Source organism: Populus trichocarpa, chromosome 12 (genome assembly GCF_000002775.5).
Source record: "Populus trichocarpa isolate Nisqually-1 chromosome 12, P.trichocarpa_v4.1, whole genome shotgun sequence".
NCBI classification, from domain to species: Eukaryota; Viridiplantae; Streptophyta; class Magnoliopsida; order Malpighiales; family Salicaceae; genus Populus; species Populus trichocarpa.
Window position 1 is genome coordinate 880,792 of NC_037296.2, and position 72,089 is coordinate 952,880.

A 72,089-nucleotide genomic window follows, 5' to 3' on the forward strand; every position below is an offset into this window, starting at 1 on the left:
TTGTTTTTTAAAATATATATTTTTTGAAATATATTGAAATAATATATTTTTATTTTTTTAAATTTTTTTTATATTAAAAAATCAAAACGATATGAAAAAATTAAAAAAATAATTTGAAATAAAAAATAAAAAACACTTATTTTTTAAAATAATTTTTAAACATAAAAACAAATGGATTATATATATATATATATATATATATATATATATATATATATATATATATGTGACAAGATTTTCTTCTGGAAGGCCGACAGACATATTCCTTCAAGTCTCATCAAATTACATATGGAAATAATTAGAACACACCAAACATTTTTCTTAGAAGAGAATATATCAATGTTGTCCCACATAGAAAAAGAAAAAAAAAAGGAGATTGATTTGACGTTACATCCAAAATAATGTATGTGCCGTAGTTCGATGAATCATCAGTGAATAAGGTATGTGAGCACCAACGCCACAAGCATTAGAATACAAGCTACTCCTTGGTCTATTGCAGCGCCTGCAAACACAATAAAAGAGAGCATAAAAGGGTGAGTTTTTTTTATTTTTTATTTAATTCCTGGATATTCAATAATCTTAATCAAAGGTATATACTCCTTTAAAGAAGAAACAGAAAACAAGGTAGAAATATAGTTATGATCTTGAAAAAATAAATTCTAACATAATTAAAACACCATGAAAATTGAAACAAATGATTTGATTAATCAAATTCAGAACTGAGATGCCAATGAACTTGTTAAGGGAAAAAAAATCCCATACTAAAAGAAAATAAATCTGGTTTTTAATGGTTTTTAAGGGCTCAAGTTCTAAAAACAAATTTCAATTTGAGAATTGACATTAAATCATGTTTTAAAATAAATCTAGCAATTTAATATATTGTTCATTAATTTAAATGTCAAAGAAATTAAGATATTGGCAAGGAGACTCACCATCGCTTGTGGGTGATGGAGCAGGAGCTGAAGATTGGCCATGAGCCAAAGGCATGGAGATGGCAAAAATAATGGCAACAATGGCAGCAAAAACTCCAAATGAAATGTTTGAAACAGCCATTTTCCTCTATCTCTTCCTTCTTTGTTACTACCAAAAAACCCTCTCTCTCTCAAAAAAAAAAAAAAAAGATTGAGAAAGAGGGAGAGAGAGAGAGAGAAGAGACAGAGAATATTGGAAAAATCAGAAACCAATATGCAAAAAATGGTGCTGAATGTAGAGGGACGTGGGAATGGTATTTATATTGAGAACATGAATACAGGGATTGTCCCCATTTTTATAGGATCCAACATGCCCTATGGCCTTCAATTCTCTATGCCATTTTCTTTATAGAAATTCCTTGCAATTCCAAGCTGTTGTGTTTCATTAAAGAAGCAAAAGAAAAGGTCAAACAGGCTGTATATATGCCCTTCTGTTGTTGATGTATTTGGAATCTTCAATCCTATTTTTGTGTACCAACTACCACTTGAGAGATTATATTTAATTTAGTGTCAATTTTTAGCATAAAAGGTATGATGATGAGTGACATTAATGTTACTAACTAATGAAGATTTATTTGAGAAGCTTTTTGAGGTCAATATTAATATAGTAATTACGTCTCCTTATATGGTGAACTTGCTGCGTTTTATTTAAATTATAGATTTAAAAATATTTGTTTAATTAACATATATTATCGTGTTTTTTTGCGTTAAACTTTGTCTTAAAATTTTGATTAAAAAAAATCTATAATTTATAATTTTTATTAAATTTTAAAACCTACAACAAGTCAAACACACTAAATCTCACCGCACGTTGGGAGGAGCTGATTTTGTTAAAATTGAACATTCCAGCCCTTAAGAGTGGTGCTCAAGAATAACTTAATGGCAGCCACGTGAGTGTAGAAGATCCCAAATTAGAATTCTCCTGATCTCCTTCCTCCCCAGAATCCAACGTAATTCTAAACGACGTTGAAATTCAGAATATCAGATGCAGCAATGATTTTGAGCAGAGAGATTTATAATAATAATAACAATAGTAATCTTCTTAACAAAGTTCTAATTTAGCAGGACAACATAGAAAAGGCTACTTATCTTATCATCAACATGGAATGGCACCAAAGCCATCCAAACCCATGTTTTACAGACCTAAAAAACAACATTTCAGCACTATTAAGACAGACACGATACTTATAAACCATACAAATCTGGATTTGTTGCTTGACATGTATGATCTCTAGCGAGGCCAAAGAAAAGCTCCCATGGCAAACTTCCTTTTCTGCTCAACATTTCCAACCATAGGAAGTCCATATTCTGTGAGTAAGAGATCGAGTTGCCCCTCAGGCATTGTCTCATACTCTGATCTTGAGTACCTAGGGTAGTGCAAGGGCATCTGAAACCCTCCACACCTCTCTTGCTGCTCCTTCACTCTCCCTCCTGCCCTAAAAGTAATTGATTCCATGCCCTTTCTTTCTTGTACACCATGCATGAGCTATGAAGGTGACCCTTTATAGGGGAGCTCATGAGACTTGAGAGCGAGATTATTCAGTGAAATTCATAGTACTATGTGCACTCAATAAAATTTGGAGTGACGTTGAATAGCATTTCCTTGGTCCAACGCATCTTGTACTAACAAAACCATACCTACTTCAATGCAAGGATACCTAACATATTGTCCCTTTCCAATTCTTTCAGCCACTTGTCTGTGACATGATGGGTTGGATCCGTGATCCATAATCCAGAGCAGGAGAAATCACCTTGTGTGTGATCACTCATAAAATTGCAGTCTCGCATGCTATAGCAAGACACATGAATGTATCAGAAAGGATGGTCCTTTGATTAGGGATTGCTGGAATTCCTTGTTCTTGCTCAAAACTTTGACGGACACCATACTTTCTTAAGCTTTTCCAGCTAAACACAAGACGTGAAGCCTAACCCAGATCAAACACCATACTCAAGCTTTTCTAGCTGTAGTTATTAAACCCAGGTCAGCTTGGCAAGTTAGCCCATAAAACCAGAGACAAGGAACCTAACCTGGATCTGAGTTCTAGTTAAATCGAACTAAACATTCACACAGTTAAACCCATTTAATCTAATGTCTTGTGTAAAAAAACAAAATATTGCTGTTTTAATAAAACATGGGTTGGCCCAATAACCCAATAACCCGAACCTTTTCCAAGTCAATTATTATTTCAGATCTAATAACTATGTTTTGGACCCTTGCTATACACGGTTTAACTTATACTTCTTAAGTCAAAGTGAAAAAGAACTTACACCTGATAAAATTGGCACTCTTGATCAATTTATTGTCCAGTAGCTAAGGTTTTAGCTAGGTGAGGCCTGATGGTCTAGAAATTTTAAAACCAACAATATATTAGTCCTCGCAAGCATAATGGAGGCCTTAAGTTTCACTGTATCATATAACTTATTAGCCAGCTTTAATTTTAGAAGAACAAGTACCGATAAACTTCACCAAAATTCTTGCCTTTTTTCTTCTTCCCGCGTCTACTCTAGAAAATGTCCTGCGGGAAATGATTTAAGATGTTTGAAAGAGAAGATACTTCTTGAACATCATCCCCACCAAACATTTGGAAACTCCCCCAATGTCAGAACTCAGAACTGAATAGCCACCCATATCATCAAGAGGTTTGGAAGTTCATGGAGAATCATAACATGGACGAGTAATACAACAAGATGACTCCAAAATACTCTCTCCTATACAAAGTCTGAAGACTCAAACCTAATTAATTAGGACTAAATATGAACGTACGTAAATTAATTATCGAAGATAGAAGCAGTGGACGTTCTGCTAACACATGCAAACCTACAACGGCATAGTGTCAGACTGTCAGTATTTATATATGCTTATAAAATGATACATAGACTTCACAAAAACCAGAAGGACCAACCTGATAACAGAGGATGGAAAATAAAATAATACTTTCTCTGGAATTTACTTATGCCAGGTCTATCTTCCATGTTAATTCTGTTTCTACGTGTTTGATTGACTCGCCTGGTCATGAGGGAGGAAAAGAGGATCCTATTTGTTCTTGTAGATCTGAAACAAATGCTTAGAGTAGTGACTAGCCAGTTTTCGGCACGGTTTAAACCCTTTAGAGAAATTAAAAATATTTACCAAAGTCTGCAAGCATATCGTCCTCAAACTCCCACTCGATATGATGGTCCTTGCTCCTTTTTATTGGAATAAAGATAGGTATGGTATAAAATAAAAAATAATAATGCAACATAAAAAACTCAAGAATAAGAAGAAGATTAAAAAAATATATATATTTTTATTAAGTGTTTATCTCTAAGTTTTCTTAACTATTCTCTTCTTTTTGTACTACTGAATAATGGTAAGTTAGAAGCTTTTTTTTTTATAGGCATAAAGTTCTAAATAATCAAGAAATTAAATTAATACAAGGAAATCATAATCTAAACAAGAATTGTATTCTGCCGACTGAACCGGTCGACCATTTATTTAATCCAACTAGTTACTCAGTTTCAACCGGTTGACATGTTCTCAACCGGTCGATCGGTTCAATTAATTTCTAGAAATCAGTTTACTTTCAACACCCCTCCTTAAACATGATTTATTCATAACTCCCAACGTATTTCTCATCTTGATAAAAACATAATTTTTCAGTGGCTTTATGAAGATATCCTTGACTTGGTCTTGTGTCTTCACATACTTGACTTTAACTTCTTTGTTTGTAATGAAATCTTGTAGGTAATGAAATCTTGTGTCAATATGCTTACTTATATCATGAAATACTGAATTCTTTGCTGATTATATCCCAGCAAGGATGAGAACACAAGTTTGATCCCAGGAAGCGCACTTGTTGGGAGGGGCAGCCACGAACCTCGAACAAAACTAGTCTCACCTTTTAAAAAGGGTGTGAGGATACCCGGGTTAGCATAAAAAAAATCATGAAATACTGAATTCTTTGCTAATGTAAAGACTGATTAGGTGTCCATATAAATTTTAATAGGTTTTTCTTGTGACATTCACAATTCCTTCAACAATCTTCTTAGCCATATGGAATGACAAACACGTGATGCAGTAACTATATATTCAGCTTCACATATTGACAAAGTGATTATAGATTGCTTCTTTGAACTCCATGCAAATGTTGTGTCTCCCATGTAGAAAACAAAAATCATAGTGCTCTTTCTATCATCCATATCCCCAGCTCAATCGCTATCACTGTAATCCACAAGTTTAAAGCTATTAGAATAACCATAGAATAAGCCAAAATTAATAGTACCTTTGGTATATCAAAGAATTTGCTTCAATGCTTTGAAGTGTGTCATGGTTGGTGTCTCTATAAATCTACTTTCAAGTTTTACTAAAAAAAATATTCGAACGAGTGCATGTCAATTATCTTAAACTCTCAACTAAGCTTTTGAATGTTGTAGAGTTTATCTTCTCTCTTTCATCATTCTTTGACATCTTTACTCCACACTCAACTAGAGTATTTACTCTTACATAATCCTCAATCTTGAACTTTTTAAGAACCTTCTTTGCAAATTTCTCTTGATTTACGAAGATTCCATCTTTTCATTGTTTGATTTCAATCTCTAAGTAGTATGACATGAAACTAATGTTCATCATCTCAAACTTCTTAATCATTGCTTGCTTGAAATCTCCAACTATCTTTGAATTATTTCCTGTAAAGATCAAGTCATCCACATACATACATACAATAAGAGTATGACCACTCTCTTTGATCTTTACATAGATAGCATATTTATAAGGGCATTTAACAAATCGATTCTTTAAGAAATATCCATCAATACAACTATACTAAGCCCATGGGGCTTGCTTCAATCCATATAAGGATTTGTTCAACTTTAATACATTGTCTTCAAGTCCCTTCACTTCATATCTCACATATTGCTCAATGTAGACCTTCTTTTTTAAGAAAACCATTAAGAAAAGATGATTTAACATCAATTTGATAGATTCTCCATCTATATTGGGCAGCAGTGGTAATGATTAATTGAATGGTCTCTAATATAGTAACTAGAGCAAATACTTCATCAAATACTTCTTCTTTGGCATTCTTTTTTTCTTTAAAGATCCATTTGACACTTATTGGATTTGTTCCTCTTAGTCTAGAAACCAATTTCCATGTATCATTTTTCTCAATTAATGCAATCTTCTCATCTATAGTAATTCTCCATTTTGCATCTTTTATTGCTTCTCCAAACATTATAGGCATGTAGCAAGGTGACAATATAGTGTTAGATCATCATCAATATGATTTGTTACCTCATATAAGTCATCAAGGCTCCTCATCTTTCTTGGTGGACTTGGTGGAGTACCATTACTTGAGCTTTTACTAGAAGAAAAAGAAGAAGGAGAAGTTAAGCTTATTGGTGTCTATAGAGGTGTAATTATAGGTTCTTGATGATCTCCATATCTTTCCTCCTCTTCATCAAGAATCGATAGGAAGTCATATTTCTCAATATCATCTACCTTCGAATCTCATACTCCTTCTTCATTGAACTTAACATCTCTATTAATCATTATTTTCCCTTCATTAGGGTTGTAAAACTTGTATCTTTTAGACTTTTATTCATAGCCCACAAAGATCATCTTTTTGCTCTTGTCATCTAGCTTGGTCTTTACTTGATCATCTATATGCACATAGTCAATGTTGCCAAAAACTTTCAAGTGAGAAACACTTAGCTTTCTTCCACTCCATACTTCTTATGGAGTCATGTGATTCAAGCCTTTCATAGGAAAACTATTTGATAAGTAGATAGCACAATCTATAGTTTCGACACAAAACTCTTTAGGTATCTTCTTGGTTTTGAGCATGTTTCTTGTCATATTGAGGATGTATCTATTCTTTCTCTCTATCATGCCATTTTGTTATGGGAATCTAGACACCATTATGAGTCTTTTTATACCATGATCTTTACAAAACTCATTAAAATCATTAAAAAAAACTCACATTCTATCTATCCTAAGTGATTTTATATAATAATCATTTTCCTTTTCAATTAATGCCTTAAATTTTTTTAAACAACTAAACACATTAAACTTTTCTTTTAAGAAGTATACCCATGTTTTTCTACTATAATCATCAATAAAAGTAAAAAAAAATAGATTTCTACCAAACAAACATGGTTTGATAGGACCACAAACATCGACATGTATTTCTTGTAGGGGTTGACTTACTCTTGATGTAGACTCCTTCAGAAAGCTTTTACGAAATTGCTTACCCACTAATATCATTCATACAACTGATTTGGATATTTAATGGATGATAGACTTTTAAACATCTTCAAGCTATCAAAGTTGACATGTTCAAGTTTCATATGCCAAAGCTAAGTCTCATCTTTCACATATGTAATTAGGTATTTAGACACATCCATCTCTATGTTTAGCAAGAATATTCAATTCTTTGTCATGGATACCTTTGCAATCATAACTTCTTTAATATAAAGTAATGCCAAAGTATGATCTTTCATCTTAATCTCATACCCCTTCTCCAACAATTGTCATGAGCTCAATATGTTTCTTTTCATTATTAGTATATAATAGACATCACTAATAAATTGACGACTTCCATCTTTTAATTTAATCAAAATCATAAATTTTCCTTTGATGACAACCTTTGAATGATTTATAAAGGTGACATTACCTCTAATTGCTTCATCAAGCTTCATGAACCTAACTTTGTCTCCACACATATGGTTGCTGGCTCTATTATCTATAACATCAAATGAGGTCGTAATTAACCCTAAATTAATCCCCAAACAAAACCCTTAATAAATTACAACCATGTTTGGTGATTTTTCAAGGTGTGGTTAGAATCGTTTTTTCAAGATCTTTCTAACGGTACCGAGTGTGTTGAAAATGAAGCTCCAGTGTGTTCCTGGTGACTCATTCTCTCTTGGCCATTGGATTTTGAATCTCATTTCTTAGCCATTAAATATTCATAAAATTTTGGGTTGACTTTTTATACATGATAATTAAATCGAGAGAGACATAATTTTTGAAACAATTATTATTCCCGATATTAGTTGTGTTCAACTACTATTCAAAGCAACAACTGTGTTTAAACTATATTATTTTTCTAATTCTTGTCTAAAATATATTATTTTCCCAAAAATTTTATCAAAATGTATTAGGATTTTAAAATGCCTATTTTTTTTTTCATGTAGGATAACATGCAATTTGTGGATATAGTTTTAGATAGTGTTTAAGATTGTGTCAACGGTTGCTTTTTAAGGTGTTTTTTTGTTTAAAAAATATATCAAAATAATATATTTTTTTATTTGTTAAAATTTATTTTTGACATCAGCAAATTAAAATAATTTAAAATTATAAAAATATTAATTTAAAATAAAAAAATTAAAAATTTTAAAAATATGAAAAAGCATGTGGTTGCATACTTGCATTGGAAAGCTGCGTATTTCTTTCCTTTCTCCAGCCTTCATTGCCTACCAAAAGTAAAGGTGGACCAGTGATTCCCACTAAACTTCCTCGGAGACGAGCAAGACTTGTTTACAACAAAAGGTCACATGAGACAAGCAAATACGGATTGTTGAACTGACAGAAGTTCGTGCAACAACTCCCCACAAGGGCAAAGTCATTTCATCTGAAGTTGTTCAGCCCCACCTGGCATGTGAAGTACGGCATGTAAAGTTCCTCTCCTTTTTTTCTATTTTTTTTAAATTGCGTTACGCTCCGTTTTGGCATAAAGAAAATCTGCATGCAAATTTCCCAAGTGATTTTTATTAACTTGAAGTTATTCTGCCTGGTGTTCATCTTCATGTTATAGCATCCATAATTCGAATACTTTCAGTATAATAAATAAAATTAGTTGATATCTATTTGTTGTTAGGTTATGCATTTTCACTTGTGTTCTTTGATCTATTGGCCAACACTAAGTTCTAATTTCTAAGTTAATGATTCACCTTTTCATCTATACATGTGTCGTCATTTAAGGGTAGCAGCAGGGGTGGAATTAGGAGGGCTAATGGGGTTAGGCCTCTGTAAAAACTTTTAAGTTTTCTAACCTAGTCCGAGTGAGAGCATCTCTTTTTATTTTTTTTCTTTCCTCGGGAAAACGTGTTGTTTTCCATTAGGGATAAAAATTTCTACTTCAAAAGATCATGGCTCAACCAATTTTTTTTTTTTTTGTTTTTATGGATTACCTATTCATCCTTATCGTTTTTTTAGACTTTCCTTAATTAGCCTTATTATTTGATTCAAGATTGTTGATCTCTAGTTTCTTCTCTCTATAGCAAAGATCCCACCTTTTAATTTTGGCAAATAATTCTCCAAAAACAGATTTATTTCCTCTCTTTTTTATGTTTTTTTTTGGTGGAATCGATGAATGTGTGCATAAGCCATTTTTTTTCTTTGATGGGTTTAATTTGGATAAGCTAATATCCGAATTGAAAGTTTGAGACTTTATGAATTGTGAGTAAGCTTTGTTGATTATTAGAGAAGATTACTGTTGTTGTAATAGCTTGAGGGTTTGAATTCCCATTTATGAATTTTGATTTGATGGAATTTTGATTAGAATTAGCCTTTGATACAAAAGTTTATATGTGCTTTCGTTGCTCGAAATGAGTGAGAAAGAAATATGAATCTTTTTGAAAATTTCTCATTTTGTAAAATTTAAAGATTGCATGTTATTTTGACATGAATGCTTGAATTAGTTGCATTGTATTGAGTTGATAGCATAAGAGGGACAAAGGAAGCATAAAGAGTTTTTTAAAGGTTTAATTTTGGTTTATATTAATAGGAGTGGTTTTTAGGTATTGATAGCTTAGATACCGTCTGATATCTACTAAATATAAAATAAATTAAATTATCAAGTCTAGTCTAAAACATACCAAACACAAAATAAGATAATTATTTGTCTAGTTCTGTCTAATCTAATTTAATCTCATCTAATCAATATTATCCAGTATATCAAACACTATCTATAGGAACCCATCAAAATTTAAAATCAAAATTTGAATTAAATATAATAAAAGATAATTTATAATATATACATGTGGGATCCATCACTGGTATGAAAAAAAATTATTCACAAGTTCAAAAAAAATTTCCCCTCAACATTTTTATTACTCAACCCCCACTTTCAATAGGTTTAAGTTTTCTCCTCCACTACTAAAGTTTCCTATATATAGGATTAAAGAGGTTGTGTCAGGGTTAACAATTAATCCTCTTAATCTCAAACCATACATAATTACTTTTACAACAAAATGAAATAAAAAAGAGAGAGTATATGTTCCAAATTGCCTAAAAAATAAATAAATAAAAATTATTTTATAGGATTGTACCTGTTCAAGCATTTTATTTAACTTTTTTCTTAATTGCATCTATATACCACTCTCGATCTCCCCGTCTTTTTTTCCTTCTCTATTTTTTAAGGAATACCCGTTGTGCTTCTATTATATAGATATATAAGTTATGGTGCTCAGGTATGACACTTTTATCTTATCCATTTAGTATATGATCCGGTTCAATTTTTTTATTCGATTTGACTAGCATCAAATTGATAACGAGTAAAACAAAATTCAATCCAATAAGGGATTTGACTAACGTTTTTTTTTTTTTTTGTCAAGCAAGTGTTAATAATACGAATTTGCCAATATAAATAGGTACCCAATTGATCCTATGGTTGACATAGCACCACCTAGAGTAGCAAAAACATAGCCTTTACTACTTACTAGTTGATTTTTCTGGTTCAAGAACTCAGTTTTATTCTTATGCTTCTTGTATTATTTTCTTGAAAGTAAAGAAAAAAAAAAGATTAAAATTTGAAAGAGCAAAAAATAGAACGAGCTAGAAATGATTAGTTTAACATTTTGTTTCCCTTTTCTTTTCCTTGTGTAGAACGTAGTAGTGGTAGATTTAACTCTTTTTCTCAAGTTGCAATTTCTTGTAGGCCCTTGATTTTAACGCTATCATGTAATAAACGGGGATACAGCATTGCTTTCATTTACTACATTAGCTTTCAAGATAGATACTATAAGATTTCCTCCTCCATAATAATGACATCTGAGTTTAATAGGGAAGGTGGTAAGACGGAGCTACACGAAAGTTAGCCTTCAATGGTTCTTAGCCAGGATGGGGACATGGCATTAAAAAATGGGACATAGAAATCTAAATATACAATGAAGTTGGTCCCCATTCCGGCCATCCGACATTCGTCCGGTCGCACAATCTCTGAGGACTGTGATACTTACCACCATGCAACACGGCGGACTTGGGGGGTATTATTCATCAAGAGATGATGATCAGAGAATTAAGGTGAGAGCTCTTCCTGCAGATGCTAACAAAGATAGTGTAGGAGTAATGTTTTGCTCATACATTTCGTGGTGCCCGTAAATGATGTTCCAGATTGGAAAGTAAATGAAGCTGTGCTAGGTCTCAGCTTATTGATTTCAGCAACTTTGTTTTAAAATTTTGTCCCACATTCCCATTCATGACTTAGTAGGGCTCTAAATGATTAAAAATAAATAAATTATGTTCTTTTATTATGTAATGTACAAAAATGCTCAGTAGCTTATCCATATCTGTTTACTGTATGTTTGATGGAAAGAAAAGGTTGATATAAAATGATTATCAGATAAGTTTATAGATCAGATCATAGTTTTTTCTTTATTTTTTATTTTTTTTATTTAAATAATAATATATATTATTTATATTGGAATTATTGATATTCACAATTTATAATTTATTAAATAAAAAAAATTACTGAATTTTGACACACATTGGTTGCGTTTGTTTACTTGTAGCTTTTGCGTTTGCAGTGCAAAAAACACAGTAAGGTGTTTGGTAACACACCAAACTGCGTTTTTTACTGTGGGACCCACTAAAAAATTGAGTTTGAAACGTAGTTTTTGAGAAGCAGTTTTTACATGCTTTTGTAACTGAGTTTCGTAATACTCTGTTTGTTTTTGTGTTTCAAAAGCGTTTTTGAAAAAAATTAAATTTTTTAACTTCAATTTTTTTTTTCAAATCATTTTGATGCGCTGATATCAAAAATAATTATTTTGATGCATTTCCAAGTAAAAAACACTTTGAAAAGCAACCGCAACCACACAACTGCCAAACATTTTATACATGTTTTTTGTTGTACATAAACCTCAACTACAATTTTTACCAAACATGTATCTAAATCCAACTAACCACACCTAATCACACTTTTTTAAAACTTATTTTTTTGAAACCACAACCACAAAAACTATCTTAAAAATAAACACACTCAAATGAGTTCAAGTGAAAACCACACCTTATAAATTTAAGAAGTAAAAAAAAAAAAAATTATTTGTATCTCTTAAATTTAAAATTTCAAGTGAGTTCTTACCCCTATTGGTTTAAATTTTTTATCAAGTGATTCTTTAACATACATAAATATGTTTTTGATCTTGACACTTCAATTATTCGAAGGTAGAATAATACATTTCATCTTCATGAAAAACCACATCAAGAGTACCATAAAACTTTCTAGAAGGGGGTGACAACACTGATACCTTTTCAATGCAAGGTATATCCAACAAATACACACTCAAAGGCATGAGGTTGTAACTTATTTCTTAAGGGTTTGTGAAGGTGCTCAAAGGCTACACACATAAAAACTTTAAGGAACAAATTTGGTATGGTAGAAGCACTAACAATATTATAATGGACATCAAAGGGAGTACGAAATTTTAGGGAACTATAAGGTACATGATTGATGAGATAGGCTACAACGGTGATGACTTCTCCCCAGTAACTAATAGGCATGTGAGCCCCAAACATGAAAGCACATAAAACTTCAAGAAGGTGATGGTTTTTTTCACACTGCTACCTTGTTTTATTAAGAGGAGTAAAAGGAAGTCATCTGATGAATAATATCATATAAATGTAAGTACTTTTTTGAGTTTTGATTAATAAATTCACCACTATTATCAGTATAAAGAACCTGAATACTAGATTGATATTGAGTGGCTGCAGTTTTATGAGATTGTTGAAACATGGAACTAACTTCACTCTTTAGATAAGTGATTTTGGTTAGTAGTATGATTCGGCGAACTATATGTTCGATCTTGTTTCAGATGTGTTTGTGATGTTAAGGCTTGACTTAGCGAGCCACCATAGCAGATGACTCTGAGTGTTTAGATTTACCATTAAGTGCAGCTCGATGAATATAATCACGATGAACATTCACATAAGTTTCTTCAAGAATGAGTGCAGGATCTTTCCTAAGAATCTCACCTTGAATTTGTTTGAATTCGGTATCTAGTCCATTCAGGAAGATATGCACTTATAATAACTCGACTGATTTTTTATAAGCGACAATATCTTCGAGATCCCTCATTACAATCCTATCAAGATGATCTAACTCTTAAAAGATTTCTACCAGATCTCCATAATAGGTGGAAAGAGGGCGGCCAACCTATTTGGTAGAGAATGCTCGTTGATTCAATACAAAGAGTTGCAATTCATCTAACCCATAATAGAAAGCTTTGGCTAGGGTAGTCTAGATTTCACATGCAATAAACAGTCTAAGATAACACTTTATAATATCCGGTGACATAGCAGTCAACAACCATCCTTTGACCTTTTGATTTTTAGCATACCATTTTGCATAAAAAAAAAAACATCAATAACCTTCCGGGGAGGTGTTATACTTGTAAGATTTTCAAGCTTCTCGCGTCTTGTAATGTGCATTTCCATGATTTGGGACTAGACATCATAAACATTAGGTGTGAAACTAGGGTTTTCTGATTGGACATGAATGACTCGTATAGAGGATGATTTGGGTTTCTAATTAGTCATGGTGCAAGGAGTATATGAGAATTTAAGCTTATGATGATATATAAAAAAATAATAAGAACTGCTCTGATATTAAGTCAAAACGAAGTTTTTAAGAAAAGGCTTCAAAATCCATTTCTCTCCAACTTTATTGGTATAAATAGTCGTTGTATATAATTTTAGATCCTATAGTTTAGGATCATAATTGACTAATATAAGGAAATTATAAGTACTAAAATACAATCAAATATTTGCAAGGATTCTAGTGATTCTAGTGATTCTAGTCTATTTGTACAATTAGTAGTAGAGACCAATTAGGAGTTTGAATGATAGAAAACCAACTTGGAATTAATTACTTTTAATTATCAACATTAATTTCTTTAATTCCATGTGAACTAGATTTCATGATTTACCCCAAAAATAAAATTGCATGGCTTTGCATTTCATATGGAACTTGAAGCGTACTAGCATGTAGGGTTGTTTAATTTGATAACTAAAAACCATGAAATCCATAGCATATTATATATATATATATATATATATATATATATATATATATATATATATATATATATATGTTGTGTTTCATTTAGTGCTATGTAATTTTAGCTTAGGCATCCCCATGACATGAAAAAAAAAATACTTCAAATTGTTTGATTTTTAAATTCATATTTAATTAAATTCATATATACAAGTAAAATTTAAACGATGTTTTCCTAAAGTTTATAGTATAGAATTAAATACCAGTGTCATTCTTAATTAGTCTATATCAAATTGTTTGATTTTTAAATTCATATTTAATTTCATTATATGTTATCCAACCAAATTTATTAGTTTGTAAATATTTTTACAAGAATAAAAATCATGGGTGACACTTCGTTGATGCTTTGATAAATTAAGGTTTTTTTCTTTACAGATGTGATCTAAGCAACACCAAGAGATCCGTTAGGGATTTAAGTTGGTCCAGTGATTAGACATAGGGCTAAGAGATTTAAAAAGGCTTTCAATGGACTTTTTCAAGGCTCATAGGCTAAGATGAAATTTAAAAAAATATTAAATAATAAAGAACAAGACTTGATTAATTTAATCTATGTTAAAAAAGAGCTTGCAGGTGGGCATTCAAACATTACAAAATGATTGAAATAAGAAAATTTGCATATACCAATTTTGACCTTTAATTACAATTTGGATCATAACTTAAGCATTAGAAGGTTCTCTCTACCAACAAGGAACTTGTTTTGTTAGAAAATCACAAACAAAAAATTAAAAAAAAATTTAGACAAATAAATGTAACCAGGATATTTGTTTTTTTTTCAATATTAAATTAGCAACTAAAATAAATAATAAAAATAAGAACTAAAAGTAAATATGAAAAGAGTAAAGGTTTAGAAAAATCATGGGATTGTGGCACGCAATAACACAATCCTTAGAGAGAAAACGCTTCGTCTGCACAAGGATAATTTTGCATATAATACATTTCTCTCCCAAAATATAATAATGGTTAGAGTTTTTTTAATGCAACAAAAACTCCTCAAACCTTTAAATCACATTTTTGCTCTATTAAGTTAATAAAGTACAAGAAATGAAGTGTCATGAAAATTGAGATAAATATAAAAAAGGAAGGTCTTAAATCATGTGCAGGGATATGTAAGAGATTAAAATAGGAAAGTATTTCTAAGAGTTTTGATGATAAAAAAAATTATATATTTTTTACCCTAAACACATACACACACTCAACAAAGGTATTAATTACCAAATAAATTTAAAACAATTACATATAATAAATTAATTTGATCATAAATATCATCTCGTTTAATTATAGTAATTTCAACCATTTAAATCTTATACACCATTATTAAAATTTAATGTAAGTCAATAAAATTTACCAATTACAAAAAATAGCTACCATTAATATAATTTTACATCAATATTCTAACATGTTTTGTAGGAAAACTCATGAACATTGATCCAGTCATTTCTTCGACCTAAGCTCAAGATCACATATGTAGAAAAAACATGTTTGTTTCCGTGGTTGCTTATGCTTTTGAAGCAATCCACAGGAAACAATTGTTTGGAAACGAATAAAACACTATTTACTATTCATGGCCCTACCATTATTTGCATTTAAAATGCAGTGTCACTGAAAGCAGCTCGAAGCTGCTTCTCCTCTGTGCTGCCGTGGAGAGTGAATTTAATTCACTCTTCATTGTGGAAACATTCTCCACTGTTCACGTGAACAGTGGAGAATGTCTCTACTGTTCCGGTCGGATCGGGTCCGGTCCAAATCTAAATGCATTGAACCAGATCCGACCTATTAAAAAAATTATTTTATTTTTTATTTTTAATTGTGTTTTATTCGAAAAACTAATGTTTAACATTATTTAATGACACTACATAAATTAGACAGAGATCGCTTGATGACATAGTATTAGCAGAATTTGATCGCAATTCCAATTTTGTTCCTGATGATATTTTACCTGATGTTGTTGAGTGTTTAAGAAACCAAGAAAACGGTAGTTCTTGTCGGATGTATTTCATACGTGATGGAATTGTAGATAGTTTAATGGAACAATAAAAAATATTTTATATAAATTATTATTTATTTCATGATATAATAGTAGTAGTTAAATCTACAATATTTAAATTAAAAACCATCAATACTAATATATATTTTTTAAAATTATTTTATAACCTCAATTTGAAAAGCATTTTTAACCAAACACATTAAATGACTTTTCGTTCAACCTCAATTTCAACCACAGTTTTAACCAAACATATATAAATACCAAATCAACCTCAACCAAAAGTACTTTTTATAAAATAATTTTTTTCAAACCACAACCACAAAAGCTACCACAATATCAAACACACAAGTCCAATCTTGTTTGGAGTTTTTTCATGACATCATCAAAATATATATATATATATATATATATATATATGAGATAAATGATTTAGATTTTTTTAAAAAAAATTCTCTTTCCCATATTTTTTTTTTAAGTAGCACACATAATTTTTTATTTTTTTTAAATATCACACTTAATAAGTTAAACTATTGAAAACAACATAACCTAATAGATTAGGTTGCTCCTAACATGTAACTAAAATAAACTCAATGACTCAATACTCAATTTGTACTATATTTGAAATTAAATCAACTAAACACAGTAGCTTACTGTTTTGCAGCCGCTATGAGTGGTGCAATCTATCAAAAACTTTCATACAATACCGACACTCGTTAATTACAGTTTAAGTCTCTAATTATTGGGCACTGACATCTGACTGTCTCCCCCTATTTTTAATATTTTAATTATGAAATGTTATATTATGAAAGGAAGCCTTGGGTTTAAGGTTATGGCTAGTTTAAGTTCCTAATTATTGGGCACCAACATCTGACTTTATAATTAATGATCAATACAACAACGCCAGAAGAATCAGATTGTGGAATAATCAATGGTGGTTATAAAGGTCTCGTTACCATAACAGTGATAGAGAAAGTAATTAAAGAAAGAAAAGGCAAGGTTACGCACTTATGAATTAATTAAAGCTAAGTATATGAAAGTAATTAAGATATAAAATTAATTAGAAAAATAATTAAAATAGTAAAAAATAACATTTTCTAGGTTTAATTCGTAGGTTTTCTAAACCTCTTCTGGTTACACAAGTAGACCCTTTTATAGAATTAGATTTATAAAATTATCTAATAAAATTTAATCACAGTCCAATAATCATATTTAAAATTATAATTATTTTATCAAATTGCATGCCGATTCATACCCTTAAAAGTGATTAAAAAATTATCTTTCACATTGTAAATATTAAAAAAAAAAATGAGTTGCCTTGGGAGAACATTGCAACCAATTAAAAAAAAAACCCAAACTTTTCTTTGGGTAAGTGTTACTTTGAAAAAAACACCCAATGATTTATTTATAGTGGTTACTGCATGGGCGCGCATACCTTGGGTTCATACATGATAACCGCGTCCTAAAAGAATCTCTCTGACACTGGAAAACCTAAACCTTGGGTTTGAGGCTGTCCAGAAAAAGCATCTGCAGAATTACTACGTAAAAACAAGAATCTCCACAGTTACATGATATTTATCATATATGGCTTCTGGTTCAGCCAACAAAAATCCCATTTGTACTCTCAATCTAGAAACTAGAGAGAGAGAGTTTTGGTTGTTGAGTATGGTAAATGTTGAAAATTGATGGGTGAGAGCAAAGTTTTGTATCCATTTGGAAGAAACATTAATTGACTGTGCTGATAAATACTCATCAATGGTGAAGAAACATTTTACTTTAAATGAAACCGCGCGCAATCCCATACTGAATCTGCATTTACTCCTTCCCAACAATCTCTGCCATATTTTATGTGACATCTCCAGAAACACCAGAGCCAGAGACATTTAAGAGATTTTCGGACAAATTTTTATGCATCGAAATTAAATCCTTCCCTGCTTAGATCTTAAACAAGACATCTAAGAAACTTTCTTTCTCGTGAGTTCGTCCAAAATTCGAAGCCTTAGACGAAAACGAATAATGTACATAAAAACCCACTTGCAGTTCGGCAAGAACTTAATCTCGAGATACGTAGAGAAATCAGAAATATTTATGAAAATATGTAGTATATTTTGGAATTTGATATAGATAAAGAAAATTAAATTACATCTTCACCGGAGACACGCAGATGCCGTGTCTGCGCATTGAAAGCTAAGCTTCAATCTTTTTTATATATCAAATATTATTGTAGCAGACAACTTGCTGACTTTGCTCAGCACTCGTCTTCATGACAACCTTCCTCTCTCATTTATTTCTTCCTCCTATCTCTGTTTACAAATTCACAAGCTTATGTTCACTTTGTCGTGTTTAGAAAATGTTGCTGTAAGTAATGATACTGTAGCTGTCCATTCATGGTTTTTTTTTTTTTTTTTTTTCTTATAGTGCATGTTCAATGAAACATTCTTGAATTTTGTAATTGCTAGCTAGGGCCTCCACATCATGGCAGTAGTCAAGCAAGTGCATGCTCAATGAAACATTCGTGAAGTTTTATGGTGCATGCTCAATGAAACATTCGTGATTTTTTTCCCTTAAACTTTGTAATTCGTGAACTTTACTAAAATATTTTCCCCCAATTTCTAAAAATTTGAGCTATTATTAAATTTGTGGGACCTGTCGATGAAATCCAATATTTAAAGATTAGATTTTATTAAAATAATTGGTTGAGAATAATTCTTTGATAAAGTCAGCACTATTGTTTTCTAAAACAATGAATCTTTTCGATTCATTATGAAGTTGGAATATCTCATTTAAGAATTTTTTTTCCCTTCTAATTTATAAAAATTAATAAAAAGGGCAAATCCTGGGTCATTTAATAAATATGTTGTTTCTTGAAATCTCTTTTCTATTCAAAATTACGGTGTAAAGTGTATCTCTTTATTTTATTATCTTAATTAAATTAAATTAAATTTACTTAAGCTCGAATTAACTTTGAATTTCTCTTAGATTGATTCTACTTTTATTCCTTTTCTTTTTTTACTAATTCAATTTTATTTTTTAAAAAAGAAATAGCAGTTAGATATATTTAATTATATTTCTAATTTTTTTTCATAGTGGTGCTCATTGACGGCTCAATTCCTTCCTACCCCCAAAGGAGACCTTCTGCGTCTTTCACCTAGGATGCGCAAGATAGGCCCAAATCCAAATACCCAGAACAGTTTTCGAGGGAAAATTGGACATGATGGAAAATTTTGACGAGGAAAGACGAGAGTTTTGGAGGGAAAAAAACTACTAAATTCATCCCTGAATTATTACATTATTTTTGGATTAAAAAAATGACTAATTAGGTTATATCTAACTCATCCATGATTAAATGATGAACTATTTAATTTTTGTTTTTGCAAAAAACGAAAAGGAAATCCAGGAAAGAGCCATGCACGATGTTTACTTGCTGCTGTCGAAAACTATGGACTTTGCAACTTCATAATACATAAGAAAGTACAGAAATAGATTGCTTTCTGTGCTACAATGAATGAATGATTTTGATAGCCATTGAATTTTCTTTAACTGTTAATGGAAAAAAGAAAAGAACAGTCTTCATTAAGGCATTCTTTTCTGGGCTGGGTTTTTTCGGTGAAACATTCTTCACATCCCTGGCTTTGCAGCACATATTTTGGCTTTAGTTTTCTAATAAAGCCATGGCGGCATTCATGATTCCTTTTCCTTTTCCTCTCAAAACAAGGGACTCCCCTCTTTTAAAAGTGCTTTTCACTGCCTTCTCCAGCCCTGCATTTATGGCCATTCGTCCTGATTGCTTGTCCTTTCGATCAAATGAAAGAAACGTGCAAGTGAATCACTGTATTTCATCTGGCATTCTCATTTATCCTTTCATGGAAGACGATAGATTTGAACCTCTCAAGGTGTATATAAACCTAGATATGTCCATGGAAATCCATTTTCATGTGTCTCCATAAATGAATATACATTGGTTTTGCAATGCCCATTATAGCTTTTAACAAAAGCAGCCATTAGTTTTTTTTTTTTTTTTGTGTAAAGCATCCTACTAAGCTTGCAATTGATTTAAAATAAGAAAGGTGCTATTGCAACTTTTAAAATTTTAAAGAACAGTGTAAAATAGTGAATAATACAAGAACTTTATGTAATTATAACTTATCCTAAATTTTTTCCATATGGGTATATTACAATAATATTTTTCATAACGGAGAAAATTAATCCAAAATCTAAAATCTTTTTATGAATATACTCTGAAATCTTGAATCGACCTTCCATACTCCACACACCTGTGAAAAATAATCATTCAACCACGTTATTCAATCTAGTTTGGCTTTTAAGACGTATTGATACATGTTGAGATATTATTTTGATTTAAAAAAAATTTAAATGATATTATTTAAAAAAATTAAAATTCAAACTAAATCTTAACTAGATCTACTAAATTGGCTGAATCAATTTTAAGTTTTTAAAATCCATGATTGTTTTTTAAAAAATTAATTTTTTATATATTTTTTTGATCATTTTAATATACTATTATAAAAATTTATTTAAAAAATTAAATAAAAATATTTTAAAAAATAATTATTACTGCACATTAAAAAAAAACAAACATTATTTCTTTCCGATAGACGTCCGCTGAGCCGATTGACACAAGGTCACAAGAGATGTATATTCACCCTAAATTTTACAACCACGCCGTGTTGTTACAATAAATTCACGTCCTGTGCAGGTGGTCCTATTGATGTCATAAAATATTGTTTTACTCCATGGCCGGGAGGCTGATCAACCAGTAATGTACAACTACAAGGCAGCCTCTGCCACCTGACATACAGCACATTCAATATGTTTGAAAATATAGTGAAAATTATTTTTTAAGACATTATTTATTTAAAAATATATTAAAATAATATTTTTATTTTTAAAAAATTATTTTAAACATAAATCTAAAAAAAAATTTAATTTAAAAAAAATTTAATTTTTTTTTTAAAAACCTTTTAAAATACAAAAATAAATTTACCTTTAAATCAAATAATGATCGCAAAGAATCAAGGGCCTAATTTTTCCTATGAATCAATCTAATTACACTCGATCACTATTAATTGTGTATTTTTTTTTATAATATAAAATGTTCAGGTAAGTTTACATGTACTATGATTAATTTTTAAATTCATTAAACATTCTACAAATCTAATAAATAGGTAAGAGATCATGAAAATAATAAACATGCATAAAAAAAAAATTCAAACTCGAGTGTTGAGAAAGAGAACAGGTCCCTATGAATGCTATGCCACAAACTCAATTTGCTTGAATGTGTATTTCTTCAATCGTTAGCCAGCAGTACTAAAAGTCCAATCATGTTCGATTATGGAAAATGTTCTTCGTACTCCACCATTTCTCTTTACGTGTGTGTATATATGCCAAACACTTTTCTTTTCCTCTTTATTGAGGAATTGATTGGGACTTGGAATATTTAATGCTGAATGTGTATTTAGTTAAATATTAATCTCTTAGTTTCGTTCAATATCGAGCAAATAAAAAATCATCAAATATAAGAATATAAAGATTATTCCATGTATTATGTGAACTAAATAATCAATCATATCATTTAAATATAATTATATCAATAAGTTACAATAATTAACATAATTCATTATAGCAAACGAAGTTATTAAATTCAATCCAGTTATGGGATTATAGGTATTATTTTTATCCGTACTAATCAAAATAATATTATTTTTTAAAAAATAAAATGGGTTTTAATTGAAAAATTGAATTATAGGTATTAATTAAAAAGATCAAATTATAAAAGTTTAATAACACATGTGACAACAAATTAAACTATTTTAGCAAACATCCACTGAATTTACGAATTCCTTCGAATAGAATCACTCTATCACAATAATGTCAAAAATATGTAGTGTTTTATGGAATTGATTAATAGTTTTTTGTCTCCTACATTCGTTGCATTTATTTTAGTCTTATATCATTCAATCTCATCTGTATATATATATATCAAAAACGATTCGGTAAATTAACATCATGTTTTCCACACGCTTTTGATGAGACTGAGAATATTTTTCAAATTCACAATAATATAATGAGCTTCATGAACAATCACCAAGCCTTGATTGTTCTTTGAACACAATCTCCATTGCTCTTCATTAACATCCTCATCTTATATATAACCCCCTCCCCCACTCTCTCTCCGTCCCTCCCCTCATCTCCTAATATTTTTCTTTCTCTAACGGGCACCTTTCCGTTGTTTGTGAGTTTTCACTGTCCCTTTGGCTTTGCATGTGTCATCTTGGGTGTCTGTGCTAAGTTTCTGCAACTATACCTCCCTGAATCCCGTAAGATCGATCACCAGCAACAGAAGGCAAAGGTTAACCTGACTTTCATACAATGAGCTTAAAAGATACCCTTGATGGCGATAGTTTAGTCCCTTTCAGATCACCACTTTAGTCTCTATGTTTACTCCTGTTACGATCCTTTTTTCGATCTTGACAATCTCGAGAAATACTATTGTACTCGCCGTTTTCATGGATGCTATGATCATCTGCCTCTTGCTATTCCCGTTCACTCTCTCCGCCCTTGTTTAGCCTTTTCATTTTTTTTGCTCACTTCCCAGAAAAGTACAAGAAAAGCAAGTCTTTTTTCAAGAAGGAAATGGTCAAACGTTCGTTCAAAATGACTGAGAGTTTGTCTGATTTTCTTGAAGAAGTACAACCTGAATTTGGCGACACTGCCTTTGATGCAGATGATTTGTTTGCTATTTTTGAGAGTTTAGACAGTGTAACAGATTTCCCTCCGGTAACACCATTAGACGAAGCTGTTGTTAGCTCAAAAGAAAGCGAAGAAACAAGGCAGTTGGTGTCACAAAAGTCTTCATCTTCTAACGCTTTGCATGATTTTGATGAGACCAATAATGAGCTTGAAACTTCTCCAAAAAGCAAGAGACAAAAGATTTCAGCGTCAGCAGCAGCCACAGCTTCTTCAGATCAGGAAGTAAATCCAGATGGGCAGCAACGTATGTCTCATATTACAGTGGAACGCAACCGGCGAAAGCAGATGAATGAGCACTTGTCTGTTTTAAGGTCCCTCATGCCTTGCTTCTATGTCAAAAGAGTAAGCTTTTTCACTTGAATTATTTTTTTGTTTTCTTTAGGTGTTCTCCTCCATCTGTTCTTAGTGTTTTTTGCACTCTTTTATTTCTTATTGTTCTACTATATATGCGTAGGGAGACCAAGCATCAATAATAGGAGGAGTTGTTGATTACATCAATGAGTTGCAGCAAGTTCTACAATCACTTGAAGCCAAGAAGAAAAGGAAAGTTTATAGTGAAGTTCTTAGCCCTAGGATTGTTTCAAGTCCAAGACCTTCACCACTTAGCCCTAGAAAACCACCACTAAGTCCTAGACTTAATTTGCCCATTAGCCCAAGAACTCCACAACCATGTAGTCCTTACAAGCCAAGAATATTGCAACAAGGTTACCTTTCTCCTACCATGGCTAATTCACTTGAATCATCTCCATCTCCATCTTCTTCCTCCTCCATTAATGACAACATTAACGAACTCGTCGCGAATTCCAAGTCAGCAATTGCTGATGTTGAGGTTAAATTCTCAGGCCCAAATGTTCTATTGAAGACTGTATCTCCTCAGATTCCTGGTCAGGCTGTGAAAATAATTTCTGCCCTTGAAGACCTTGCCCTCGAGATTCTACATGTGAGCATTAGCATAGTAGATCATGAAACTATGCTCAACTCCTTCACAATCAAGGTAAAAGATGTCACTTCCCCTAGATTTAGTTTTCTTGCACCAATTTAATTATCATTCGATTTATAAGAGCAAAATAATAATTAATGGAGAAGAAAAGAAAGAAGGAATTTATGCACCAAGTAAGCCTCTTAAATTAATGGTAGGAAGACAGACATATCTACTCCTGATCTCGTCATGTAGTTTTGTTTCCTCTCTACCTCTCTCTTGTTAGCGGAAGAAGAGGAAAAAAGTTTGAGCCCAAACGGACATGGAATGTCACCTCATGATTATTACATGTCCATGGATAGAATGCTAATTTTTTTTTTCTTTTTATTAATAGTTCAATTTTCTTGGCCAAAATAATTAAACAATATTACAAATTAGCTGCACCTCGAAATTAATTAATGGTAGATCAGCACTGAAAAGGACATGACAATTCACTAATTAATTGTGGGATTAATTTATATGTACAAATAGTAAATATGGTTGTAGTTGTAATAGTAATTGTATGTGCATTTGTGAAAAAACACTTAATTGTACCGCACACTTGTGCTGATTTTGAAGTTCATTGCATGTCTCTCGATATCCACAACATTAAGTTTGCAGAAAACTAGGGAATTTTTTTATATAAAAAAAGACACTATGTGGTAAAATTTTTGAGAGAATGATACACATTAGAAAACTATTTGGAAAAAAAAAAACAACCATTTATGAATATCACAATCACTATTTTTAATAGCAATTCTTTAGTCATGTTTCAATATTTCATGAAGATTTAATGATCAAAAAATAAAATTAAAAATACAAGATAAGGTAATGTAACAAGAGAGAGAAAAAAAAAAGAGTCATCAGGAATATATTAGGGATCTGTTTTTAACACTCTTAGTATCATTAAAAAGATTTTAGTGAGACGATTCTAATTAACTTCACCTTGAAAGACCACCAAACGAGATTGTGATTAACCTGTAAATTAACCCTTAACCAGTTATGACCTCGTTTTATGATCTTTTAATGTATAGTTAGAATTGTCTCGTTAATCTTTCTAATTATACCAATTGTATCAAAAATGGAGTCCCGATATATTCCTAGTGATTCATTTTTTCTTTCTTTTTTTTTCCTTCTCTCATTCTCTTTCATGTCACACCAGCTTCTCTCTGAAGCTATTAGATCTTAAATCTCATCTCTTGGTTATTGAATTTTATAAAATTTTAGGTTGATTTTTATACATATTAATTCATTTAAAGGAGACATTAATTTTGAAATAGTAGTTATTTTCAGTAACGGTTATGTTCAAACCGTGCTATTTTTTTAATTTTTTCTAACATGTGTTATTTAAAAAATATATATTAATGTGTGTTAGAATAAATAAAGGAACTGAAAAATAGGGTATCTTTGCAGCCATTTGTCTTCACTGAGTTTGAATTCACTAAGGATTTGTTTTTGGCTCCTTTTTGCTCATTTAAATTTAGATTTACAGTAGCAGTAGTTTATTGAAGCTAATGATTGAAAGTTACTGCTTTCTTGACAGATTGGAATCGAATGCCAACTAAGCGCTGAGGAACTTGCTCAACAAATTCAGCTAACATTCTGCTAACTATCCCCCAAGTCCCAACCTAACAACTCTTCTGCTTCTTTATGGAAGGCATTTACTAGCATTCCTACATAATTTAATTAATGTAGTTGTAGAGGAGTCATGTCTCGTTGTAGCTGGCTAGCTAGATAGCTAGGAAGGCCCTTGTATTCCTGAGCATTCTCTCAATTTCTCAAGCTTAATTTATTTCATTGTATGGATTCAATTTCCATTTCATGATCAATCAAATTGCGTGTCTCTCGAGTGTCTATTCACTAATGTGTCAATGCTTCTCTTGCCCATCATGCTTTTAACAATAAATGAAGAATTATAGTCAAATTAATTATCCGATTTTCTTGAAATGGAAATCCAATGTTAAGTTGGTGATCACCGGTGATAGAACACTTGAGCATGCTTTTTTTTTTCTTTTTTGATAAATTACATGCATGAACAAGAGGATTTGAATTATCAACATATTCTACATAGGATCTCTTGCATACTCTAATGGGAATTTGAAGCTTGATATTAAAGTTGAGGGGACTTTGCCATATAAAGATTTCAATTTCAAATCCCAATTTCATTCAATTCATTCAGATGTTAAAAGGGGTAGCATAAAGTGAAAGTATAAATATATATTTCATCCTTTATTTTTATTTTTTTAAAATGAGACTAAATTGGTGGCACATGTTATTATACGGGTCGGATAAATATTTTTTTACATAAAAAAGGAATGCTCATGTTGTCAATGTGTTTCTAAGAAGAAAAAAAAACCCCAACTCAAGTCATAGAACTAATTAGATTCAATAAACATACTTCATTTTATTATATGATAAAAACAAAACAATCAACCAGTAATATTAAGCCTAATTCCCAACCAATTTAATATTAAAAAATAAAATTAAAAATAATTAAAAAAATAAAAATAAAAATAAAAATAAAATTTCAAATAAAAATAAAATAACAGGTCACCTTATTGTTTTGAACACGTTAGATTCGTGATATTCTCTTGTGTAGACATCTAAAACAAATCATTAAGAATAATCCCAAATCATCACAAAGTTAAAGCACCGAATATAATAAAAATCAAGTGATCAAAATAATAATAAAAAAAACAATGAACAAGAAAATCGTCGTGTACGTAATATATACTATTACAATCCACAAAGATTTCTCTATTGGGTTACAGTAAATTCACTAGCTTATTTAATTTTAGTTTTAATTTCAATTTAATGACCATCTTTTGTAAATCATCTCAGTTAGGCCATAAAAAATGGGAAAAACTTATTGTTATCCTTTTTCTTAAGGACGTGTTTTTTTTTTCTATAAAAGAGAATTATAAGTGTGTGTGTATCCTTCAAAAACAAAAGTAGTGCAGGTACAATTTCTATGGAGTGGACCAAATAGTTCAAGATTTTCCTAGCAAAAGGGGAAAAAAAAGACTTGACTTTTAAAGTTAAGAAATGGAGTGTTAGAACTTAAAAGTGTGAGCACATCAATGGACCGCTAGCCGAAACGCCATTACCCTATCAATGTCATTGCATTTTTTTCATCGAAAAGAATTATTACATTTTGAAAAAAAAAATATTCAATTTGAATATGAGTTTTTTAAATTGATAAAATAATATCGTTAAAAAAATATTTAGATAACTAACGAGTCATAAATATTATCTATGACTCGTTTTAAATTATATATTAAATCTTTTTTTTCTTCTCTCTCTCCAAAACACTCCCTCATAACTCTAAACCACTTTTATCTCTCTAAAACACTCATCTCTTTCTTTTTCTTTAGCAAAAATCACGGCAGCCAAGTTTTTTCTATTGGATTTTCCAGCCACCACTAGTCATTTTCACCATTTATATTTTACTCCTAGAGGTATATTAAATATTTTTTTCTCAATTAGTTTGATGTAATTTATTTCTAATTAGTATTAATTTGATTTTTATTAAATTTTTTCAATGTGTTAACTCACCAAAACACTCATTTGAATAGCATCATGTATGTAGGGAGCTGGCCCCGGTCCTGGTCCCCTATAATCTTAGATGGAGATTGAAGGGAAGCTAGCAGGAAATTGCATGAATGCCTTAATGGAGGCATGGACCACAGAAAAGTCTTGCTTTCTTTTGAAATTGCAATTTGAAGCAGACAATTTATTGTTCTGTTCATATTTGTTTTGTTTGAAAGAAACCAGACAGAGATGTGTTGTCATCGGAGTGTAATTAGGTTGGTGGGTCTAGTCATCGTTGAGGCTTCCCGACCTCTAAGCTTGGAGCCTGGGCCTTGTCCGAATGCTCTTTCTGGCTAAAAGATCTTTTCATAGTATAAAACATCTTAGTCAATAATGGACCCAATGGCACTCCAAACTCCGAAGATGTAATACGTTAGACTTGTTCTTGTTCCATTGTTCTTAATTACCTAAGCTCCTTATGGCTCGTCCAAGGGGATAAAAGAAGGCCAGTCCTTTAGGCCTCTATGAAAATTGGGAATTTCTATTTGGACCCAAATTCGTCTTGTCCTGTAAGTTGGAGGTTTAACTCCCATAAAAAGAGAGAATGTCTAAAAGTATCATGACTAGAGTGTTTAGACTGCCGTAGCTTATGCTTTAAAATATGTTTTAAAAATATATTTTTTTAATATTTGTTTATGGTTTTAACATGATGATATAAAAAATTAAAAAAAATACAATAAAAAAATCATTTCAATATATTTTCAGGTGAAAAGCTATAAAAGTGTACCATAATATCATACATGTATTTCCCTGTAATTTATTAAACTTATTTATTAATCCTTGTAGGGTTAAAAACTATGTGTTTAATCCCTATTTCTTCATACTTTTAATAATTTACTCCCTCCATCGATCCAATTACTTTTTCAAAAAAAATTTAAAATTAGAATAAAGAAAAGAGAAGTAATGATATGGGGAATTATGATTAGAAAACAAGGTATTGTGAAGAAAAAAAAGGTATTATATCATGATGATTTAAATTACATGGGCTAATTTAATTATGAGTTTTTTTTTTGTAAAATATAGGGATTAAATATTAATTAACTCTAAATTTAAATTGTAAAATATTACATGTGCTCGGTATAAAATATATTGATTTATTTACCTATTGTGGATTTTTATAATTAAATACCAAAGAACAAATACCAAATTATTTACACTGCATAGAATTAAAATCTTGAAATAACTGTCTCACATAATGAAATCAATAAACAATTCTATATATATTTAGTGTGTTTTTGGTAGTGTTACAGGGTATTTTTTAAAAAATATTTTTTTTTTTTAAATAAATTTTTTGTTTGTGTTATGAACACATGAAAACCATCAAAAAAAAATATTATAAAAATTTATCAATTTAAGATTTTTTCAAACAAAATATATTTTTAAAATTCATCTAAATACCGTTTAAAACACAAAATCAAATGTAGCTTTAAGTAAATGATGCAACTGCAGACCTCGATAAAGGGTGACAAAAGCCCAAAAAAAATTATCCAATAAAACTATTTCTATCCATGTTGGCTCGATCAAAACAATACAATTATTAGTATTCCAAGGAAAGTAATACAACTAACTTGTGAAGATTACAAAAAATGTTACAGACAATTTTCCTGGACACCTAGCTCTAGCAAACTATTTAATCACATAAAGATTCTCTTTCACTCTCTTGTATTAATTAGTACAAACTGTGACCACTCACCAGGTGCAAGTGGCCTAAGTAATGAAGATTCTTATGCTATCTTCACTTTATTTAATCCCTACATTAATGGACCTAAGAGAGGAATCCTGAATTATCAAATGTAAAGTTGGGATCAAAGTTAACATTCCCAAATGGGAAATCCAGTCCAACAGTAGGAGAGGTAGTAGTTGAAGCAGCAGCAGAGATGATACCAGTAAGCTCAGACTCAGAACTTTGAAAATTCTTGTTCCCTCCAAAGCTATGTTGCATCTCATTTGGAGACACAGAATAATAGTTTGTGACAGAATCTGAAGGAGATATAAATGGTGGTGAGAAATTCCCCACGAAACTGTTTTCTACCATAGAAGGAGGAAACAAGGAATTATTTTCAGGTTTGACAGTGGATGTTGAAGGGAATTGGAATGTATTAGTTGGAAAAGATTGCTGATCATGAGAGTCTAAGTCTTCCGTCATGACTTTAAGTCCTCTGCGAAAGTTCGAGAGTAGTTCTTGTGTATGTGGATTGTTTTCTTGGTCGGGTTGGTTTTGTTGAGGCTCTATGGTGATATTAGTGCTAGGTCCTTGATTTTCTCGGAGTTGTGTGAGAGGAAGCAAATTAGAGGCTTGAGTGCACGTATGCCTTCCACGGTAGGTAATTTCAAAAATGGTTGGATCTTCATCGGACCTTTGCACTTGCTTTGTGGCTAAACAACCTTGGACATTGCGATGAGTGCATCTATAATAGCCTCTGCAAGCACAAAGAATCGTTTTGTTATGATAAAGTGCAGAAAAGATCATGAGAGCATATGATGTAATTATTAAAGATTAATTCATAATCATGGGATGCAATTTCATGATGGAAGAAAAAGGTACTCTAGCTAGTATAATCAGATATTGCCACCTGTTATGGTACAATTCTAGCTCGGTAGTGTGAAACCATGGACTAATTGATGTAAGCAAGTGCTGAAGTGTAGCTGCTTGGAAATTAACGAGACAAGCCTATGGGCTTCAAGTTCGAGGAAAGAAAAAAAGCGAAAGAAAGCTACTTTGAGCTATACTATTAGGAGGGGATTGGCCATAGAAAGCACTCTCCGGCGATGTATGACCTGAAGAGGAAAAGGAGAACGATTTTATGCTCCATAACTATGGAGAGTCAACCGGCCAGTTATTCTATTCCATCCTTTTAAAAAGAAAAGAACTCCAATACAATACATTCATACAAAATTTTACCCCGAGAACACACAATAAATCCAATACATGAAAGAATTGGATCTATCGGCAGCATTGTAATGTCAGAGGAATCATTACTGCTGGGCATAGAAAGAGATAGACGTCTATTCGTAAAATTGATTCATGAAGTGAGGCGAAAGATGCATATATGCTCCATTACTAAGGAGAGTCACAAACTTGTACGAGAAAGGGACTTGCTATGATTTGCATGTGAATCTAAAAGAAAGTCATTTAGCACTCTTTCTATGTGCATAAAGAAACCCATTTTAGAATTCATAATTCTAAGAAGGATAAATTAAGGATACCCACCTTGGATATTTGGCTCCAAGAATGGCTTTCTGCCCATACTTTCTCCAGCTAAATCCATCATCGAGAGGCCCTTCCAGCCCCATTCCTGGGTTAACTCTCACTTGCTTTGTCCATCTCGGCATGCTCTTTCTGCAATCAATTAACAATCCAAAAATCACAATCTTGCAATGCAAAAAAAACACTTCATGGACAAAACATTAAATAGGCTAGCTCATATATATGATGCAAATATCTATCTACGTACCTTGAACTAGAGCCATAATCTATTTGCCTCTGGTCCCTCGTATCACGGTCAGAGTCTTCACTCCGAGGACTTCCACTATGCGAAGGAGGCGATTCAGAATTTCTAATCGTAATCCCTCCAACTGGATGCAGCTCTCCCACTAAGCTAGTACCAAAATTTAGCATCGAAAGCGCCTTTTCATAGGAAGTTAAGATCTTCTGGACCAACACTTCACGGGTTTCTCTTGAAGAAGATGGCACGTTGAGATGAATTTGAAGTTGCTTTGCAAGCTCCATCCCTAGCGTTAGCTCCTCTACAAGATTCTTTTGCTCCCAGTCTCCCATGTTAGCCATTTATAGCGGCAGCAAAATATTAAACAAAGATGACTTGCCTAGGTAGATTAGCTAGTTATATATCTAGTATGGTTGCTAAAATATTCAAGTTAAAGGAAAAAAAAAAAACTCTTGTTCATATTCTAGGAAATAAAATAGCAGGTAAGGATATATGAATTAAGCTGATAGAATGAACAACAAGAAGCCAATAAGAAACATGGGTGCAAAAAACAAAAACAAAGGACGGAAGAGCCGAGTTTGGCAATATTGGACACAAAATCTGAAGCTAATGATGCGATGAAAAGGCTAAATCTTGAACTCTGGCTAAAACTAATATAAGATAAAGAACTCAGGAAAGTTGTTAATATGATATAGTTTTGATGTTGCTTGTTGATCTTGAAAGGGCTAAGTCTGATGAAGATAAAAAAAAAAGCTGAGGTGGGAAGGGAAGAGGTGGGCTAGAGATTTAAGGGAAGGCTAATTCTGAAGGAAGGGTAAGGGAGAAGTTTGACTGAGGAAATTGAAAAGCAACTTTCTACGTTAAGACTGGTCGTTGGTCATAAGAAATCTGATTCAAAGAATAAGGAAAGTCCAACTGCTGACCATTTCATTACACAATTTATTACTTCTAGTAGTCTACTTCCTTTTTTTTTTTCCTCTGGGCTAGCTACAAGATCTTAATTTCTACGAAAAATCTGTTCCATGCAGTAATTTGTAAACGTGCCAGCCGATATACTATCAGAAAAACTTGTTTGATGAAGTAAAATCGGCTTCCCATAAAACCAAGTTAAACGTGTAGGCCAAAGTATAAACACATCATAAGTACTGTCTGCTGTGTATATGCATGCCTTACATGCATGATCTTATAACATGAATCACAGAGTCATAAAACGTTGGTTCAATGGGAAGGGATGCTCGTTTTCACTCTTCACATGATAGTAATTTGAGTCTACTTTATAACAAAAGAAATTAGCAACGGAGGTTGGGTCTAGCAGTTGGGGCTAATCCTCCCAAGACGGCGAACACGGCTCGAGCCTCTCGCATGGTAGTGGTGCCTGCAAAACATCGCGCCCTCGAGCCATGTTAAGGATTGGTCTCCTGATCCAAAAGGGGTCGAAGGAAATCTTGTACATTAAAAAAAAAAAAAAAAAAAAAAGAGCAACAGACATGATCGAAAATTAATGAGTTAGGGTAACATTTAGCGTAGAAATGAATATAGTATAATAATAATAATAATAATAAATGTAATTGATTAAGTAATGGTATCTAATTAATTTTAGATGAAGGATGAAAGACACTGAAAGTCAAAGAGGAACATGGAGAGAAGGGGACCGGGAATCTTCCAACATGCTTCCGAGTGTAGAAGAAGTTGATGGCGTGAACGTGACGTTTAGGTTCCATCTTTAGCTTACGTTCTCTTGACACCGTTGCGTTGCGTTGCGTTATCTTTTACCATATTCAATTTAGCAAGGGCACAAGGTGTCATCAAGACATGACAACTGATAATTAAATTAAAACTAAATTAAAAAAAAATCATCTTGAAATTACTGTAATCACTGCGGATTACCCTATTCATTTGTTTTTTTTTTCTTTTGATATTTTACGTTTTGGCCCTTTAATTCTTTTCCAATTCGGTCATTTAATGTTGCAATAGTATGGGTTTAGATTTGGTAGGTTATTTTGTTTACTTATTAATGGGGATCTCAAGATATGGATTAAATATTTTGTTAATAAGCTTTGACAAACATTAAGCCCCTTTAATTTTCTTCCATGAGGGACTGGGCTACACGGGCAGGGAAAAATTTAAGTGTTTTTTTCTCTATTTTTTTTTTAATTTTAATTTGATCCTTCTAGATTTGATTTTTGTGAAAATTAACTTAATGATTTATTTTGGTTTTCTAGATATAAAAACCTTGCAATATTGACAGAAATATTTGGTGCTTGATTGATGCTAAATTTGTCGAATAAAACTAAACTTTTATTGATTTACAATAATTAGAGCTTGGAGGACCAAATTTTATACTAAAACAAATACATGGAACTAAAGTTAACAGGCAGGTAAAGATTAGCCAGCAAGTATAATACACACGCTAGCAAGTGAAGGAAGCCACATCACTTTAGTGATGCAAGAGATTTTCTCTAGTGGTGAAAAATTGCCTTCCACAATTGTGTTGGGAGTGTCGAGCCCTACTCTTCTGTCTAGGGCGGCATATGTCACTGAAAGTTCAATGGTATATCATCAACTATATTTTTTTCTGTAACAACCCTAATTTTTATACACACCATTTAAACATAACTTTCTTATGATTAATTATTTCTTAGGTGAATTACAAACACACACACATTTGCAACTACAAATAAAAACTATTTAAATTTCAACAGATTCTTCCATGTACTAGAAGACCTCAAGTTATCGACTAGAGGCTATTCTCAAATCAATAATCATCAAATGCAACTTGAACTTTGTCCATCCTGAACATTCTCATATCAAATAAATTAGAATAACTTTTAATTTTGTATTCCAACACTTCCATCATTGTAGTTTATTTATCATATACATATATAAACAAATATGCAAGTCATCACTAAGCATCATGAATTGTTTGCATTAATTCATAATTCTATCACAACAAAGAGTTATAAACTACTTTTGTACAATTAAAAAATATTTTTTTCAATTTTATCTTTCAACATTTGATTGATTGGAAATTAAGTTTTATAGTTAATATAGTGTTTTCAATCTAATGACCCAAGTTACGAATTTAAAAATCTAACATGTGTTGACTTTGTGTTTTTTTATTTATTTTCTTCTTTATTTTTATCATTTAATATTTATTTTTTTAAAAAAAATATCCTAACACCGCAAGATAGCATGTGTCCACGTCTACTGGAGACAAAACAAAGAACCCATAAATTTGCATTGTCTTCTTTACACCAATAAGACCTCTCCCCAAATAATTATAAACTATCCCCATAAACATAGAGTTGGTAAGAAATTTAATTTCTGAGACCATATAGTTAAAAAGAAAAAGAAAAATAAAAGATAGGAAGACATCCTCTTTATTACAACCACACTTGCCACAAGGTCACCAGATAGATCACTGTCGCATTTTATTTTTTATTTTTTATTTTTTATTACCAAAATCAACTTGCACAGTGAAACACACAGAAAGCGTCCCATTCACGTGGCCATGAAGATGATTCGTTTTTGAAACGTGGACTTCAAAATATTTTTGCAATTGTCATCCAACCACACAGCTCACTACGGCTTCTCATTATGCAAATAATCAATTTTTGCTCTTGTTTGGATTTGTTTGAAAGTCCGTTTATGGTTAATTTTTAAAGTATTTTTTATTTGAAAATATATTAAAATAATATTTTTTTTATTTTTAAAAAATTATTTTTGACATCAACGTATCAAAATGATCTAAATACACTAAAAAAATATTAATTTGAACAAAAAAAATAAAATAAAATTTATTTTTTTCCAAAAAAATTTTTGAAATGCAAAAACAAACAAAACCTTAATTCAACCGTTTTTTTTTTTCTATAGAAATAAAATAAAAGAATTTACTAGACAGTTTAAGTCTATATTTGTTTCCTCTAACAAATATTTTATTTGATATCATCCACTTATTTTAACTATCTTTATTAATTATTATCATTTCATTTTTGTTATCATTACAATAACCATCTTCATTTAACTATTAATATAATTATAATTTTATTATTATAACCTTTTAATACAATAACTATCTCATCACCATTAATCACCGCAAACCATTATCATTACTATAATAATTACTATCATGCAATCATGATTAATGTTATAAATAAATACTATAATAATCATAATTGTTATTACTATTATCATCAAATATTTATCATTACATCTTTAGTTTTATGACTAATATCACAGCTTTTTTTAAATCTTATTATCATTATTTAAAACATAACAATGAAAAATATTTTATTTTATAAAAAAAAATTAATATATTTAAATAATGGAAAATAATTCTTTTTTTTTTCAAAACATGGTGTACCCTAAAACTAAAAAGTTTTCAGTTTTATGATAAAAATTAAAAAGCAATTAATGAAGAAACACTTTCTGTGTTTTTTTTCTTTCCAAATATGATACAATCATAAACGAAAACAATATAGGAAACTAGATTATAAATTTGATTAACACTTGATTTATTAAGTTGTCCTTTCACACTATATATTATGATTTTTAATCCCATTCCATAGCAACACGCTCATCAAAGACATGCATAGGTGTTGCTATATAATTAATTCATTATTTAAGTTTTTTTATTTTTTAATTGTATCATTTCATAGTTAGTTGAACCAAGATTTACCTTGGTAGTTTGTTTCAATCAACTCAGGATGAAGTTCTCATGGTATATAAAAAAAGCATCCCAACATTAGATTGATATTTAATTTTATAAAATACAATTTGGATTTTTTGTTTTTAAAATGATTAAAATGAAAAGGATTATAATGGAAATTAAGAGAAGAAATGCATCCCATTTCTTTTCCCATGGAAAAATCAAGCGCAAAAATCAAGGATATAAGAAATAAAAAAAAGAGGGAAAGAAAAAAAAGAAAAAGAAGGATGGGCTGTGATAACCACACTAAATTCACATGGTCACCACATGCCACAATAAAAGGGAGCTCCTGGTGAGACATTTCCAACAATATTAAGAAAGGTTATCATAGGAGCTCGAGGGAAGCCGCACAGCTTTTTATAATGTGATCGCCTTCCTTACATGTTGGTACGTGTGATGAACACACAATACACTTTTTTTTTAATATTTGTTTAATTTAGTTAATAATTCTCTAATAATTATTCAATTCAATTTCAAAATTCATCACGACGGAGCCCAATAAAATCCTAAACTAGCTCCAAGTGCAACCCAAGTAACCCCAATAGGAGAGAGAAACATATTGTCATGAAAAAATACCGCCATGCCAATGTTCTCACTGCCTAATTCATCCATTGTTGTACACCACACGCAATTGTTTATTCACTTTACACTTTGTCATTACGGGAGCATAATTGTTAGTGTGGGTGTCTACCTTTCTTACCAATGGCCACTACAACGCCTACATTATCCAGTTAACTATTCACTTACTGTTTTTAAAAAAATCTATATTCGCATTTATCTTTTACTTTTACTAGAAAGATTAGCTTCCCACTTTATTATTTAATTAACATTGACATCTCTTTTTAAATTTATCATTATGTTTATTTTTTAATTTATCTTATTAAGCATAAAGAATTTTTTTTGTTTCCCAAATATAAAAAAATATGATACTACAAGATACATCTATAAAACACACACACTTTTTTTATATTGACCAAATAACCAACCTTTTCATAAGGAATTTATGTTATCCCCAAGATTATTAAAATATTAATGAATAGGAAAAATGATGGAAACTCAAAAACTCATGAGTAAAAGAATCCAATTGGAGCCATGATATAGATCACAAGTTGAGTGGGTTTATCCATTTTAATTTGATTACTCAAAAATATTATTGTTTCAATATTTTTTGTTATAAAAATTATTTTAATCAATATTGTTTATGAAATAATTTTTTTATATACAAGAAAAAAAAAACAAATCTGGTTTTTATAGGGTTGACTGATTTGTTGGTTTTCCTGCCAATGGGCAAATACTAAATCAGCTTTCACAAAGTTTGCTTTGAAACTCAGTTGGGTCGATGTTATCACAATGACTTGCTAAGTTTTTGACTGAGTTTAATGATATTATTAAATAAAAAAAAATCAGCAACAACAACGCACTGAGGACCAAAACAGTCAGAACTAAATCAACTCCATAATTAGTTAACACTCCACCCACTGATCCCTTTGTTTAATTCCCATGAACTAGGCGAGTTCTTCAGAAAACATATTTCCATGAAGGTGAGTTAAAGAAATATTTTTTTATATATTTATTTGCTTCCATATGTAAATAAAAGAGCCATGCCCCAAATTCCACGAGAAAGATTCACTATTTAAAAAAATAAATAAACGAAGAAAGTGATCAAGAATATAGGTTCATGTTTATTAAACCTAAATATTAAATTAAACTAAGAAATCATTAATCTAGTAAAATCTCAATGATTCAGTACGATCAAATTCAGTTCAAACCCTGTTAAGATCAACTCTGGAAAATATTTTTTTAAAAAAAAACTAAGATCTTTTTTTCCATAGATAGATAGATAGATAGATTCTGAAATAGTAGAAAAGCATTGAAACTAAATAACCTAAACTAATTAAAGTCACAAAGAAGAAAATTTGCATTTGATAATTTTTTGACAAATATCAACTGATGCATTAAAAGTCACAGACTGGATTTTGGGAAACACATGGGAAGCACATGGTGATGATCATGTTCTTGATAAGTATAAATATTCCAGTGGGTATTAAACCATCGTTGTTTGCCCTGCAGAATCAGCAAACAACGATGGCTTATTACCCACTGGAATATTTATTATCAATAACATGAACTTTTAACATGGTTTCCAATAATAATTTTATTTAGTAGGTAATCTAGTGGTAAGAATTTAAAATTAAAAGATTTGTTTTCCCTGTAATTTCAAGATTTATATGATCGTTAATTTCAGGGCCTGTAAAATTAGTCGAGGTGCGTATAAACTGACCCGAACACTCATGTTAGTCAAAAAAAATAATAAATAAATAAAATAAAGATGGGCTTCCCATGTGTTTCCCAAAATCCCGTCTGTGACTTTTAATGCATCAGTAGATATTTGTCAAAAAATTATCAAATGCAAATTTTCTTCTTTGTGACTTTAATTAGTTTAGGTTATTTAATTTCAATGCTTTTCTACTATTTCAGCATCTATCTATCTATCTAATAATAATTTTATGTTATCTTAAAAGGGTTATATTATATTTTCAAATATAATAAATCACATTCATTCACAAATTATATTAACCCGCAAATTTGGATTGCATTGCAACTTGATATTTATCATGAAAGGGACTAAATCTTCTTCACCAAGTTTCTTTTACAATACACGAAATCGCATTTTTTCTCTCTAGAAAATTAGTATCTAAATATATAATATTGCTAAAGATAATTTTATGTAATTACTATAAATCTATAAGAATACATAATGTTTGAAAAAATGGACGTTCTAGATCAAGAAGCCAGGCATACGATCACTGTTTTAAATCTTGGATGGCTCGGTACAACCCAGAACCTAGCCAATCCATGTTGAAGAAAAAAAAACTTGGTTGATCTGGTCAAAAACTTGAGTTGATCCAGTAATTCAGTCGAACCCGGATTTAATCTAGTCAAAACCTAGTGATCCAGTCGACCCAATATTGGTCAAAACAGGTCATTTTGAATTTTTTTTAACCCGAGGTAACCTTCCCAACCCATGAAACTTTATCTCGAGTTGACCTCTAATCGGGTTTTAAAATAATGATTTTGACCACCTAAAATTACCATAGTTGTTGACTCAGCCAAGGGGTCAGGTCTTGGGTTAGCTTAGGTCAACCCGGAAAAATAAAAAAAAAATGTTTGAGATTTTGATATCTTACTTGAAAAAGTTTTGAAATAATACATGTGAATGTAGTCTATAAAAAAGAAAATGCGAGGCATGAAATGTAATGTTGTTATCCCATATCGAAAAATTAAAAAACCATCCATGTGAATGTAAAATATAAAAATAAAATATGAAGTGTAATATAATTATCCCACATTAAAAAATTAAGAAATAATCATTGTGGATGTGGGGGCATTTGGCAATAAAGCTAAAACATTGTTTTCCCAAAATTTGAATTTTTTCTTTGCTTAAAATTATTTTTTTAGTATTTTTGGATAGTTTTAATGTGCTGATATCAAAAAAAAAATTTAAAAATATTATTTTAATACATTTCCGAGCAAAAAACACTTTAAAACGCAAACTCTACCATCAGGCCTGTAGGCTATATATAATTCCCACATCGAAAAGTTAAGAAACAATTCATGTGGATGTATGCTATAAAAAAAATATAAGGTTAAGTATTCATAAATTAATTTCATATTTTTTAGGTTTATTAAAAATATATATATAAAAAGAATTCGGATCTCACCCGAGGTATGCTGAGTCACTTGAGTTACGGGTTGACCTAGTGGGTCACCCGGGTTTAACCAGACTAATTGCAAGCCTGAAATTTTTCCATTTAAAACCCAGCCAAGATTTTAGGTCGTCCGGATCAACCTGTCGGGTCGGACCAGGTTTCGGAACACTGAAAAATACATGTTGTATGCTGCCCAATATCCAAGTGGAGAGACCGTTTATTACTAAACAAGTAAGATTTAGCATGTGAAATCACTTCTCATCGATAATAAACAGGAAATCCTTTAAAAAAAATTCTCTTCTAAATGGAGGACAAAGTCAAACTAGTTCAACCCCATTAATTTGTACTCTCAACACACCAATACCTTCGATCAATTTCCATGAAGGTCATGATCATTTCCATCAAAACAATTTCCGTGAAGGTGAGGTAAAGAGAGCTTTTCAGGGCTGGTATTTGATTTCCATGCACCTGCCTATCTATCTCTAGTCTGTTAGACATGGACGACTCAGTTCAAAATTAAACAACTACTTCCAAATTCCAAAGTATGCGTTATGACCATTTCAAAATTCAAGGATTTGCATACAAAAAGATCGTCTAGAGACTTTACGTGTCCATCCAAATCACTCAATGTTGGCAGCCGCAATGCGAGCAGTCTTTTGTTCTGCGACTTTACGTGTCCATTCAAATTCATGTGTTTTTTTTAATGTTTTTTTTATTTTTTTAAAATTATTTTTAATATCAACAAATTAAAATTATTTAAATTCTCCTAAAATAAAAAAAAAACAAATTAGAAAGTTGAGAAACAATGTAATATTTCTTGAGGTTCATTTTATAATGTTGTTTTTTTATTTTTTCAATTAGGTCCCTTACGTTTCAGACATTCTTAACGAATCCTTCTTTCAATGTCTATTGCTATTTCCATTAAATGTCCATGCTTTTATCCAATAAAATCGAGCCTTTCTAGGAATTAATGGACATGAAAATCGATCCAACGGGTAAAATCCTCGATTTGAAATGGAGCTGAGGATCAACGGGTAAAATCTATGTTGGGTATCATTTGAGGTTTTTCACTTCTTTTATCTATTAAAATAGTTTCTTGAAAACTAGTATTTGCACCTTTCTGAGTTTATAACCCAAAACAAATCTTAAAAACACAAATTTCGTGTATTCAGATGAATTTAATAGATTTTTTAAAATATTATTTTAAAATTTTGAACCTAAAAAGTAAAGAAAAAAAAGAGCTTATCTTCTTAACCATCAAGCCAACTCTTTAAAATTTATGTAACATTAACATTTATTATTTAATAATCAATATAGTGCTATTTAGTTTAATAAAAACAATAAATATTTAAGGGGATGGTCCGAGAAGAATTTATGAGCGGTGATGCAGGGGTGGCTTAGATGGGTTGGTTCGGGTGATAGATTGACTGATGCAACCCAAGAGCTAGCCTTCGGATGAGCCCACCGGCCCAACCCATCCAAGGAAATGAGAGTCATCTCATGCCTGGAAAACCGGTCTTGTTATTTTTTGAGACGATTTCTTCTAGTATTAAAAATAAGCCTAAAACCAACGGAAAAGGAGATAATTAACTCATAAACTAAGCACTAAGTATAAAACCGTCCATCCATTCTTTCTATTAAAAAGTATGGCAGATTTACTGTATCTCTCTTGATATTTTTCTATTCATCACTACAGTATTGTGATCATTTTGTTCTTCCTATCAAAAAAATAAATGTCATGAGCAAAACAATTAAGTGGTGCTGTTTAGGTATTTTTCTTTTTATATACAAATGGAATTATAGATGTACCCTTGTATATAAGATATTTAATTCACTGTTGTCAGGGCTATTTTGATATTTTAACCTTGTTTTTTTTTTGTTAATTGAACGTTCGTGGAGGATAGTTATGTAATTTACCATTAAAAAATCATTTTTCAATAAACAAATTATTGGCAAGTGCACAGCACATGCCAGCGTGTTGGAGTCGACGCGTGCGGTGGTTTTCGGTTGTCCAAAATAGTCATTTGTCATCTCAAATTATTCCTCGTTGTCTCTTCATTCATTATAGGTGGCGCGTCTACTCCAAATCTGGTTGGTGTATCGCTAGTGACCTTTTTTTTTCCTTCTTTCATTTCTCTCTCATACCCAGTAAATACACTATGGTCCTTTTTTATTATTATTTCATATTCAGACATTTGAATTTTTATTGTTGTTTTTTAGTTATTTTTCCTTTTATTGAAGTTTTGTTTGTTTTAATTTAACCCTTGGTTCTTAATTTGTACATATAATTTATTTCAATTCAGTCCATTTACTTTTAATTTCTTAATTTTTTTCTCTTTACTCTTTTATCAAATTTTTTATGGCTTGCAATTTGATCATTCAAATCAAGTTTATGATTTTTGTTTATTCAATGATAATAGTGATTTCACTTTGATCCATTTTCTTTTGATTTCTTATTGTTTTTCTTTATTTTTTTGTCAAAATTTTTATAGTTTTTAATTTTTTCAACAACAACAACAACAATAAATAATAATAGTAGTAAGCATAACAATTGTAATAATAATCATAATAATAATAATATTAATGGTGGTGGTGGTGGTGGTAATAATAGTAGTAGTCGTCATAGTAGCAGCAACAACAATAGTACTAGTAATATTATTGTTGTAGTAACACTACTGTTGTTGCTGCTACTACTATTACAAATAATATTATAATTTTTTTTTTATAAATTTTATCATTTAATTTTTAATTTTTTTTAAATTGGACTTCGTGATTTTTTTAAATTAGGTGCTTCAAGTTAAATGACTCGGTTCATAGTATTTTTTTTAATCTTTATAATTCCTTTTATTTTTAATTAAGTTATTTCAGTCACATAATTTAGATTGCGAGTTTGACAAGATATCTCGTGTTGACTTTGCTTTAATTAGGGTTTTTATATATTTTTCAGAAACAATTTTTTATATCTTGTTTTACTCATTTTCAGTACCTAAAGATTATTTTTTGTTCAAAAAGTTATACAGCCTCGCGACAAAGCATGGATACGGAAGCTAGTGAATAGCTAAGGCCGAAGTTCATTTGTTAAAAAAACTATAAAATAAAAATAGAATTTGAAAATTATACATATACTAAAAGGAAAATGTGTTTTTATGTAGAAATTGTATAATTGTAAATTTTGCCAATTGTTTTTACTATAGCGGTATTGTAGTTGTGGCAAAATTATAATTTTCTTTTTTAGTTTTAGAAAACATATTTTTCTTATATGTTTTTCTCTTTATACTTGATATTTTTATCATTGTATCTTTTATCACTATTTTTTTCTTATCTTTATTTTTTTGGAAATGGAGTTTTCCTATAGAAATGATATAATTGTAAATTTTGTCATTTTTATCATTTTACAGTTGGCTTATTTATTACCATTTTTTTTCTTATCTTTAATTTTTTGTAATATTTTTTTAGTTTTCCCTTTTTTTTGAAAAAAAGTATTTTATTTTTATTTGTTACACTTTGAATATTTATTACTCTAGATTTGACCTATTTTTACTATTCTTTTTTTTTCTTATCTTTATTCTTTTGTAATTTGTTTTTTTTCTTTTAATTTTTTTTTGAAAAATTATTATATAAAAACTAAGGAAATGATGTTTCACGGTAACAATTGCAACATTATTTCATTCTTTAGCTATGTTAAAAATGAGCTTGAGATCTTACATATTTTCATTAAGACATATGATCTTTACTATATTTTATTATATGTAAGTATTAACTTTTTAATTCATGATTATATTTTTTACTCAATGTCAAAAAACACGTCAATAACACCAATATAATATTTTTTTGTGTTACAAAAAAAAATTCAACCTATAGTGAGGTGAGTTGAATAGACACGTTAACACTTTATTTTTTGTATTTATTGACACAAATGGTTCTAGATGTATTTACTTAAATGCATGTATAAGCCTTTTGATTAATAATTATAATTTTTTAAAAAAATGAGAAGCTTGCGTATTTATTTTTTTATGAAAAAAATTATCAAACCTGCAGCAAAATACGAGTCAAATAACTAGTGGATTGCTATTTTCTATTATTCATTTTGTTTGCTGAACTGCATTGTTTGTGGATAGTTGCTTGTATTGCTGTTGAACTCGAGCCCACCTAACAAGTAAATATGAAAAACCTGAGATTCATAGCATGATTTGGGTTGGGTTTTTTTGTTAAATTAAATTAGATATTAACCTGATAAAACTCAGTTGACTTAATTGAGTTTTTAACTATTCATTTAATTCAGACAGAATTGATTCAAATTCAGATGGGTGAATACAGAAGAAAAAAAAGAATGAACAAAATAATATTATTTTAATAAAAACAATTAACCTAGTTCATCCAATAACCTAATAATCCAAGTATTTCTTTCAGTCAATTTGTTAACCGAGTTTCACAATGGCTGCTTGAATGTAGCAGAAAAGAAAAATAGATAACAAAAAATATATTTTGGCATTGAATTCGCTAGATTATCAAAACCAAATTATAAAGTCTTGTTTTGATTTTATCTTATTTTTATTTATCTTGCATTATTTTTTGGATCAAAAGGAGGGCATTGTTCTAAATTAACATCAAACATAATTTAGATGTTACAACTTCACAAATGTCATTCATCATTAAACTTCAACATGGAGAATGGGTTTTTGATAAGTTCATTGAACATCATCCACATTCAAATTCAAGAAATGAGAATGAGTTGCATTTTTTTTTTCTATTTAAATGCTATGTTTATATAAGGTGGTCAAGTAAAATCATCATGTCAGCTTTTTTTTTCTTTAAATTTATTGATGTATTTGTGAATTATGAAATTTTCCTAGTTTAGAATCTAAATTTTAAATTGACAATTTTGTTTTTTATATAATTAATTATCGATCTTCCTAGTTAAAAAAAAGTATTTTTTTTTTATAAATATATCACTTATTTAGGAACTAGATAGGTGTGGCTTGCACTATATTACGGGTTGGGCTGAAATTTTTGTAATGTAAAAAAGTGTGCTCAAGTGTTGTCAATGTATTTTAAAGAAAAGAAAAAAATTCCACGACTTGACATTATGAAAAGAAAATAAAAAAAAATGATTGACAATCCTGAAAAATCCAAACATATAAGGATAAAATGGTAAAAAAAATAAGTCAACAAAAAGAAGTTTAAAAACAAAGAACCAGCACATCTAGGTGAGGTTGCCAAAACTTGCAAGTGGGATCATGCGAACAAGATAACGCAATAGAAAAATAAATGGTGGGTTGACATGTGACCTGGGACTTAGGATGGGTTGGGTTTAAAAAAAAATTGGGGAGAATTGACCCGGTGTGAAATAATAAAAAACATAGGTTAACCCTTGACTTGGTCAACCCGTGACAAACCTAGTCAAACCTAGGTCAACACTCATTGACTATTTCCTTTTTTATTTTTTCCAGAATGATGTCATTTTTTATTTATAAAAGGGCTAAAAATTAAAAATCAAAACATTGAGGGCCTAACCTTAAATATCATCAAACTTTGAATTGAAATGTAAAATTAAAAAGAAAAATCAAATTAATAAAATAATTCAAAATAGAAAATAAAAATCAAAAGAATAAAGATCAAATTTGAAAAAAAATAAAAAACCAAGATTATGGATCAAAGAATGAGATTGAAAACAAATTAAAATTTGGTAAGAGGGCTAAGAATTAAAATCTGAAACAAAACATTTAAGACCTAAAATTAAATATCATTAAACTTTGAATTAAATGGTAAAATTCACAAAAGAATCCAAATCAAAAATAAAAACCAAGAAAATAAGGACCAAACTTTAAGAAATTAAAAATTAAGATTATGGATCTAAAGATGAAATTGAAAACAAATTGAAATCTGATAAAAAAAAGAGCTAAGAATCAAACTTACAAAACAAAACATTGAGGGCCAAATATGAAATGTTATAAAATAAAAGGATAAAATTGATTTTAATGGCCAGCATGAAACTCGACTGGGAAAAGAGAGAGAAAATAAAAAGAAAAGGAAGAGACACCCCACATGAAAAAGAACGTTGTGAAGCTTCAAACGCTATAATGAAAGCTAGCATTCTTCCATTGAACACTGGCTCACGTGGCACTCAAAGAGCATGAAGTTGCTTGCATTGCATATACCATTAATTTTTTTAAAATATATTTTTAAAATAAAAAAAAAGATTGAATCATCCTTAATCCAACTTTATAATAATAGAAAAACCTATAGAAAATGACAAAAACACTATTCAACATAAAGCTTAGAAAATTCGATTTTAGAAGCAATTTAGTCATTTCAATTAAAAAAATATAAAAAAATAAAAAATACCCCTTAAAAATTTAAATGAAAATAACTTTTAAAGATAATTTAGTAGTTTTAGTGATCATAAAAATATGAGATTACTCTAATAACCCTTATAAATTTGACAATCACATTTAAACTCTTATATAAAAAAATTCAAATTACCCTTCTAGCAAAAAGATAAAATGATAAATTTACTTTGCAAAGAACACTAAATTGTAAGTGTACAGAGTGAAGAACTGAGATATTTTACCTTTTGATATCATAGTGTGAAAGTTTATTCGAAAATAAAACAAAAAGAAGCAAAAAACAAGAAGCAAAAATTTTTCAGAGAGGAGAGTAATCAGTGCAACTGTAAGCTCCTCCTCACCTCCAACAATGTTCTGTCATGCTCGATCTCATCTCCGCCGCCCCAACATCAAACTAACCACCACTCTCCTCCGTACTCTAACCACCGTCGGCGCCGCCGCCTATCCTGAGATCCCACTCCTCCAAGAATCTACCTCCTACACAGTAACACCCCCAATAAAACCCTGGCCTCAACGTCTCTACCCAAAACGCCTAATCTCCATGATTACCCACCAAGAAAATCTCGACCTTGCCTTCCAAATCTTCGACTACGCTGGAAAATATCACCCTGGTTTCTCCCATACTTACGACACTTACCACTCCATCATCGACAAGCTCTCTCGTGCTCGCGCCTTTGATGGGGTAGAATCTCTACTCTCTCAACTGTCACGTAACTCCTCTCACATCAAATGCGGCGACGATGTTTTTATCTCTGTAATTCGCAATTATGGCCTTGCAGGTAGGCCTAGATTAGCCCTCAAAACATTTACGCGAATCAAAGAAGAATTCAGTATGCAGCCTTCTGTGAAATTATTGAATACTTTATTGAATGTTTTTGTGCAGAATAAAAGGTATGATTTAGTGGGTTCTACGTTGAAAAATTGTAAAGATAAATATGGGGTTTTGCCTAATGTGTTTAGTTTTAATATTTTGATTAAGGCTCTGTGTAAAAAGAATGACGTAGAAAATGCTCTTAAGGTGTTCGATGAAATGCCCACGATGGGAATGATTCCAAATCTGGTGACTTATACGACAATTTTAGGTGGGTTTGTTTCACGGGGCGATTTGGTTAATGCTGAGAAGGTTTTTAGTGAGATTTCGGATAAAGGGTGGTTGCCGGATGCGACTACTTATACAGTTTTGATGGTTGGGTATTGTAAACAAGGGAGGTTGAGTGATGCTATTAAGGTAATGGATAATATGGAGTATAACGGGGTGGAGCCGAATGAGGTTACTTATGGGGTTATGATTGATGCTTATTGTAAAGAGAAAAAATCTGGTGAAGCTCGTAACTTGATTGATGATATGCTTGATAAGAAGTTTTTGCCAAGTTCGACCCTTTGTTGTAAGGTTATTGATGTGTTATGTGAGGACGGGAAGGTGGAGAATGCTTGTCATTTGTGGAAGAGGATGTTAGAGAAGAATTGTTTGCCAGATAATGCAATAATGAGCACACTTATACATTGGCTTTGTAAGGAGGGGAAAGTGTGGGAAGCCAGGAAATTGTTTGATGAGTTTGAGCAAGGTACGATTCCAAGTCTTATGACATATAATACTCTCATTGCAGGGATGTGTGAGAGAGGGGAGTTGAATGAGGCAGGCAGGTTGTGGGATGATATGGTGGAGAAGCGTTGCAGGCCCAATGCTTTTACATATAATATGTTGATTAAGGGTTTCATGAAGGCTGGGGTTGTGAAGGAGGGAGTTAGGATTCTTGAAGAGATGTTGGATAATGGGTGCTTGCCTAACAAGTCAACATACACATTATTGATTGAGGGGTTACAGGAATCGGGAATGGAAGGAGATGTGGATAAGGTTATGTCTATGGCCATGGCAAGCAGAGAAGTAGATGCTGATTCTTGGGATCTCTTCTTGCACAAGATTGTTGGTAATCTGGATTGTGGGACTGGTGCTCTTGATAGATTGTTAATGGAAAGTGCTACATAGAGATCCATTCATTGGGCTTCATACAGTAATGGACGAAGTGGTATTTGATTATTCGAGGGCACTGACTGCAGAAGCTCCCAGTAATTTATAGAGTTGCTAACGTTCACTTAGCAGGTGCTCTCTCTGTCTTGGTTTGGATGTCACTGTTAAGAGAGACTGAAAAGCTCTGTGAAGCAGCAAGAGGAGCATATTGTAGGATTTTATGTTCAAACTGGCCTCAATTGCTGAACTACAGCAGATAACTGAGGAATTTTTAGCACTATTAGTTTTAATAGACCGTTGGTAGTTTTCAAGATAATGCTTGCATTGGTGAATGAGCTGCCATGCCCAAAACACATGAGCTGCAGTTAGTTAATACGTTATGCAAAATTTGTTGCTTATGTAGTCTGAAAATTCTATCCAAGGGTAGGGCATTGGTATTCTTAAAGCTTTGAAAGAAGAGGTGCGCAATGTGAGGACCTGGTTTCTCTCTCTCACACACACACAAAGAACCACAGAGGAAGCATCTGCTAGGTCTGAGTGCGAGCTCAGAGATACTGAATAAGGTAATTACTTTCTCTTTCTCTGTCTCTCTCCATCACTGATTGATGTTCTCATGTATTACTATGGGGTGAGTAATGTAATGTATTCTTCTCCTTGTATTTAAATTTTATTTTTTGTTTACCAGGGTGCCAGTAAGTTTTAGTATTACCCCCCTCTTTCTCTCTGTTTTTGGTTTTTTTAATAATAATTCATTCTCTTGCAACAGTGATTTTGATTTGAATAATTTGGTTGATACCACCATAATTTAAACGTCCTTTTGCTATGGATGAAGCTTTTCAATGTTATGTTTATTGGTAAAAGAGAAAAGTTGAATTCTTTCAACTATTAATACCTAATTTGGCGCATTAGAAGGCCTAGCCTCAGAATTTTAATTGTTACTTCAAATGTTGGTCGCTTTTTTGCTTATCTTTTTCTCTTAGCAACTAATGCTTGTAAATTTGATTTTAACTGACTGACTTCTTTCAATTTAAGCCCATAATTTGTAGCCTCTTTTATGTTAAAAGGATGAAACTTTCAACCATGTTTGTCTATTGTTTTCTCCTTTCGTCTGCTATTACTGGCAAACTATGTGGCCTACTTGCTGGAACTGTAAAATTCTATGAAACCTTAAATCTGGACTGTTGTGTGTAACAGGGACTTGGCTTAAGTGTCAAATTGTGGGGGCAGTGCCTTGTTAGAAATCATGGAATACAGACATGCATAACAGCCTGCTTCTGAGAAGAACATCTCTTTTTTATTTTTATTTTTTGTGTAGCATGTCAATGGAGGAAAAATATAAGGATCAAATCTAGCTAAACATATGGTAGCAATATTGAGAGAACATAACTGATTTTTCTCATAACAAAACAATGAATCTCTGTTGGAAGATCGTTTCAGCTATTGGCTATAATCTTAAGATGGTCAGTCATTATAAAACTGTTGGCAATGAATTCTTCTTCTTCTTCTATTTATTTTCCTTCTTGCGTGTGTGATAAGGATGGAAGATTACAATCGGTGTTGTGGCTGAATATATTCAGTTCTCTTCCACTTTATTCGTTGTAAATTAACTTATGTTCTAAATGATTGAGCTTGGCTGTATATTGGTGGTTCATTTGTGAATATTGAAGATGGAGTGCAAGGAATATTTTATAGAGAAGACTAGAGCTTGATGTCTCTGTAATCTTCCCGTGAAGCTATTACTGATTAGCTTAGGCCATCTGTCAGTTCTTGATCTCCTCACTTTCCAGGCAGTTTGTAAGTGTGGCATTCTTCATTCTTGAAATTTCCCGTGTTAACATTGCAAAACCAAGCACATAAAAGGCTCCCATGGTTTCTGATTCTGAGCACCCAGCAACCGAAAAGAACATGTGCCAATCCTTCAGTCACTAGACCTTTGCTGTTTACAACATGCAAGTTAGGAGACTTGTCTACGAGGCATGTTCATAGTCATACTACTGGTATACAAGAACTACATGGAACATGAATCCTTACGTCCATGTATGGGTGACTTCCCAATTCTCGTTCTTCTTTGATCTGTTTTCTACAGCAAAAGTTGACCTTCTCTTCATGGATGTATCTGAATTATGCTCTCCTGTATTTGACATTTCGGCACCGCCTACGTCATTGGTTTGCATGTTGTTTCTTATATGCTGCAACGTTTCTAATGAGAAGTTTCGGGTTTGTTTATGTAGCCGTAGAAAACCTGCATTGACCACAGGAGTCTATGGGGAGAAAATCGATGGGGAATTTTATGGTCCAGGTGCTGTTGTTAATGCTTTATTCGTCAATGGATGATGGTCTTGTTTTAATCAGATGGATGATTCCAGCACTTTTGATGTTGTGAGTAGAAGTTGGAAGCTCTTGGATCCACCAAAGGCCAGAAGAAATGATACGTATGGAAATGCCAAAACAGTGTCATAAGTGATCAAGAATGGTAGCCAAGTGTTTATGCTTGTTCATAATGCTACTTGGTATGTAATTGCGTCAAGGGATCCTCAAAAAATTTGGATGCATGATGTAGCGTGTGTGATACTGTGATTCAGATGGTTTGAACACATTTTTTTTCAGAAATGCGTTCTTTCCTAGTTATGTACTTATCTTTTAATGTTTATATTTCTAGAAAAAACATAAAAATGAAATAAATTGAAAAAGAATTTGAAAAAGGATTGAATATATGGTTTCTGATAAAAAGGGAGCTAATAGATAGTTCTTGTTAAACTCTAGTAACTTGTTTGTAATTAAATCTTTTCCGAGTTAGAGACATGAATAGTGCTTGGAATTTGCAACGATAGGCGATAGGCAATAGCATCCTTTCTCTTCCCTTCCAAAAAGAAAAAAAATGTTGATGACCAGTTACTTTCCTTGTAAGTAGAAGCAGAATCACGCGACACCCATTACCAAACACCAAAAACCCCCCGCTATCTTATAGCTTCTATAAACTTTCGCGGTCGTCTAACACGCCAAAATCGGCCAACTAGACTATGCTCCCTACTGTTCGATAAAATGCCTGAACGAACTATAGCTTCATGAAACGCCGTGATTTTAATGGGGCAAGTTGAACTAGTTATTTTCCTTACTTTCGCTAAAGCACCGTTATAATATTGTTCTCGGTGAGGCCACTTTTAGTATTGTTTTTGTTTGTTTTTTTATGCAAATTGTTTGTTAAACGAGGACGCTGAGTTGTTTTTTTGGTGAATTACATGATGGAATGGGTTATTGTGGGGTATGATGCATGTGGGTTATTGAACGGTGCTCATCTCGAGGCATACAAAGATGAGGACGGTTGAGGAAAAGGCTCTGACATTGTTTAAATGGATGAGGAAGAGTGGAAAGGTGATGCCCAATGAGTATAATTTAGATTGTGTTTTAAGGTTAAAGCTTGGTGCTCATGGGATGGCCGTTCATGGGATTTTTACAAAATTTGGTTTGGAATGTGATCAATGAGCTGGTGCTGCTTTGATTGAGTTGTATTGTGATTGCGAGATATCGGCAATGCCAAGAGATTTTATAATGAAAGGATTAGCCCATGTTCAAGTGCTTCGAATTTGCTTATGTGGGGGATTGAAGATGCGGAGTTGATATTTAACAAATTGAACGAGAAAAATTCAGTTGTGTAATTTGATGGTTGAAGGATAAGAATGAGTAGCTGAGTTAAGGATCGAAGAGATTGTTTGAGACAATGCCTCACAAAGCTATATTTCCTTTGAATATTATGATTTCTGTGTATTCAAAGAATGGTGAAATTGACAAGGTTTTGATGCTTTTCAAGAATCCAAAGGCGAAAGAAATCCTGTCACTTGGAACTCAATGATGTAAGGTTACATTTAAAATGACTGGCTCGAAGAAGCCTTGAAACTATATGAGACCATGAGCTGATTGTTAATAGACTTCACAAGATCAACATTTTCTGTTCTATTTTCATGATTGATCATGCCATGGATCATTTCAACTAGGGCAGATGCTTCCTGCCATCTTGAGCATAACGCCATTTGTATCAAATGTTGATGGTGGAGCTTTTCTTGTTGATATGTATTCCATATGTGGGGGCATATTTGATGCTCAGAAATCTCACTCTTGGCCCGTTGTGGCTGTTTGGACAGCTCTTATTAATGGATATGCACGTCTGGACTTGGCTCTGAAGCCATTATGCTGTTTATGCACATGTTAGAGCTAAAGGTGGTCCCTAATGGAGCTACGTTTGCTGGGAATTTTTTCTTCCTATGGTCGTGCTACCCTAGTCAAGGAAGGGATGGGATTCTGCTACACAATGGATGAATATTATGGAGCAACTCCATCTTTAGAACATTAAGCATGCGAGGTGGATCTTCTGGATCGAGCAGGGGAACTACTAGAAGCAATTCCAATTCAAGTAGATATTGTCTTTTGGACAGCTTTTCTCAATGCTTGTTGGTTTTGGAAAGTAATGGAAGCGGGTGATAGGGTGGCCAAGCTTTTGTTCAGTTCGGATACCAAGCCAAACTCAGCTAATGTCATTTTGTCTAACGTATATATATATATATATATATATATGCAGCATGGGGAAAGTGGGGAGAGAAGCTGCATGTGAGAAATGGATTGAGAGACTTGGAAGTGAAAAAGGATCCTGGGTGTCATTGTATTATGCTGAACTCTGGACTTAATGAGTTCTCAGCAGAAGATAGAACACATCCACATTGCACTATAATTTATAACACTTCGGAACAACTTACAGCAAATCTAATATTCTTTTCTCATTTAACTGTTTTTCTCTTTCAATGACAGATGATTATTGTTTTAGAGAATCAGATCAATGGTTAAGCTTATTTTACTGGTTGTTTAATTTATGTTTCTCTCTACTAATTAACAAGTATAAATGATGCGAATGATATAAAAGAAATAGCTGCTCAACAGATCACTTTCCTAGCTTATTCTAGTGGTATGATCTAAATTTAAGCTTTATATTGCTCATTGAAAATTATTCCACTGTTCATATTCATGTGAAAAGAGCAAGTTATTTCTGTCATGTAGTCTGCTATAATGTGTTCTTTATTAAAGCTGTTGTACTATAATTTGGATGCACTTCAGATGCTGCGTTTTTCGTTTCCTTAACCACATTTATGTTTTCGAGGTTGATCTGTTGCAGTAATTGTTCCACTTGAGTGGTCACTTTTCAGAATCTTTTTTTGGTTCTGTTTATTTTTTCACCTATGATCATGCTGGAATTCATTCCCTGTAATTGCCGCCAATGGTTGGCTTCTCATCACGAATGTTATTGTTCCAAATTTCAGCATTGAATTTCTGTCTTCGTTTTCATGGTTGTGATTCATCAGGATATTGGACAATGAAAGCTGGCTGGCACTTCTCAAGCCTGTGGATTCTCAGAATATATCCTGTGTCAGAACAACGCTTCATGCACATTAGAGCAGGTCTGGTTATTCTGCTCATGCTAATAATAATAATAGTAGTAGTAATAATAATATTATTGATTTATTGTCACTTTTGCATTTTTGAAAATTGATAGTTGAACTATATAAAAGACATTTAAATAATTTTAAAACTCCAAGTTGAGGTAGACCCGTGAAGTCTGATTTTAATTAGATTTTAATTTAAATAGATTCTGATATTAACCTTATCAAATCAGGATGACTTATAGATTGATCTGCGACCTATTTGATATGGTAAAATTAGACTTAAACCTAATATGAAAAAATCAAGAGATTTAAATAAAAAACTCAAAAGATATCATTTTAGATCAAAATAATAAAGCCGATAACCCAATAGGTTGGCCCGTGATCCAATGACCCTTACCTTTCCTTATGTCGGACCTGTGATCCAATGACCCTTACCCTTTTTCGTTTCGGACCTCGGAATGGGTCTCACACATATGGTTCTCTCTTTTATAGATGTGTTGAAGCTGATGCCTCTCTTTTCTTCAGCACACACCTATTAAAGATGTTTCTAAGTTGACCTTGTTTGGCCACTTTTTACCTTTTGCTAGTGAGGACATGAACACAAATCATTCCTTTTAGTTTCCCCAAAGATACAAGTAGTTATTTATGTCTTTTAGATGGCCTTTTTGGTAATCATTGGAAGGGCATTGTTCTGGTATATGCTGAATAGAAAAGGTGGACGTCACGAGTGATTAACATGTGGGTTTTCAACTCAGGTGAAGGCTGACCTGGGAAGAAAGGAAAATACTAAAGGTTTTGGTTAACTATCTAATTAATGTGCCTGATATTTTGTTAAAGTTGAATTCTACATTATTTTACTACCGTTTCCTTTCTCCTCAAGGTGTGCATTGATGTTTAGGAATTCTTGCAGATGCAGGGAGCTGATAAAATATTTCAGTTGGGATTTTCCACAGCATCTAAAATTATGAATGAATCTAGTCTGTTGCATGTGCAGGCGCGATTTTCCTTGATGATCTCATTTGACAATGTTGCTCCTGTATTTGCACTCATTTGGGGAAAATAACAGTTGATTATAGTGGTACATCAGATACATTTAGGCTTGACATGAGAAGCTACCATCCTTCATTTTAAGTTTTTAATTTCATGGTAATATTTTATTGATTTGACAACATTAGTTAATTTTATATAATCATAAACATCCGTCACTACAAGAGCTCCTCTTCGAAACTTCAGCTGCTTACTGCCTCTCTGAAGTTCAGGAAAATTGATCACAGTGAAATATAGATTACCCTGTCACAAACAAGAAAATATGTTAAAATTTTGTTTGCGCGCGCGCGCTCGCATGGAGATCATACTTTGTTAGGAATGTAAATTAATTTTAGAGATTTAACAGAGGATATGTACACAAAACAAATGTCTTTCTCTTACGTGATTTTGTTAACTCTTGTCATTAGTACTGTCATTAATCACTAGCTGCAACTGTTTGGATTTCTCTTCATTCCTTTCTAGATCCCATTTTTCTGGTTCTTCCATGATCCCTGTTTTTCTGTACTTGCAGTACAGTATTAGTTGAAGAAATCCCAAGGGGCTACCAACAAGATTTGGGGCCTGCCAAAATTCAAGAATTTAGGTTAAAAGAAAACCCAAGAGTGCATGAACCGCAAAAGTTCTTGTTATAACCAATTAAAGATTGAATAATTGTACAAACCGCGAGAAAGAGATCATGGCTCAGTAGTCCATAGGCCATCCAAAAAGAACTTGCCAGGAAGGAGAAAAACGATAGGTAGAATGGCATGTATTCTACGCTCTGTGTCATTATCACCTTTTTCTGCAATTATTTATTTAGATAATTTATTAGAAGGAAAGCTTGAGCAAATAGTTGCTTCACCGAAAGGCCTGAGGGAGACAGAGAACTTAGATATTGAATGTGTATATGTTATGCTAGACATGCTAGGATGCTAAATTTATTTCACATATTTGTTTATGTTTTAATGGTTCTTTAGCTTTCAACTTTGGCTGTATATGGTGAGGTAAAAAGAGATGAAGATGGCTCACCACAACCACTAGCGGAGAACCATACATTGCCACAGAGGCCACAAGAGCAACACTCCCAACAAATATCTTGCGATGGTGGTGATCATGTAAAGCAAAAGCTGAGATAGCTGCCGTGATGCAGAAAACTAGGATAACAGGTATCACTGTGATTGCAACCTTTATCTGCACACCAATGGCTATTAATTGTAAATACACATAGCGATTCATATGCATACATCCATGCATTTATATAGCCAACGAGTTGTGTTACTTTGTGTTCTGGCTGAAAGGCAGCAAGGAATAAAAACGTACTTTGAAATACACAAACGTATGTGTAAACTTGAGTTGTTAGTCTACGGTGTGCATGCTAGCATTGATAATTCAAGCATGCAAGGAAAAACATTTCTGCAATAATTTGACAGATAAAGTTCAAATAACTTGCCTTTCCTCTGGCTGAAGTGAACCAAAAATATATGAAAATGAAGGAAAACTCGAGAAGAATCCCTAAACCATTGATGGTGACCACAGGGAAGTTTTCCCATCTGTAGCTTACGACAGGCAACCCATACCAAGTGTAAAGGAGACAGTTTAGCAGTGCAATGATGTAAGGAACACATGAGAACTCTTCAGTGCTTTTCTTCCTTATGATCCTATAGAAAGTTAATCTGGAGACATAAAAAAATTAAGACTTTGAGTTCCATTTTCAAATCTTTTAAAATGATAAACTAATATTTTGTTTACAAGTATCAGAGTCTTGGCATTACATAGGTGCTGAAAAAAGCAACATGGAAGCTGCATTCCCTGCAATAAAATCATGAAGATTTGATATATTAGTTTACTTGATCAGTAGAATAGTTATATTTAATGCTAGATAGCTTTACTTGAGTAGAATAGTTATATTTAATGCTAGATAGCTTTACTTGAGTAGAATAGTTATATTTAATGCTAGATAGCCGATACAGGGAAAGAAAAAACAGAGAAGAAAGTTATACCCATGACTCCTACTGCTAGGCGCAGCGTATCTCCCATGTTATTCTCTCTGCAACGATGGTCCTAAGTTGAAAGAACGGTCCCAACAAGAAGACTCTCGAAATTACTAGCTATGAATGTCATGTGAACTGTTTAACAACGGGAATATAAATAAGGGGGGGACATGTATAAAGAGAATATAGTGCTGTCGACGTTTTCATGGAACCTGTGGACTGCTTTATCTTAATTTGTGGATGGAAAGAGCTTGCTTAATGTTGAATTTTTTTTTTATAATCTTTAATGGGAAATTGTCATAAAATCTGGTTGGGTTTTGAGAATAAGATTAGAGGAACAAAGACAAGGAATTCTTTGCTGTTGCCTGTTGCAAGTGGAAGATGCCATGGCACTTCCACTATCCACTTGCTAGAAATCCCTTATGTGATGTTTGGCTAATCAATCAACATGCAGTACGTTTATTAAATGTTTTTTTTTCCCCTTTGTGCCTGGCAACATTTTCGAAGGTAAATGTATATGACGATATGCACTTTCATTTTTCGTGTAGAAAAAAGAAAACAACCTGTGCGCACCCCTTACACAGACACAGACACAAACGACACAGACACGTACATAAACCGTGTTCTCATCAGTGAATCAGGACATTTATGCTTCTTTATGTTCGTGTCACCATCAGAGAACTTGTCGAGGGTGATCATGTTTCTAGGGATACTGCTAAGAGATCGAATTAGAAAAGATAGAAAGTTTGTTAAAAGATCACCCATAGTCGAGGAGCTGTCCATACGTTCTTACCTCATTAGCATACCTGTGCTGTGTTAGAGTGCATCATGAAACGATCTGCAGTTTTTTTTTAATCTCTTTGTACAGGTATCCCATTCGAAAGATATGGTTTGTGCATGCCTGTATTAATATATCATTTGTTGAGAGAGAGCTGTGCCACTTTCCTACTATGAGATTTGAGGCATTACTGTTGATTATGATCATAATGAAAGCAACATGCATGATTACTTTCTAAGTTTTGGAAAACAATGCTTTCACTTCTTAAGACCTGAAACTTCATCATCAACTGTAAATGTTAAATTTTCCAGTTTTTCATTTGTGCCACTGCTGCTTTATGTATTTTTTTTACTCATGATTTTTATTTTTATTTTTTATTGAAAAATAAATATATTTTTTTTCAAAAATTCTAACGAGTAAATTATAATTTAGTTGTTGTATGTTCTGTGTTTTTTAAGTTAGTTCTTTTGATTGACTATAGTTGACTGTTATTTTTATTTTTATTTTTCTTTTGTAATTGTCTAAATTATTCTTTTGAAATGCATTTTTGTTGTTGTTTATAATAAGTGAGATTGGAAAATATGACCTGACATGAAGGGTAATTTAAGGAAAACAATTAAATTGCCATGTCACACTAAAGGAGGATTGAGTTACAAACAAATTGATGTAGGATATTTGTTTTTTAGATATTTTTATTTTTTTTATTTAGCTTAGAAAATCAAATATTGTACCTAGTAATTTTATTTTTTCTATTTGGTTTTGGAATTAATCTCTATAATAACTCATTAATTATTTATTGAGATTTTTTTAGGTAGACCTATGGTTACTATAAATATAGTTATTTAACTTGTATTTCAACAAACTTTGATATTTTGTTTTAAAAAAAATTAATAAAGAAATAGTTCTCTTTCTCTTTCATGTGGAATTATCTACATTGTCTAACGTTTTTGTCTTCAGCTCTTTTCATCTTAATTCTGCCTTTTTTTTTTTTTTTTTTTTTGTCTTTGCTTTCTTCTTGTTATGTTTAGATGCCTCCATTGCTATTAGAACTTAATAATTATTGATGATTAGTTACTTGTTGTATGCTGTTAAATAATCATGGCTGATAAAAATCACAGAATAAAATATGCTCATACTAGAGAAGATGACGAGGTTTTTCCTAAAAAACAATATCCATAAACTATTAATAGAAGACATGTAGAATTACTCCAATTAGTGAGAAACCTAAGGGATCGTGAGGTGAGTGATGATCACGAATTCACAAATACTTTTTAAAATCCCTTTTAGAGGTGAGAGGTACAGAAAAAATAATCTCTTAATCAAGATGAGTATGACGAAGATTTCAGATTTCAGATAAAATTATCTGAGATAAGTGTTTTTCAATAGATGTGGTAGACGTTTATTTGGTTTGGAGTTTTAGATTGTATTTTAATAGATTTTGGAATTTTTTATAATTAATGAAGAGAATATTCTCTTTCTCTTATGTGAGAGGCTATCTACGGGTTAGGAAATAAAAAATATGCTTCGAAGACTTTCGACTCAAGCCCTTTTCATTCAAATTCTTTGTTTTTTTCTTATCATGTTCGGCTATATCACAAATGCAAAGAGTACAGGGATATCATTACCGACGTTTTTAAACTAAAAAAAAATTAAATTATTATTTAGCTAAAAACATTGGATTTCAAAAATAGTTTACTCAATTCTGATAGGGCTCCCCCCACATCAATTCTTGGAGAATATCGGCATGTATGAACTTACAAGAACCGTAATATTTTCAAAAATGTTCTGCATCCACATCTTTAATTCTGGCCGGAATATTTAAAGCTATTTTATTCCAATACTCTTATAGCAATGGTTCTTAGAACAAGAGAAGAATTTTAATTGGCATCAAACCATGCATTTTTTTTAGTGAAATGCATTTTAAGTGGTTGCTTTTAATAAAAATAAAATAAAATATATTCTAATTCTAAAAAAAAAACTATTCCAAAGCCGCCCTTAAACATAGTTGGCCATTGATCTTTAAGATTCAGCAGGAAATGAGTTGATGAGAAGATACATTTGAAGTCATCCTCTCCTATCAAGCAACATTTTATATTTTATATGATAAAGGGATAGACTATTTTGCTATGATGGTGATCTCGGCACCCTTTTGGCTGTCTTCCATTTTTATTCTTTCTTGGCCTCCAACACTTCATTAAAATTCTTTATCCTCCAACACTGGGGTTTCTGATGCCTTGTTTTGTCATATGGTTCTGGTTCTTGAATGTTCTACAGAGTCCACAATCTAGCTTCACATCACAGTCAGCATAACACTCACTCGTTGCTGTTAACTGCTTTTTACATCCGCTTATTTGAAATTATACTCTCGAAGTCCGATTTTTGGACAGTAAATAGGTCAATTTCTTAAAAGTTTGGAGGATAATTTCAATCGCCATTTATTGGTCATCCATACAACTTACATAAGTTCTTTTCAGGGCACACTGTGCTGGGATTACGAATATATTCTCTGTACAGAGATGACTCGCTTGCACCATTTTACTTGTCATGTCAAGCACACTGAACCTTAGATATAGATGCTTGAAAATGGCTATTGATAAATCTGCACGAGTTATAAGAAGAATCAGAAGTCTGGTGAATGCTATGGCCAACAATATGGTTTCAAGTTAAATGAATCGAAGATGAATGTTTGGTCATTGTCAATGCTAGGAGATGAAAATTACATAGACTATTCTAATCTTATCTGCTTTTTCATGAAACGTTTTATTCACATTATTCCACAAAAATCTCCCCTCTCTGGAAAGGGAACTCGGAGCAGAGTTGAAGCTGATGGAAAGAAGAGAGAAATAGTGGACTCTGAAGGACTCAATTGGACTGGTAATGAAAAAAGTTCATTCCTTTTTTTTATCACTCGACTTTAATTTTTTGATTTGATTCTTTCATATTGAATTTATTTGGGATTTAACTTGGTGATTTTGATTTGATTGCCTGTATATGAGAGTCTCCCGATGTCAAGCAAACTTTTTCACATGCGATTGATTAATGCTATTAATGATAATAGGTCTGGAGCTACACTTTAGTTCTTTTTAATTAATATGAAGATAAATCTCTCTTCCAGTCTTGGATAAATAAGCTAAATTAATACATTAATGAGAAATTTATTTTCCAGATCCTCTCATTGTACTTGAATCTTAAGATTTCGCTATTTATTTGCTGCACCGGATGACAAATGTGCGATGCAAGATTTTTTATCTTTATTTTAATACCACTACCAGTGCAGCAATTACTGTATATTTTCCAGTTTACCATGTAAAGTAGTGGAACTACATAATAGAATAGAACCAGTTTACGCAATCTGCCTGCCATGGAACCTGGGAAAAGACTTGTGGAGGATAAATTACACAAAGTATTCCAATCACAGTGGGCAAGCAAAATCATATTTTTTAAGCCCAAGAAAAGATGTTGCTAAGGTGTAGTCTGATGTTGAGAAGCATTAGAGAAAAATAATGCTTTGCAGCTTTCATGTGGATACATGTAGGCGCATGAGTGAAAGACCTATTGTGGGTTAGGTGTGGGATAGCATAGGCCAAAAATCAAATCTTTCAGGGCCTGGTAGTGCGTATATATAATATGGAAAAACCACATGAAAACAGCTGCTTGTTTCGATTTCTTAAAATCCATCGATCCATGGTAGATTCAGGCTTTTTATTTAGATTTGGAAAAAAAAATCTTAATAACTCGGCTCATCTACTAGTTCTGGATTAATATCAAAGACATGATACGTAAGGGACTTTGTCAAAGCTGACGGTTTGAACTAGAGAGTAAATCCTGAATCTACCATGGATGGATTTAAAAAACAGTTAACATCTTGTAAAGCTTGAACGTGGTACCTCTATCTGATAAAAATTATGCACTTCGATCTATTTTATCTTTTATTGCTTGTACTTAATTTGCGATGATGTTGAGACTTCCCCTTGATATTATAGGTCAAGGTTTATATATGATGATGATGTCGAGGATTATATTTTAAATAATTAGCGCGTGCGCACACACGAGCTTAATTTTTTTGGGTATTATAAAGTGTAGTAGCATCCAGTTGTTTTTCAAAGTTTTTTTTACTTAGAAATGCATTAAAATAATATTTTTTATTTTTTACAAATTATGTTTAATATCAACACATAAAAACTATCTAAAAGCATAAAAAATAATTTTAAACAATTTTTTATTTTATTTTGACCAACCTCTATTTGGAAAGCAATACAAAACATGGGCTTGGTTGAGTCTATAGATATTGGATTATCACCCTATCATTAATCATTTTTTAGAAAAAAAAAGATCCAGATAAAAACAAAAAACATCCATCACTTTATATATAGCAAAATGTGCATATTTTATATATATAAAAAATAATATTCAATAACCTAACTAATGACCAATTAACTGGCTGAACCAATCTGATATCATCATCTCATCATTTTAATTTAAAGAGATAAGTGTAGTAAACTGGCACACTGCTATACCACTACAAAGATGAGAATACAAATTTGATTTCTATATAGGAAGTGTACTTGTTGGGAGGGGCAACTACAAACCCCGAACGAGACTAGTCTCACCTTTTAAAAGGGTATAAGGATACCCAGCTAAGAAAAAAAAAAGAAATTAGCTTATTATGAGCTTAGTTATGTAAGACAATATGAATTAATATACATGAGGTGACTATATTTTATTTTTCATATTATTATTCGGGTTTCTCGTAAAATTAAGGTCAGAGAAAAAAGAAATTTATGATGAAGCCATCATTTTCAATTGAGATAATAAATTTGCAGAAGCTAGCCTAAGAATTGCCTGATGAAAAAAAAAAAAAAAACCCACATTTAAAAGTTTCACAAACTTTGTTTTTTTGCTAATGATGAAGTGGGTTAATGTCCTAAACTCATAATTTCTCTCTTTCTATGAAAGGTGTTCTATATAACCATATGGATAAGCTAGAATATTAAACTTGTTTAGTGATGTGGCCAACCACAGCTCACAATCAATAAGCTAACATTTGCTTTATGTCAATTTCTAACCTTCGATGAGATGGCCTTGTCCAGGACTTGTTGTTTGTCCATGAAGATCAAGCACTAAACCTAGCACAATTGTAGGATTTCAATAATGCCTAGAAAAGACAGTAGATGAGACAAATATTTGGAGAATGTTATCGATCCTTATCTAACCTACTAGCTCGTCAAAAAATCCAAGGCATGAAAGTTAAATACGGTAGATTGAGACTCTAAAGTCATTTTTCACCTAATCTGTTTAATATTTTACTGCAGTTGACCAGATGGTGAAGAAAGAATTCTCCTTTCAGTTTGAATCCTTTCTTTCTGAGCTGGTGAGTTCAACTCGCTGAATTGAGAAAAGGTGTGTTTTCAGAAGGCAACGATTGCCAAGAATTTATGTTGCTCTTGGATTTTCTATCAAACACGATAATATATAGGTAGAGGATTTTGGCCATGGAGGAAAAATTAAATAATCAACATTCGTAAATAATTTACCACATTAGAATTAAGTACTGGCCGGATAACAAAAAAAAATCGAAAAGTAAAAAAGAAAAACTATGCATGAGCATAAAAGAAAATGATGTAAAAAAGAAATGATAGATAGTAAAAAAGAAAATTTATAATAATGAGTTTTGTCAAAATATATATATATATATATATATATATATATATATATATATATATATATATATATTGCAGCTCCAATCATTGGGTTAGTAATGAACAGTTAGTCGATAAGGAGAATTCTTATAGTAATGATAGATTAAGGTAGTTTTTGGTGTTACAGTCTAATTGTATTTTTAAAAACAAAATTAACTTTAATTATTTGCCAGAATTTAAACACAATAAAAAAATTATATCTAAAATTTAGGTTGTTTTTGTCGGATTACATATTTCATATATCCAAGCTATTTTGCAAACTTTTTTCTTATTTATCTAGAATATAATTGAATCACAACACTTTACGTGTCAGTTTTTGTATGGACAATTGAAGACCTAAATCATGCGGAATCTGGTTTGACCATGACAAGTGAATTTAGGGTACTTTGACAGTAACAAAAATGACAAACAGTGATATTCATATAAGTAGTATTGTTAGAATCCATCCAAAGATTGAACAAGTGAAGGGTTTGGCTGTTAGCCACAGGTTCAACCATCTATTCATCAATTTCATTGTCAAGTCAAATCCATCATTATATTTTTATTCTTACATATAATTGATTTATTCTTAAATAAATAAAATAATTTTATGAAAAAAATAAAAGATGACCGGTTCATCAACCCAACCAATTGACTCGTCCAACCGATCACTGGGTTAATCAGTTTTCAGAGTCAACTGTTCATATTTAACAATGCTTTCTGGTTCAAACCAGATGCAGACTTGGACAAAAACCCAATGGCTCTGTTCATATTATTATTATGATAATGTTTCTGTACTAACTTTTTACTAATCCAACCTTTCCATTAAACATAAATACTGCACTACAACAGACCGACCCTAGTCTGGAAATTGTTACCGTTCCTAGTGTACTTTCCGGTGGTGGTTGTGGTTGGATAAACCACTATTCCAAGAAAAGGAAGCCAACCATCCCCACTTTTTCCATGCCCCCAGATTCCCAATATAGCATTATTTTTTAATTGAATTTGCATACTCCTTGGGCCAATACAAGGTTTGGCCTTTTGTAGAGACGTGTACATCAGCTTTATTCTCTCGTCACGGATCTCCACCCTCCATTGTTTTCCAAGGGCATTTGTTGCTTGTAATTAAGAGAAACTACGTTATTAAAACCATGGCACTCGACAGCAGAGCTAGGCTAGGACTTGTGTACAACCAAAATGTTTGTTCGAACCTTCCTTCTTCCTTGAGTTTCAACTAGTTTGAACTTTGAACGTCTGCTTCCAGACAGCTATGCTAGTAACCAAACAGAAAAGGAAAGTGATACATCTTTCCATGCATTTTGTGGGAGCAAGACTATTTGTTTCAAATATTTTATATAGCTGGTGTGATTTCCTAGATAATGTGGGACTAAAGCTATCGCCGGTGCTTTATATACGACCACTCTTATCTATATAACCGTTGCTGGCATATTTATATTTGACCTAGTATGGTATAGTTGTTAAATAATATATTTATTTTGTTTTATTTATTAAGAATAGAATAATATTTTTAACTTAATTTATATATAACTTTTTATATTTAGATTAAATCATGCAATTTTAGAATAAACAAATTAAGGAGAATTATAACCTCCTTCTCATTCATATTCGTATTTATTTTGTGTTAATTAAACTGCTTTAACATGAAAGTTCGACATCTGGTTAAGGGATCAGGACTTCTCTTCACTGCCTTGTATTTGAAGCCATGTAGTTCATCGCTCCAAATATGACGGTTGTAAGAAATCTCCTAAGCTCTTGCCAGTGCCGATCTATATCACTAGGTCCAGGTTAGACCTGGTTTCATGGAACGAGGTTTAATCTCAAAAAAAAACTTTCACGGATCCAACTAGTATTTTGTCTTTCCTTCTGCAATTTGGTATTCAGCTTCTGCAATTTGATATTTGCGTTCAGTTTCTGTAATTATTTTGGTATTTCATCTTCTCTGTTTAGTTTTTGCAATTTGATATTTTGTTTTCCGCTGTTTTTGCATTCTGGTTCTCTATGATTGTTGATTATGGCTACTGAAAGAGATGGTTCGCTTCAGTCTGTGAGTGTGAGGTTGGATGGGAAGAACTATTCATCTTGGAGTTATGTAATGATAAATTTTCTTAAGGGTAAAAAGATATGAAGATATGTCAGTGGAACCTATGTGGTACCTGAAAATACTGAAGAAGGGAATGCTGCTTTGATAGATGCATGGGAAGCAAACAATGCAAAGATTATTACTTGGATTAACAATTCCATTAAGCATTCTATATGTATGCAGTTGGCAAAGTATGAGACAATAAAGGAGGTTTGGGATCATCTGAAAAGGTTATTCACGCAATCAAATTTTACAAAGCAGTATCAATTAGGGAATGATATATGAGCTCTTCATCAAAAGAGTATGAGTATTCAGGAGTTTTATTTTGCTATAACAGATCTCTGGGATCAATTGGCTTTTGCAGAATTGGCAGAACTAAAGGCATGTGGTGCCTATATTGAGCATAGAGAGTAGCAACGATTGGTACAGTTTTTAACAGCATTTTACAATGATTTTGAAGGACTTAGAGGTTCAATTCTGCATCGTTCTCCACTGTCTTATGTTGAATATGTTGTCAGTGAGTTATTGGCTGAAACAATACGTCTTTAATCTTGTTCTAAAAAGGGAATTCTTTCTACTTTGAATCCTTCTGTACCAGCGGTACTCTCTAAGTCATTCTCTAATCATCAGAATAAGCCTTACACAAGGGTTGGCTTCAACAAGTACAATTTCTGTAAGAAAAAAAGATCATTGGAAGGCTCAGTGTCCCAAATCGAGACAACATAATCAATCTTGGAAGCCTGGCAGCCAGTCACAGTCTAATGCTCATAGACCACCTCAGGGTTATAAATCACCACACCATAATACTGTAGCAGTAACTTCATCAAGCTCTATCACCGATCCTAGTACTCGGGCTGCATAATTTCAGAAGTTTCTCTCCTTACAGCCACAAAGCAATGTTCACTTCTCCTTCTGTAGGTCAGTTGCCTTGGACTTTCTCGAAGCCGCACATGAGATCATCAAAAAATATTTTTTCTTGGGTATGTCACATTCTTAATGGATCTTGGATTCTTGAGTTTCACATCATATGTCTCCAGATTCTTCATCTTTTACCTTTATATCCCCTTCGCCCTCCATTCATGTTATGACTACTGATGACACTCCTATGCATTTAACAGGTGTTGGTTCTGTTGTCACACTTCACTTGTCTCTTCCTAATGTTTATCTTATTCTAAAACTCATATTGAATCTTGCTTCTGTTGGTCAATTATGTGATTTTGGTGATTATTTAGTCATGTTTCTGGTTCCTTTTATTGTGTACATGATCTGCAGTCTCAGAAGCTGATTGGAACAGGTCGTAAGGAGAATGAACTATATATTTTAAATGAGTTAAAAGTGTCAGTTGTCACCGCTGCTGCTACTACTATTGATTTGTCTTCTTTTCGTTTGAGTCCTTCATCTTCTAGTTTTTATTTATGGCATTCTCATCTAGGTCATGTTTTGTCTTCTCATTTAAGATTTTTGGCATCCACATGAGCTTTAAGAGATTTGAACACTTGTGATATTTCTGATTGTAGTGGATGTAAACTGGCAAAATTTTTCGCTTTACCTTTTAATCAAAGTATTTCTGTTTCTTTTTTTACCTTTTAATTTGATTCATTCTGATGTATGAAGACCTTCTCCTGTTGCCATAAAAGGAGAGTCTTGATATTATGTTTCATTTATTGATGATCATATTTTAGGTTTTTCTCCTTTTGAAAAATTATATGGGTATGTTCCTGATTATTCCTCCTTTAGAGTTTTTGGTTGTACTTGTTTCGTTCTTTGTCCCATGCAGAACGCAATAAATTGTCCTCTCGATCTGTTATTTGATTCTTTCTTGGTTACGGTGAAGGTAAAAAAGGGTATCGTTGTTTTGATCCAACAACTCAGAAACTTTATGTATCTCGTTATGTTATTTTTCTCGAGCATATACCTTTCTTTTTTATTCCATCTACTACTGATAGCTTGACTAGACCTAATATTATTCGTATAGATCCATTTTCTGAGGATTCTGATAGTTTATCATTTCAAGTTCCTAGTACCTCAAATATCTCTTTCCATGTTCGACTAATTTGTACTCATCATTCTGCAGATACTGACATTTTACTCTCTGGCACGCCTAAAGCTCCATTCTCATTTACAACCCCTCAAGCTTCTTCTGAGATTGTGGATCCACCTCTACATCAAACCACACGCATTCATAAGTCCACAAAACTGCTAGATTTTGCTTATTCTTGTTATTCTTCATCTTTTACTTCCTTTTTAGCTTCTATTCATTGTCTCTCTAAGCCTTTTTTTTTTTCCTATAAAGAGGTAATTCTTGATTCACTTTGGTAGCAAGCTATGGATGAAGAACTTTCTACTTTGCGTAAGATAAATACTTGGGATTTGGTTCCTCTACCTCCTGGTAAGAGTGTTGTTGGTTGTCGTTGGGTATACAAGATCAAGACTAATTCTGATGGGTCTATTGAGCGATACAAAGCTAGGTTGGTTGCAAAGGGATATTCTCAACAATATGGTATGGATTATGAGGATCTTATTATTGTAGCTTCGGTTCATCAACGATATATCTCATAATTTAATGTTAAAAATGCCTTCTTGAATGGAGATCTTCAAGAAGAAGTTTATATGGCGCCTTCTCCTGGTGTTTCACGTGACTCAAGAAAGTGTTATATAATCTCAAACAAGCACCTCATGCTTGGTTTGAGAAATTTTCTGTTGTGATCTCATCTCTTTGATTTGTTTCTAGTAGTCATGACTCTACTCTTTTTATTAAGTGCACTTATACAAGTCGTATCATTTTGTCCTTATATGTTGATGACATGATTATTACTGGTGATGACATTGATGATATCTCAATTTTGAAGACAGAGTTCGCTAGACAGTTTGAAATAAAGAATTTGGATTCTCTTTGATATTTCCTGAGTATTGAGGTAGCTTACTCACCTAGAGGTTACCTTCTTTCTCAGTCAAAATATGTTAAGGATATTTTTGAGCGGGCTAGACTTATTAATAACAAGACTGTAGACACTCTCATTAAAGTTAACACAATGTATTCTTTTTCTGATGGTTTACCATTAACAAATCCTACTTTATATCATACTATTGTTGGGATGTTGGTATACCTCACCATTACTCGTTCAGATATTACATATGTTGTTCATGTTGTTAGTCAGTTTGTTGCTTCTCCTACTACTATTCACTGGGCAGCTGTTCTTTGTATTTTGCGATATCTTCGAGGTAGAGTCTTTCAGAGTCGTTTACTTTCACCCACCTCTTCCTTAGAGTTTTGTGCATACTCTAATGCTAATCATGACAGTAATCTCACAGGTCGCAAATCGGTTACTGGTTTCTGTATCTTTTTAGATGATTCTCTTATTTCTTGGAAGAGCAAGAAACAATCTATTATTTATCAATCCTCAACCGAAGCAGAATATCATGCTATGACATCTATTACTAAAGAGATTATTTGGTTACGTTGGTTACTTGCGGATATGGAAGTTTCACTCTCTCATCCTACTCCTATGTATTGTGACTACCAGAGTTTTATTCAAGTTGCTCACAACTCGGTTTTTCATGAATGAACTAAGTACATTGAGATTGACTATCATCTTACTCATCATCATCTCAAACAGACACCATTACTTTGCTTTTTGTTTCTTCTTCTTTGCAGATTGCAGATTGCAGATTGCAGATTTCTTTACCAAGTCGCATTCTATTTCTAGTTGGCAAACTCTCGATACTTGTAGTTGCCGCATCGTGAGTTTGAGGGGAGATGTTAAATAATACATTTATCTTGTTTTATTTACTAAGGGTAGAATAATATTTTTAACTTAACCTATATATAAGCTCTTTATATATAGGTTAAATCATGCACTTTTAGAATAAACAAATTAATGAGAATTATAGCCTCCTTCTCATTCATGTTCATATTTATTTTGTGTTAATTGAATTGCTTTAACACCGGTAACAACGTCCCTAAAGTGTTAAAAGTTTTGTCATTTTAACCTTGTATTTTAATGCTAGGCATGACAACTCTTACACTTTCAATTCGGACATGTTGGGTCTATTCAGCTGAACATGTTCATTAGATGTCTACTACATGTTGCCATGTATACATAAATAAATGTAAGAAGGAACCAGGATGGCCACAGATTGAGAGTGTTAGGATTGGTATGCCTAAAGTTGTTGTATAGTTATGGGGTAAATTGAACAAAATCTTAAACTTGGAGGACCGTGTAAATGTAATTTACCTAAGACATGTATGATGTCCTTGGCTAGTTGTTGTTGAGGATATATCCCATAATCCTCTCATGGCAATCCATGATTCTCATTTAGTTGATCCTTAATTGTATTCTATTCCGATCCCAGCTTCACGTATGCTCAAATCCCACACTCAGCTTAGGGGGGATGTGGAGGATATCCGTGAATCCTTATGCCATGACAAATAACAACAACTGAGGAAAGAAAGAGGAAACATGAATAATTGGACTGAAGGATGGTGGTGTGTGTTTTTTTTTTATATCCCATGTCGTATATGTCTCTGTTCTCATGTCATATGTTTGTCTTTTCATCCAATAGGGAAAAATAAGAGAAAAAAAGAAAAAGATATGTGATTGTCCATTGCTGTGTTCGGATCCTTTTGTTGTTATTGCTTTACACATAGCATCAAAAGTTGACGAATTGATCAATAATAGTTTGCCAAAATGTTACTATAGTTTTAGATTTATAAGGGCAAAGTTGCTGAAATTACCCCCACCTCCTTCCCCTCCAAATTTGAAAGAGGATTTCATTTCTCTACTTACTTTAGGCTGTCAACTACAAGTCTTCAAGTCCACTGCATGCCTAAAAGTCAACAAACATACATTTTCTTTTTTGGGTGGGTAGCATACGTGCTATTACTTCAGCATAAATTTGGTCTTTTGGACTTGAGGTTGCTTCAAAACTCAATTTGCATCAATAGTTTCCCATCAACTTTGGGAAACTATTATCTTTCTCTATTTTCTTGCCCTGCTTTCTCTGCTTCTTTTTTGATGGAAAGTATGGACCGCCGCCGACGCCGACGCCGCAAACAAGCTAAAATTAACAATTCTGAGTCTGAAGGTTAGTTTATTTTTTTTTATCTTCGTGGTAAAAGACTGTAGGTTTCAACTTTTTCTAGACCTTAAAACAGTTTATTATGTGTCTTTGTAGGTGTGTAGGATCTATCTGCACTGAGATAACTCATTGTTAATTTATTTATTTTCTTTTTTTATGCAGAGGTCAGTAGTATTGAATGGGAGTTTATAGACATGAGTGAACAAGAGGAAGACCTCATTTACAGAATGTATAGGCTTGTTGGAGAAAGGTAAGCTAACAGTATATTAAGAGTCTCTCACCACATTCTGCTTGCCATCATGACTTTCTTCTCCATTATCTTCAACTAGTTTCCCATTTCTGGTATCAATTAGTGTATCATATTTGTTCTTCGAAGGTGGTTTATGCAGAAGCAAGCCTCTGTAAAAAAAAAACCCTCAAATTGCCTGCTCATGAAGAAGGGAAGATGCCCTTATCAAGGAAAAGGGAGAAGAAGAAATGGAGTGTTGTAGTAGAAAGTTTTGCCTCCTACTTTTCCCCTTGTCCGTCAATTTACCTGTCTTTTTGTAATTGAACCATGGTATGAAGTCATTTACTGCTTCTCAACCCACTGTTTCTTTTTGCTACGTCCAGTCAACATCAAGACATCTATATCCTTCGTACACAAATACCTTATCCTAAGACCATTCCAGTATTGATTATTAAATGACCAGATCGACTGGTGGGTTGACAAGAAGGTGCCTTCTGCACTTTGTTGCAGACCAAAAGCTCATAGCATTTTATCCATCTATACTCAAAAGTTTTTGTCTGGTCCTTCCCAGAACTTTAATCCTTTCAGTTTCAGCAATGCACATTACTTGTATACGCACAGTCATGTTAATGTTTACAGTGATTGATTCTTGGTATCATAAAATGGGGCTCATTTGCAGGTGGGATTTGATAGCTGGAAGGATTCCAGGCCGGAAAGCAGAAGAAATAGAGAGGTTTTGGATAATGAAACACCGTGAAGGGTTTGCTGAGAAACGAAGGTTGCATAGCAAAGCGAAGTCTAAGACTTATCGTTAGGCATTAACTTACAATGTTTTTCAAATAGGTTCTTGATTAATTTTGTTGATTGTTTCCTTTTGTATTAATTAATTTTGTTGATTGTTTCCTTTTGTATTTGTTTGTTGTTGTTTGGCTTCTAAAATCTGTGCAGGGTTTTGTTTCGTTTCGTTTCTTTTGTCAGCAGAGACTTAATTTAAACTTTTCTTCGGAAAGATCAATCCTTATATTGGCCAAGGTATGGCCTGTCATTTGGATAGGAGCAAAGGAGGCATTGCCCTTCAACTTCAAGGCACGTTTAAATTCTAGAAATGATGTTCATGATTTTTAATTTAAGAGTTTAATAGCCCTGTTTTTTTAATCTCAACTCACTGAGTCGGTCTAAGGTGAAATGAAATTGTAAATGGTTCAATTAACAACTCTGTGTTATAAATATATTCTGAAGTTGCAACACATGCCCTTTTTTTTTAATACTCCATAGACTAATTTTCAAAATAAAATTTGATACACAAAAATTACTAATTTTAATCTCAACTTACTGAGCTGGCCTAAGATCCGTGTCGGGGGTTTGCTTAATTATTCCTAAAATAATATTGTTTTAGTTGTTTTTTTTAATAAAATAGAGTTGGTTTGATACAAAAAAAAATTAAATAAAAAACATTGCACTTGACCGACCGGGTCTCACGTGAGGAGGTTAGAGTGTTTGACAATACAAGACTTTTTTTTCCTTATTTTTTTTTTGCTAATTAGCTGTTTTTTCATGCTTTTATTTTACAATATAAGATGCAATTTTAATTTTTCCTTATATTGGAGGCCAATGTACTCATAGCAAAACACTAGTTTACCGAGTTGTGCTATACTTTATCATATTAAATATAAAGACCACCTGTAAAAAAAAAATTAAAGAATAAATTAAAAAAATAAAATTGATATAAAAAAATCTCCATGACCCAATTCCTTACCTAACTTGAGTTTAGAGTTAAATCATGCGGGAGTTTTCCCGATATGACTCGGTTGACAAGGTCAATCCAAAAACCTGGTAAAAAAAAGTTCAAGAATAAAATTAAGAAGAAAAATAAAGAAATTAACAGGAAAAAAATTATAAACCTAACTCGTTGTCTATTCTGGTTTTAAAATTAACCATGAAAGTTTCTTCGACATAATAAAAAAATAATGAAATTGAAAGGAAATTAAAAAAAATAAAGGTTGAATTGAAAAA

The 72,089-nt window shown here is 32.1% G+C and overlaps 6 protein-coding genes across 7 annotated transcripts; 3 read left to right on the forward strand and 3 right to left on the reverse strand.

The window, feature by feature from the left end:
• Positions 1-262: 262 nt before the first annotated feature.
• LOC7485215 (arabinogalactan protein 41) lies at positions 263-1,348 on the reverse strand. The gene is made up of 2 exons (XM_002318335.3): positions 933-1,348; positions 263-502 (listed from the first exon to the last, which is right to left on the reverse strand). The coding sequence occupies exons 1-2, from the start codon at positions 1,051-1,053 to the stop codon at positions 429-431; spliced, it is 195 nt and encodes a 64-aa protein (XP_002318371.1). The 5' UTR covers positions 1,054-1,348; the 3' UTR covers positions 263-428.
• Positions 1,349-22,306: 20,958 nt separating this feature from the next.
• LOC7489812 (transcription factor SPEECHLESS) lies at positions 22,307-25,854 on the forward strand. Its single transcript, XM_024582341.2, has 3 exons — positions 22,307-23,378; positions 23,491-24,030; positions 25,538-25,854. The coding sequence occupies exons 1-3, from the start codon at positions 22,920-22,922 to the stop codon at positions 25,601-25,603; spliced, it is 1,065 nt and encodes a 354-aa protein (XP_024438109.1). The 5' UTR covers positions 22,307-22,919; the 3' UTR covers positions 25,604-25,854.
• Positions 25,855-29,107: 3,253 nt separating this feature from the next.
• On the reverse strand, positions 29,108-31,805 carry LOC7485216 (probable WRKY transcription factor 30). The gene is made up of 3 exons (XM_002318337.4): positions 31,041-31,805; positions 30,797-30,925; positions 29,108-30,005 (listed from the first exon to the last, which is right to left on the reverse strand). The coding sequence occupies exons 1-3, from the start codon at positions 31,370-31,372 to the stop codon at positions 29,351-29,353; spliced, it is 1,116 nt and encodes a 371-aa protein (XP_002318373.2). The 5' UTR covers positions 31,373-31,805; the 3' UTR covers positions 29,108-29,350.
• Positions 31,806-45,981: 14,176 nt separating this feature from the next.
• LOC7489813 (pentatricopeptide repeat-containing protein At5g16420, mitochondrial) lies at positions 45,982-50,475 on the forward strand. Of its 2 annotated transcripts, none has more exons than XM_024582813.2 (2): positions 45,982-48,328; positions 49,997-50,475. In XM_024582813.2, the coding sequence occupies exon 1, from the start codon at positions 46,146-46,148 to the stop codon at positions 47,781-47,783; it is 1,638 nt and encodes a 545-aa protein (XP_024438581.2). In that variant the 5' UTR covers positions 45,982-46,145; the 3' UTR covers positions 47,784-48,328; positions 49,997-50,475. The 2 variants fall into 2 exon arrangements, with proteins under 2 accessions (XP_024438581.2, XP_024438580.2); XM_024582812.2 differs by lacking the exon at positions 49,997-50,475 and adding an exon at positions 48,960-49,431.
• A 3,768-nt stretch (positions 50,476-54,243) lies between these two features.
• On the reverse strand, positions 54,244-56,361 carry LOC7485217 (bidirectional sugar transporter SWEET3). The gene is made up of 7 exons (XM_024582261.2): positions 56,221-56,361; positions 55,993-56,029; positions 55,671-55,893; positions 55,250-55,411; positions 54,903-55,022; positions 54,623-54,802; positions 54,244-54,484 (listed from the first exon to the last, which is right to left on the reverse strand). Exons 1-6 carry the CDS (start codon positions 56,255-56,257, stop codon positions 54,632-54,634), a joined length of 750 nt encoding a protein of 249 aa, XP_024438029.1. The 5' UTR covers positions 56,258-56,361; the 3' UTR covers positions 54,244-54,484; positions 54,623-54,631.
• A 13,119-nt stretch (positions 56,362-69,480) lies between these two features.
• On the forward strand, positions 69,481-71,085 carry LOC7489814 (transcription factor TRY). The gene is made up of 3 exons (XM_002317712.4): positions 69,481-69,853; positions 70,010-70,097; positions 70,756-71,085. The coding sequence occupies exons 1-3, from the start codon at positions 69,592-69,594 to the stop codon at positions 70,889-70,891; spliced, it is 486 nt and encodes a 161-aa protein (XP_002317748.3). The 5' UTR covers positions 69,481-69,591; the 3' UTR covers positions 70,892-71,085.
• Positions 71,086-72,089: the final 1,004 nt, after the last annotated feature.

Coding starts and splice junctions, on each gene's coding strand:
- LOC7485215 (XM_002318335.3), bottom strand. CDS start 1,053: ATGGCTGTTTCAAACATTTCATTTGGAGTTTTTGCTGCCATTGTTGCC. Junction 503..932: donor TCCATCACCCACAAGCGATG/GTGAGTCTCCTT, acceptor TTGTGTTTGCAG/GCGCTGCAATAGACCAAGGA.
- LOC7489812 (XM_024582341.2), top strand. CDS start 22,920: ATGGTCAAACGTTCGTTCAAAATGACTGAGAGTTTGTCTGATTTTCTT. Junction 23,379..23,490: donor CTTGCTTCTATGTCAAAAGA/GTAAGCTTTTTC, acceptor ATATATGCGTAG/GGAGACCAAGCATCAATAAT. Junction 24,031..25,537: donor TCAACTCCTTCACAATCAAG/GTAAAAGATGTC, acceptor CTTTCTTGACAG/ATTGGAATCGAATGCCAACT.
- LOC7485216 (XM_002318337.4), bottom strand. CDS start 31,372: ATGGCTAACATGGGAGACTGGGAGCAAAAGAATCTTGTAGAGGAGCTA. Junction 30,926..31,040: donor GATTATGGCTCTAGTTCAAG/GTACGTAGATAG, acceptor AATTGATTGCAG/AAAGAGCATGCCGAGATGGA. Junction 30,006..30,796: donor CTTGGAGCCAAATATCCAAG/GTGGGTATCCTT, acceptor TTGTGCTTGCAG/AGGCTATTATAGATGCACTC.
- LOC7489813 (XM_024582813.2), top strand. CDS start 46,146: ATGTTCTGTCATGCTCGATCTCATCTCCGCCGCCCCAACATCAAACTA.
- LOC7485217 (XM_024582261.2), bottom strand. CDS start 56,257: ATGGGAGATACGCTGCGCCTAGCAGTAGGAGTCATGG. Junction 56,030..56,220: donor CCTAGCAGTAGGAGTCATGG/GTATAACTTTCT, acceptor ATTTTATTGCAG/GGAATGCAGCTTCCATGTTG. Junction 54,803..54,902: donor GCCATGATCTCTTTCTCGCG/GTTTGTACAATT, acceptor GAATTTTGGCAG/GCCCCAAATCTTGTTGGTAG.
- LOC7489814 (XM_002317712.4), top strand. CDS start 69,592: ATGCCTAAAAGTCAACAAACATACATTTTCTTTTTTGGGTGGGTAGCA. Junction 69,854..70,009: donor TAACAATTCTGAGTCTGAAG/GTTAGTTTATTT, acceptor TTTTTTATGCAG/AGGTCAGTAGTATTGAATGG. Junction 70,098..70,755: donor TATAGGCTTGTTGGAGAAAG/GTAAGCTAACAG, acceptor GCTCATTTGCAG/GTGGGATTTGATAGCTGGAA.